Source organism: Medicago truncatula, chromosome 3 (genome assembly GCF_003473485.1).
Source record: "Medicago truncatula cultivar Jemalong A17 chromosome 3, MtrunA17r5.0-ANR, whole genome shotgun sequence".
In the NCBI taxonomy this organism is placed as follows: Eukaryota; Viridiplantae; Streptophyta; class Magnoliopsida; order Fabales; family Fabaceae; genus Medicago; species Medicago truncatula.
The window spans coordinates 25,452,142-25,524,230 of NC_053044.1; the positions used below are offsets into that span (position 1 = coordinate 25,452,142).

The following is a 72,089-nucleotide window of genomic DNA, read 5'->3' on the forward strand; positions in this document are numbered from 1 at the left end:
TAAAATGATATCAAAAAGAATACTGTTCAACTAAGTTGGTACCCTATTATAATCTTTTGTCAATTGCTCATATATAATATTATTAAAAAAAATAAGAAAAATACATATAAAAGAAAAAACGTGGGAGCATAAACGTAACCCAATAAATCCACACAAAATTGTAGGTCGACCTCAAAAGGAAAAAACACATCACAAGTGGATCCTCCTCTAATTAATCCTAAAACTAATAAAAGATCTTCAATGCGGTGATTGGACCGTCCGTCAACACCGACGGGAGTCCATGTACCATCAACTCCATGTAGCAAAGGGCATCAAACTAAACGATCCTTTCGAATTTCACAGTCCAAATCATACATAGTGAATGGAGAAACTAAACCGGCGTATAAATATGTATTTTTAATGTTCAAATGTAGCATCAGCAAACATGATGCTCTTGTTAGGACCATGTCATTGGGATACAGACCATGTCATGATGACAAATTGAGAGAGCCGAAGAATATCTAACCGTTTTTTCTATTTGTAGCAATAACCATTATATAATTTTTTTGTAGAGGTGCCCTTGAATCACTTTCAATTGTAATTGCAAAGGGGCCCTTGAGATGACAGTCTCAACTTGTCTGTGGGCTGTGATGTGAACCAGTAAGATTGCAAACAGCATCAGGGTCCATCTTTTAAATGTTTTTTAGCATAAGTTTATAATCATTTAGCTATAAATTAATTAAAAATAACAATAAAGAATTGATCCCCTTAAAAAATACAATTTAGAATTAATCTTTCATTATAATCTAAAGTTTATAGGCAATCAAATAATTCACAGTAATTGACTAATTATAGATTTTATTGTAAAAGATTATGATGCTCCAATCATCCATTCTCCTAGCTAAGCATTTTTTTTAGAAGGAACCTAGCTAAGCATTTTATGGCGTTGACATACTAGACAACTGTGAAAACTTTTATGCGAATTTTGAAATTCAAGATTTAATACGGTTAAGATATACTAATAAAAATTTATAGTAAATTTTTTTTAGAAAAAAAAGGAAGAGAATTTTCTTTATTAATAACAAAGTCACTAATGACCAGCCTTAAAAAAGCCACTAATAGCCATGTATGAGGTGAGATTCACGTTGTAAAGACAAGTTTTAATCATTAAGATGACACCTCTTGAAAAATACATGTATAATACACGATATATGTATGCATTTCATTAGTATATAATGCCGATCACAATTTGCTAAAAATAATATTTGTGATCAAAACAAGGTGTAGGATTTTCTTATAAATCATAATATATTTATATCCTCATGTTTTATGTTAAGATATCAACAAAAACATTATTGATATAACTCAAAAACTGTAGTGTACAATGTTCACTGATTAAATGTCTTTTTTCTCATTACCATCATCTATAAAATAAAATAAAAACTTGTCTTTTAGGTTCAATTCATCAAGAGACGATTATATTGATTCAGAAAGACAAGTGTCATCTTGAATGAAATCATTTACATCTCCATTGCATTCTCACAACTTTGTCTCACATTTTTTTAATTTCCTTTAATTTTTAAAATATGTATCTGTAAAGTATCTTATAAATGATTAGCACCATACTTAATTTATTTTTTTTAAAAGTAACCTTGGTACTTCTAAAATATATATCTGTGAAATATCAACTCTGATGTGAATAAATTATTATTTTCTTTAAGTATACAGACTTCATAGTTGGACAAAACTAACATGGAAAATTTTCAATACATAAGTTTTTTTTTGTTTGGCAGGAGGGTCGTGAGGATAGAAAAATTACTTGGATTAAATGTGATACCATTTGTTTGAAAAGAAGAGGAGGAGGAGGTTACTAGCTTGGGAGGAAGAGATGAGGGAGTGTCGTGCCTTGTTTTTTTGAAGGAAGGGAGTCTTGTGCCTTGTTAAATTCTAATGTATTGAAGGCTAACATGGCGGGAAGATGAATTTGGTATTTACATGTATCTAAAAAATATAATGTTAGTAGTGATTACTATTACCACAACAAAAAAGTCATCCAGCACAAGACGTGTGATAGTCGGATTAGGCAAGTGTACCAAATCGTTTACCAAGTATCGTATTCACATGTATTGTTATTTCGTCCAAATAACTTACGTTACTTATTTGGGAACAAAATAATATAATAGAGTTGCAAAGTTAATCTGTTTGCAACAAAACAAAGATACTTGTTTGGTTGCAGAATGTTAGGAGCGGTTAAGATCTTCCCTATTCATTTATTGGAATTAATTAACAGTCAATTCACGTTCAGTTATTCTAAGTTGACTATCTAAGTGATGAGTCCATCGGTACGTGATAACCTAATCGGTTTATCAAGTTGCATCTGCTGGTCGTATGATGATCCTTACGTGCGGGGTCTTACTCTCTCGGTTGATTTCGATCTATCCCTCCGCCTGTTGAGTTGCACCTGCTCATCACATGGTGATCCTTACGTGTGGGGTCTTACTCCGTTAGGGGTAATTGAAACTTAGATTTAAATTGGCGTTCCTAAATTTACAAAGTTATGATGGTCAATGTTCCTAAAGGTTTACCCATCTATGAAGTACATAGCACACTTTTCCTCTCAGTAGTTCTACAAACGGGTAGCCCTATCAGTGTCTACCTCACCAAGGTGAGAGGAGAATGGAGTTACTGAGCTGATTTAAGTCGTGAAGTCAATTGTTTCCTTAATTACTAATTAGTTACATCCTGGTTTCAACAGATTTTACTCAATATTAGTTATGTCACCTCCTATGTACTCACTACTAGGGTCCACTCACTTTCTTTCTTTCGCTAGTTATTAATTAGTTACATCTTGGTTAGACTTATATAAATATCAAAATATAAATATCAATATTAGGCACTGTCACTACCTAAGTGCCTAAGTCAGGGTTGCGCTCCACATGAGACAAATATTACGCACTGCAGTAAAACTAAATAGTGAACAGAAAATAATTAAATAAACGACTTTAAATTAAATAATTATCCAACAAATAAAATAGAGGTTCATCTTAGAACCCTAGCCTAAAAAATTTACTTACCCATCATAACTAAAACAAATTACAAAAGAAATAAAACTTACCCTAGAAAAACTTGGAGAGAGGAGAGAGAAACTCCTACTAGAAGCTCCTAGTGACCGCCTTCCTGTTGAACTGCCTCATTTCTGAACGAGAAATAATGAATGAGGAAGGCGGTATTTATAGGGAAAGTTTCCACATGATTTTGGGCTAAAAACACGGGCTTTCTTCCACAAAAATTCACAACACAACGCCTTGGGCCGCAAGGAACAGGCGCCAAGTGCATGTGTTTGTGAAGTCAGGCGCATGGTGCCTCAATCCATGCATCAGTTGCAACAGTTGTGAGTTCTGGGCACCTGGCGCCCCCTCCTATTCGCAGGGGCGCTTTTGAGCATGTGTGATGCTTAAAAGTTCATGTGTCTTTGCCTTTTAAGTGTTTGCTTCTATGTAAGATGTCTTGGAATTTGGGAGCAGAATTCCTCCTTTTGTAAAGTCTTTTGAGGTCTCTTAAATCTTCATTCTTCATCTTCCCAAGAACTTAACAAATCTTTGGATATCTTGCTTTGCCGATATACATGATTTCTTCGTGAATTACATCAAAAACATCCTAAAATTTCTATGTTTTAGGAAGAACAGAATTACAGACTTAAATATAGAAAACATTACAAATGTCCCAAAATCATAGTCAATTGCTCTAATACTCCTCTATTTTGCTGGTAAAACCTACTGAAAATGACTGAAAAAATGCTAAGAATAACGTAAGATGACATGTCACCAGTGTGCTAAGGAAGACTTAAAGATCCAAATTACAAACCCGAAAAAGAGAAACAAAACAAAAACAATGAGCAAAAAGGAGTTAAGTCACAAAAGTTAGGCAAAACATAGGCTTTTGCCTCAAGAAATTGTAGTCAAAATCGAATAAAACAAACTTCGATTTAAACCACCAAAACACAAGAAACTTAACTTGCTCACACATGGAAAAAAATATGCTCCTTCTTATGTTGGAAAGTACACCTATTTCTCTCTTTTCAAATAATGGAAACAACCGCTAACCGTAACATCTTGAACAGTAAGCACATATTTTTAGAGAAACCTCCCGAGCCGCAAAACTGATTTAGATGCGCAATTAAATTTTGAGAAAATGCCGAAGAAATCCCTAACCAATCGCAAATCACATACCAAATGCTACTGAAAAAATCACAACAAACAAACAAATGATCTCTATCCTCATTACTCTCACATCCTCCTGTACAAAGCTGCTCATCAATGGGCAACACATCCCTTCTCAGTAAATTATCCCTGGTAGGAAGTCGATTAAGTAGCAGTCGCCAAACAAACAAAGATACCTTTAACGGAACCACCTTTAACCACACTATATGACTGAAATTACTATGATTAGTAACAATATTATCTATCATAAAGCGGCTCTTTTAGAAGTATGTCTTTTTTTTCTTGGAGAATGCTTCGTAAATTGTATTCCTACAAGAGACAATTTAGTAAGGCGAGGCGTTCTTCGGAATGGTGAGCAACTGTGTGTGAGAGGTTGTAGTAATCAGGAGGATATGAAATCATTGTTTTTAAAGTGTGTCTTTTTTGGGAAAATTTGGTCTTATGTTTCTCACTGGTTAAGTCTTGTCACATTTACTTCGATGTGTATTTCAGATCATTTACTTCAATTTGGATGCTCAGGAGAATTCTAAGAAAAATTAAGTGTAGTTCTGCAGTTAATCTGGCTCTCAAGTGTTTGGGATATATGGAAAGAAAGAAATTCAAGAATTTTCAAGCATACAGAGGAAACTTTGCAACATTTACTAGACAAAATTAAGTTACAATCTTTTTGGTGCTTAAACACTAAGTATGCTTCCTTCGCTTTTGACTACCATTTTTCATGGCTTAATCCTCTAATATGTTTAGTGCTCAACTTATTTTGTGGTTTCTTTTTTGTTTTGTGTTTCTCAGGATATTTGATGTGATGCTAATCTTGTTCCATCGTCTTTATCTGGCATTTCTTGTGCTCAAAGGACTTGGTTGTTTGTGTCAATATATTTATTTTAACTTTTTCACCATACAATTAAGTTAGGTTACAACTAAGCAAATTAGAGAACCAATCTATTTCAATATATTTATGGTTCCTTATCAAAATAAATAAATTTATGGTTAATTAACAACCTACGATATATTATCTATATCTATATCAAGAGGAGAGATCAAATTATATTGATGTAACATTACAACAATATTATACCACTTACTAGAGTTTTATTCAACACATATTTTTTATATTTGATCGTTAGATTGAAAGTTTATATAGATCGTCTATATAATTTTTTTAATAAATCTTAAATTATTTGTTACATTAGGGAGTGCATCAAGATTAACTTTATATACTAAAAGTATTTAAGATATTAATTTTGATGACCACAATAATATATTGAATAATTTTATGATTTATCAAATTTTTTATAATGAAATAAAATTTCAATCAAACAATCAAATAAAAAAATTTATGTATTGATGCAACATTAATATAATATTATATAAAATGAGTCTTCCTCCTATATCAACATTCTATATCCTTTTTCTTTTAGTTTCCGGGCACTAGTTAAGGATATGAAAAAGGAAATTATATAGTAGTTATTGTATTGAAATTGTGTAATTAATTGATAATAAAGTCAAAAACAGTTTTCTTTTATGGTAATAATTCCCTTTTATAGTATGCTTGACCAATACCCTAGAAGCACCGGTTAGCACAACATGTGTGTATCATTTCAATTATATTAATAGCGTCGATACAGTCGGGAACATCAAAATGAATTATGAGACTGGCTGACAACGTGGCCTCGGCTGCAAGAAATAATTAATATCCTATTCAGTATTAATATTAATATTAATTAACATACACTTTAAAAATGCTTACATGTCAGCATTACACTCTCCCTAAGAAATAATTAATTCCCCGGAAACAAAAACTGATTTTTGAATAATGCAATAAATTAATTAAAAATAGAATTATCACATTCCCTTTTTAGTAGAAAAATCATAAATTACAAACATTACTTTGAAAAACATATTTTAATAATCATTTTAGCAGAAAACGATCAATCTGTAAGACTATTGTGCTTAACTTAAGAATTGAATTTATTTAGTAAAGTAGAAGAAATCAAACTAATATCAATCTCATAATTTTTCCTCAAAAGAAAAATAAATTCAATCTCATAATTTAACAAATTAACATAGACCCAACCTCTTTAAAAAACAAATAAAGTCTCTCAACCAGAAAAACTGCTCTAGTACAAAATTGTAACGTGATGCTGTAACGACAAATTCTAATCCACTTAAAGATAAGATAAAATCATAGCCACACGTAAGTTTGTTCATTTTAAGATCCAAATCTGAAATCTTATTAGAAGGATGGAATCACATGAAAGCAACAAGTAGAAGATTAATAACCATAAAGTTTGCTCAAATATGAATTTTGTTTCCAATTTTTCAGTCCCTATAACTTATAGCTTATGGAAATTATAGCTCAAATATATATTTTGTGCATACTATGAAAACGGCTTATGATATGTCCAAAAGCAATTTTCAGCTTATTTCCGTAAACTCTTGAGAACATCTTATTGAAATTCATTTTAGTTTATATGAAAAGGGAAATGCTAATAGGGCACATGTTAATACACCACAAATAGAAATTATATATAGAAAATTGTGCCAATTTATTTCATAAAAATTTGAAAAATAACTTTTCTCAATAAATACATGACACATTAATTTAATTAATCAGGACCAAAATAAAAAATTTCTAAAATTTAATGGGCCAAACAAATATTACAAGAACAAAGACATATTTAAGTCTAAACTTTCTATTTTGAGTTCAATCAATCATACTTTGTTCAATATATTTAAACATCATGCAAACAAAGTTACTTTCACAAAACAGTTTCAACAGACAAACAAACAGAAGAAGTGAGAATTGTTGACTAAAGTTGAAAATCATGACATAAATAGTAGTAATATAAAAGTTGTATAGCAAAAGTGCAACAAAAATTAATAAAACTATTTAGAAACTTGATTATTTGATGGGGACCTTATATAGGAATCCCACTCATGTTTTATCACACTTGATGATATATAAATCAAACTGAATCTCACTTACAATTTTGACCAAAGTTTACATATACCATAAAAATAAAAAGGTGGCAAAATCAAACACCTTTGGCTAAAAGAAACAAGAAATTCCAAAATTAACAATTACTCTATCATTCATCAAACAAACTAAAGCAACGACGCAACATGCCTCGCCGGAGATGTACTATTACACTATCATGGAATAAATCTTCCTTAGTCTATCCCGCGATATGATTTTACACCTCAATTGACATCCATGAAAGTAATCTAAATCTTGAAAACTGAAAAAAAGGACCGAAAAAACGGGGAAAAAACCACGCCTTACACAAAATCACTTGTAACTGCTTTGTTTGTTTTTGAATATGTATACTTCAAATGAAAGAACACCGTTAGCTATTATATGCCAAATTTCCTTGTGAGCTGATATATCTCTCAAAGCGATGGAGATGTATGAATTCACAATACCTCATTACTTGTAACCAGTTTTCCATTGATCTACTGCTACCATTACATATCCAAATTACATATCTCCTAAGCAGCGATGCCTGAAACAAGTGAATTTAATAAAAGAAAATGAGTAACATGCGATAAAATTAGGATTGGTAAATGCATTTCATATGAATGTCTAATCATGTTTCAGTATCAAGTCATATTGTGATTTTTTTTAAGAATGTGGTAAGATAATGATTGGATCTCTAAGAAACCTATTTAATTCAATCGTGTTTAGTTAGTTATTAAACTCAAACTTGATTATGAACATCACAAAAACATATATGCTAAACAGATAACTGTTTTGTAATATAATAGGCAATATGGTAATCATTAATCAACAAGAAGCTCATTCATGATAATGTGTAATGATTAAATTAGATCATATAAATTATGATACATTATAAGAGAAAATAGACAAAAATCTAATCTCTCAGCCCCTCGTTCATGGCACTACAACAGTTCACATTCATCATGGTAGAGATTGTCCACATTTAAGCATCATTCTTTGTTTTGGTGGTGGCCGGGGTTCGAACCCCGGACCGTGCATATATTATGCATTTGTCCATACCAACTGAGTTAAGCTCACGAGGACATTTAAGCATCTTTCAAGTTAATATAAACTAACGAATAAAATCACATTATAAAATAATCAAGATCCTATGCATGATTATAGGAAGTCGAAAGCAATAATTATACTTGGATTCCAGTAAACATTCATGAGAAAGCTAACAAGAATCTAAAGATAAAAAGTTAAGATATGCATAATAGAAGTCAGGAAACAAGTACTCCGGTATAAGCTATGAAGTACTAACACAAATAGCGACAACAAACATGATAGTGACATTGATAGTCAGATACATAGACACGTGCAATAATTTAACAAAATGGAAGTGAATGGATATACCCACATCTTTTGGCATCGTGTAAGTGTAGGATACCTACAAGTATTTTAGAGAGCAACTGAATGTAAACACATGTTGGCGTTGTGTCGGTGTCGGACACCGACAAGTTTTAGACAACAGACATGCCTTCAATCGGAAGTGTCTACGCTACATAGCTTATAAAAAAATTAACAAAGCTTCGAATGTGCCTTTATCATTATCAATATATCGCAATTCAAGATACGCTGATCTTAAAGACAGATGTTAAAGAAAACTAGTAAAATACAGATTCTCTTTTCAAGTTCATTCAGAATAATTCATATTCTGAAACATAAAAACCACCATAGAAAATCAACAAAACTTAATAACAAAAATCTGATTATGTAGCGAAATATCTAACCTCTATTAGGTTGTCTACTAGCAACATTGTAGCTTCCAATATAACCCTCGGAAGTCTTCACAGGATCATCAGATGCAATACCACCAAGACCATAACTGAATGAGCCAGAACCATCTATCTCAGAAGTAGCAGACCTCCAAGCAGAGTCATTGTAAACTGAACCGCTGCCACTGCGGTATAAGTCACCATAGGATCCATCATAACCACCAGCTGATGCATTAAATGTAGAGGATGGATTCGCAACTGCATTGCTGTTTCTTCCATATCCTACTCCCCCTAATCCAAAGCTGCTATCTCCACCTTCATAAACATTATTCCCAGTAGCATAGCCAGAAGCAGCGCCTCCACCCTGACCCTGAATGGCAGCACCCCAGTTAGTGCCGCTATTTCCAATTGAAACACCGAAAGCTCCACCTCCAGATCCCAAGAACGCACCAGGGCTAACCGGGTTATTAGCATTGCTCAGTCCCCCATTTCCCCAAACATTCCTAGAAGTCGAGTTCATAAGAGAATCACCTCGCCCATTACCTCCGTTATAGCCTATCGGAGTAGCATATCTGCTTGAGTTTCCACTATAGAAAGGACTAAATATCCGACCATACCCTAAATTGTTCCCAAAGTTAGAGTTCCCTCCAAAGTTTGGGCTCAATCCTGACTCCAAGTTCATACCCATTCCATAACCGGTGTTACCAAAAGGAGTAAAACCAGTTCTACCACCAGTAAGTGGACTAAACCTACCATCCATTCTGACTCCAAATCCTCCTATTGGACTCATACTATAACCTTGACCATAATTGTTTAGGTAGCTACTAGCCCTACTGTTCAAACTATAGTTGTTATATCCTATCAAGGGGCTACGGGTGGGACCAGGGGAAAGTTCTTTCGGAACTGCTCTCTTGACTTCAACCATCTTTCCATTGAGTTCATGAAAAGTTTTGTAAAGAACTCTGTCCACCGCTTCTTCTGAATCATATGTGATGAATCCGAAACCTCTTGGCCTCTGTGTATTGTGATCATACATAACTACAACATCAGTAATTGTACCAAACTGATCAAAATACATCTTGAAATCGCTTTCGGTGATTGTTGATGGCAAGCCTCCAACAAAAATCTTCTTTGTACGTCCAGGACCAGGTGATCCTTGGACACTACCAGTCTGTCTGTTTATATTCTGCTGATCGTCCCTAGGAACAGCTTTCTTTGCTTCAACCTGAAAATTCACCAGGATATCAATCAAAAATCTGCAAGGCATTTCAGTTTCTTATAAAATAAACAGAAAAAAGTCAAATCTGATCCAATGTAGATCAAAAATCAAGTATTATGACTTCAATTCTATAGAGTCAAAAGTGAAAACGATAATTTGATCACCAACAAAAGTATAAAATCAAAGACTCGATTGCTGCAAAGCAAAACAAATAGTATCAACAAAATGCCAAACATAAGTCTACAAATAAAGCAACTCACTGTGCGGCCATCAATTATGTGCTTATCGATAATGACTCTCTCAGCAACGGCGGGATCAGAAAAGACAACAAAACCAAAACCACGAGCACGTCCTGTTGCGCGATCTCGCATGATCACAGCCTCAATTACCTCCCCATATGTTGCAAAATACTCTTTGAGACGTTCCTCGTCAGTGTCCCAAGATATTCCTCCAATGAAGAGCTTTCCGAGATCCGATTCCATCTGTGTCAATTTCCAATCATAACAAGTTATTAACCATCAGTTACCAAATTCGATATCGAGATTCAACAAAAACTCAAACCATGACTCATAATTCTCATCTCTAACCAAACCAAATAACCAAAAACAAATCAGAAATCATTAAACGCATCGAAATCAATCAATGATGATCATAATTCCAGTTAAGGAATCAATCTAAGATTCTAAATGCATCATAACCAACATCAATCTACACAAAATTCAATCTTTACAAAAACAAAAGCATCTGTAAACCGATCAGAAAATGTACATCAAAAGAATCTATGAAACAAAAACAAACCTTATCTGAAAATTCAGACACAACCCAGTTGTTGCTTCGATCAAACAAGAAGTGGGTTTTGTCAAATTCGATCTAAGAGCATCGGATCTTCCCAGCATCAATCAAAAGAACTAATCTCATCAAAAAAACAAAAAATTAACTAGATCAGAAAAAAATTCAAAAATTCGGAAACTTTACAAGAGATCGATGAGAATTGAATCAAACCCAGATGAGAAAATTTACCATATGAAGATTTAGATGTAGAAAAAATAATGGGCATGTGCAAAAAAAAAATACCAAACAAAAATGTTTCAATGAAAATTTGGAATGAAAACAGAGGATGTGTTTTTCATCCTCTTATGTTTTATGTTTATGTTTATGTTTGTGTCTCTCTCTCTCTCTCTCTTGTTTTGCTTTTCTATCTCTTTCTTCTTCTTTGGTTATTCCACTCACTACCTTAATTTAAATGAGAAAAGAAAAGGAATTTGTAACTAACATGAGGAGAGGCAAATAGATAGATACATAATATATAAATAGAGAGATATATAGAGAGAGACTATAAATCTTCTGGTGCAAGAATATTTGGAGGAGCCACCATTTGACAGCATATAATGATATTTATGATATTGAAAGAAAAATATGCTAATAAAATATTAGATTTTGAAAATAATTAAAATTAGATTTAATGACCAAATTTTTATTTTTGTTGGTAGATGAAGTTACAAGCATATATGAAACTCACTCACACAATTGAGAGATCTCGATTTTGAGGTCAGGTGAAGGTGTTTAGCTTAGCAATATTGGATTGTCGGTTGAACAATTTAGTTAACACAATAGATATGTAATTCATTTGTGTAGATATCTTAGCAAGACTTGACATATTTATATTGAATAAATAAATAAACAGATTCAATGGCTTTGCCGTAGTAAACGGATCTGACGTCTGTCGGTGAAAAGAATGCAGAATGACGACACTAGGTTTACGGCTTTTTTATGTTGGTGAAAACAATGTGGAATGCAGACACTGTGTTTACGGCTTTTTAAAAAAGCAAAGCCAGAAAAAGAGTGAACCACGCGATGAACACTGAAGAGGTTAAGAAGTAGATATAGATGAAATTAACCAAATTTTTATTGTGGTATGTAGACAAAGTTACAATCATCACTAAAACTGCTGAGTGGGTAATGCTAACTAGTAACCTAAGAGAGAGCACCACCCTAAATCATCACTACAACTCACATTTGAGAGAATTAGATTTTGAAATCAGATCAATGTGTCTAGTTTAACAATATCGTAATTGTCGGTTGAGCATTCATTTATGTAGATATTTGAGTAAGACTTGGTATATCTAATATTGAATAACTAAATTCAATGACGTTGCTGTAATAAAAGCATCTTACGTCAGGAGGTGAAAACAATGTGGTATGAGGGCACTAGTTTTGCGGCTTTTTAAAAAGTGAATCCTGAAAATAAGTAGACCTCAAGATGAACATGAAATGGTTAAGAAGTTGATATAGATCAAGGCTCTGTTTGGCATAGAAGTGTTCAAAACCGAACCAATCCAAAAGAAAACTGCAATTGGAATCAATTCAAACTGAAACCGGAAAAAACCGCATTTAGTTCAAATGTATTTGAATCATTTTTTTACTCAATCGCATAGTTTGGTTCGGTTTGCGGTTTTGATTTTATCAACCGACCAAACCAAACCAAACCGCGATATAAGAAAAACACTAATTAAATATATATCACGTAGACCAATACTCATATAAATTCAATGGAAACTTTAATAAAATGTTATATTTTTTCTCTTGTTAAGTTTCTTCGTTGTTTTTTCCTATCAAAAATGTATTTATATGCTACTTGAACTCTTAGAGAATGATTAAATTTTTAGTCTTTTGTATTTCTTACAAGATAGAATTTCTTTTTGCCCACGTTTTAATTTGGTCTACGTTGTTAGGGACATTGCTGGATGAAAATAAAATTGTAATGTTGGATGAAATTAAAAGGGTTAATAAGTCTTTACCCCCCTGTAATATATGACACTTTTGGTTTTGCCCCCTGTAAAACTATTTTTTTAGATTCCGTCCTTGTAAAATGAAGATTCTTCACGATTACCCCCTAAGTCCATTGACTTAGCAGAATCTTTGATGTGGCACTTAGGTGGCTTTTCCTTTTTAATTTTAATTTTTTTTGCTTGCCACGCGCAAAAAATATTTTACACGTCATTTATATTTAAAAAAATTTAAAAAACAAAAAATCTGAAAATATTAGATTTTTTTCCAAAATTTTAAAAAATAGAAAAAAAATCATATCTTTTTCGAAATTAAGAAGATATTTAAAAAATGTGGAATTTAATTTTCTAAATAAAAAAAATTCAGATTTTTTTCGCAATAAAAAAGTTTTTTAATTTTTTTTTACAAAAAATAAAAATTTTGGAAAATATTTTAATTACTAAAAATCTAGATATAAATGTTTTTAAATTCAAATTATATAATCTGAAAAAAATTGATTTTATTTAAATTTCTAAACTCTTAACTTCAAAATTTTTTTAAAAACTTAAAATTTAAAAAAGATTAGTTTTTTTTTTAAATTTTTTTTATAAAATCTTGTTCCAGAATTCAGATTTTACGAAATTTTGAAGATTTTTTAAATTCTGAATATAATTTTTATGAAATCTTTTTCGAAATTAAAAAATGAATTTTTTTTCTTCGAAATTAGGAATATTTTAAAATAAATTTTGGAACTTAATTTTCAAAATAAAACAATTAGATAATATAATATTTTTCGAAGTTTTTTTAATTTTAATTTATATTTGAATATTTTAGAATATTTTTCTTTATTATTTTAAAAGATTTCAAAAAATTTGAAATATATTAAATTTGAGCTTTTGTTGTAATTTTTTTCTAAATTTAAAAACAAATTATTTTTCTCCTAATTAATTCATTTTTTAATAATTTTTGAAAAATAATTTTTCATATTTTTTTAATTATTAATGACATGTATAATGTTTTTCACGCGTGGCAATAAAAAAAAAACCACGTAGTTGCCACGTCAGAGATTATGTTGACTCAAAGGGCTCGGGGGGAAATCCTGAAGAATCTTTATTTTACAAGGACAGAATCTAAAAAAAAAATTACAAGGGGCAAAACAAAAAGTGCCCTATAATACAGGGGGGTAAAGACCTATTAACCCAAATTAAAAACATTGCTGAAAATATGTTGCGTTTTAGCTTTTTAATTTGATTTTAACATTGAAAAAAAATTATTGTGTAAAGAAATTGCACCAAATGATCCAAATCCAAACCGCATTCTTTTGGTTGGTTTGGTTCGGATATTATTTTAAAAGTCAACTGAACTAAATCAAACCGCATACTTATTTATCTCGCGGTTCGGATGACTTTTAGTCTCAAAACCGAACCACACAGCACCGTGAACATCATTAGTTTGTCAAGACCAAAAAGGTAGCTTATAGCTTATAAGCTCATCTGCCGAAAAAATTCTGTTTGGTAACAATCCATCTACAACGACCTTATAGCTTATTTCATAAGCTTATTGCTTATTTTTCAAATGCTATTTCAAGTAGCGTTTGAGCTTATAGCTTATATCTTCTTACTTTTCTTACATATTTGTCCTTATTATTTCATTTAAAATCCATTTCTACCCCTTATATTTTATTATAATATCTATACTATATATAAAGAAAACACTCCCTTTTAGCTCTTTTGAGCTGGATTTTTCTTTTAAAAAATGTCCTCAATTTTGAATACAAATAACACATGTAACAAATAGATAAATTTAGATATTAAAAAAATGTAACACACACGTTATAAATATACATATGTCTGTTTTATTTTCCTTTATCATTTAAAAAGTGCAACAAACTAAATGAGTATATTTATACTTACTTTTTAATTATCTCAATTATGCCTTTAAACAATTTTTTTTTTTTTTATAATAAATATTGTTGTTGGTGACATTAAAAAAAAATTATATTATATTTTTTTGTTATATTGTTGGTGTCATTGAAATAGATAATCATAGTTAGTTTGGTTTGTTATAACTTGAAAGTAACAAACATTCATATTTTTTATTTTAATCAAAATCAAAATTTTATAAAAAAAATACGATTCATAATTTTTAAACGTTGGTGCAATAAAAAGAGCAGAAAGACGAGCATGTGAAATATATCATAGTCCCTTTTTTAATAAACTAGCGAAAAGACGGGCAATCTCGTGCCCGTCTTTTCTCTCTTTTTATTTCACTAACGTATGAAAATTATTAACGGTGTTTTTTTATTAAATTTTGATTTGGATTAAAACTAAATATATAAATGTTTATTACTTTCAAGTTATAACTTACCAAACTAATCAAGATTATTTATTTCAGTGACACTAACAATATAACAAAAAAAATATAATCTTTTTTTTTTTAATGATATCAACACCGATCTTTATTATATAAAATGTTGTTTAAGGGTATAATTGAGACAATGAAAAAGTAATAAATATACTCATCTAATTTGTTACACTTTTTAAATGATAAAGGAAAAAAAAATCATTTATATATATATATATATATATATATATATATATATATATATATATATGATCAAATGACACCAATGTGTCAAATTAATCTTGACATCAAATCTCAACCATTTATTAGTATTTGAACAATGACTTATATTAATTCATTTATGTAGCTCACGTGATTATTATTATTTCCAATTTTGTGTCTTCTTCAACCTTCAGGTTTTCCTAATTCATGTCTATTTAAAAAAACCTTCCTAATGAGTAATTATTGACTGCTACCTTTGCTTTTATATCGTTAATCACCTGTCATAAAAAATATATTTACATATGCACTTATTCACATGACATGCTTGAGGAAATTTCTTCTCCTATTTATTTCAGAAATTAAAATACATTTCAATGGATGCAAGGATATGAAATTTGGGTTGCAGCAAGAAGCATTGTTTGAGATGTTATATGTACTCCATGCATTCATATATCGTAGGATTCATGTGTTTCTAGTGATATTGTATTATGAACTTTTTTTTTAGAGAATATTTTGTATTATGAACTTGAAATATATGTATATAATGGCAAAGGTTTACCGTATTTTTTAAAGCTAAATGAGAGAGGGGGAGAGAGACCCGAGAAAATAGGGAATAAATTAGGAAAGTTGAAATATTATTCTTTAGAAAGCAAGTTCAGATTCTCATGTCACATGAGGATTAAGTGACTAATTATAAATCTTTAGATCAAATAAAATAAAAGGTTGAGTTAAGATCAAAAAAAATAAAATAAAACAAAAGGTTGAGATTTGGTGTCAAAATTTAATTTGACACCTTGATGTTATTTGATCCTATTCCTATATATATATATATATATATATATATATATATATATATATATATATATATATATATATATTCACATCGTGTTTGTTATTTTTTTAATATTTAAATTTATTTTTATCTATTTGCTAAAATTGAGAGTATTTTTTAAAAGAAAAATTCAGTCCAAAAGAGCTGAAAGATTTTTTACTTTTCTTTATCCTTGCCATAAGGCTTCTCATGATAATGACTTTTTCCTTTCTTATCATTCACCGGCTTGTAGTAATTAACCTTAGCATTCTCTACTTCATCAGGATGTTCACCAAAGTATCAAAATCACCAATCTCATGAAAGCACACATGCTGGTAGGTCTCAGGGCGCAATCCACTCTCAAACTTAACACACTTGGACACCATAGCATCTTCAACATTGATATAAGGACAAAACCTAGACAACTCCGCAACCGACATGCTCCCTTGCTTAAGCTGTAAGAACTCCACTTCCTTCTTGTTCCTCAGATCGGCTGGAAAATACTTTCTCAAGAATTCCTCCTTTAATCTCTCCCAAGATACCACATCACCACCAACCTCTAATCTTCTCTTATCATTATCCCACCAATACTCAGCCTCCTCCGCTAGCATGTGCGTGACTCCAACCTCACTTTATGATCATCACTAGTAACCTTAGCACGAAAAAAAATCCGATCAACACCTTGCAGCCAAGTCTGCGCTCCCTCCAGATCATGCCGGCCCTTGAATGCTGGAGGATGGTTTCTCTTGAAACGATCCAACCTTCGCTCCTCTCCCTCACCCTGGTCCTATTGACCATGCCCGTGAGCCTGGGCCTGAGCAATACCTGAGCCACCGCAATGAAAGCCTCTGGGATTGCCTCATCATTCCTACCATATCGACCAGCCATCTTACAAGATCCACCAACCATCTCACTCCTACCATTATCAAGAACATTCATCATGAATTCGACAACATTCAACAATAATCATCGTGATTTTCACTCATTTAAGCCAAAATCTTAAGAACAACTTTTCTATATCATCAAGTATGAGTTTAAGCACATAGACAACTTAAATTCACAAAGGTCATCATACACATAATTAGCATAATCAATTAACACGAAAATCACCTTAACATAACACCAAATTCATGCAAATCACATGATAAAACATGACCCATAACCACTCTATCACTCATAATCTCTAAATGGTGAATATAAACTTTCCTCTTACATTAACCTTCAAAAGCTAACTTAATCTTCATTCTACTCTCCCTCTTGAGCTTTCCCCAAGCTAGATCTCCATTTCTCTTGAAACTCTTCTTTCTTTCTCTTTTTCTCTACTCCTCTCTCTTTGCCTCTTCTCTCTAAAATGTAACAAATTAGGTCTTAACCTAATTTTCACAGAGACTATTCTCTTATATAATGTTGAGCTTAGTCACACTCACTAATGAACTTAGTAACTTTCTATCACTCACAAAATGTTACTACACAATCTATACATTCACACAATAGTTCGATTTCCAAAATACCATTTAATAGTTAATCAGCCTCTACTTTAGTAATTTACCGAATTTTCTCACGCAGATCTCAAACAAATCATATGATAGACACATTCACACAATAGTTTGATTCCCAAGATACTATTTAATGGTTTGATCAGCCCCCATGCTTTACCAAACTCTCTCGTGCAGCAACTATTGAACATTGACTTCGATCCATGATCAATAAATTGTGTTGCCAAGTTATCGCTTATCATTGTAACTAGCCCTATGTTGTATTCATAGAATTTGAACTCGTTACAATAACTCAAAGCTTTTATTAATTTATTTATTTTGGCACAAAAGCTTTTCTTAATTTAAAAGCATGGTAAATATATTTAACAAAGACATCAATATTTTCATGTTAAGATTTTGAAATTAGTCTCGAAGCTGAAGTTATTAAGGATCATGGGACCAAACCTAACTCATCAAAAACCTACAAACTTTTGATAGAGTTAAATCATAAAAGACCAAACCCAAATGCCAGAAATTTTAAAAAAATCAACCTCTGAATTCCAAGACTTGTTGCAATAAATGCTTTAGATGTTGTGTAAAAGAATGTTGATGTAAATATTATGTTCACATATTAAAAACAAATTATCAAAGTGGCGCAGCGGAAGCGTGGTGGGCCCATAACCCACAGGTCCCTGGATCGAAACCAGGCTTTGATAAGTTCTGTTTTTTCTCAATTATTTTCTATTTAACGACATAAGTTACTATTTTTTTTCAATTATCTTTTATTTAACGACCGTCGTTTTGAATAGTTGTAGGTTAATTTTGATTATTTAAGTTAAAATATTTCAATTCTTGATAAAATGAAACCGAAAAATGAACGTTGATCAAAATAAACTATACACAAATTAAAAAAAAAACTATACACGGTAATTCGCACACTTATTTGTTGAGTGTAGGTTGTCGTTTATATATGGTGCATGTTGTACCTTTCTTTTAGTGGATTGGTCATTCTTCTTGTGCGGCATTGCTTTTAATAATATGTTTTAAAAAAAAGAGAAATGCTAAGGACAAACTCTCAAACACACTCTTTCAACACACTCCAATAATAGGAAGCCACCTCACCCCAATTTTTAATACATTTCAATTTCATATTAGGTTGTCGGTTAATTAAACAAAGGATGGGGATGATGTGTCAACATATTATTGGAGTGTGTTGAAAGAGTGTGTTTGAGAGTTTGTCCTTAGCATTTCTCTAAAAAAAAACACCAAAAAGATCGAAGCTTAATTAATATTATCACTTAATGTGTACAAGCTTTTCTGCCAATGCTGAAAAATACGGCAGTTTCTTTCTCTCTAAATAAACCAAATAGTATAGCGCCATATAATAGTAAGACTCATACAAATTTGCTTTGAGAAGCCTCCTGCAGTAAAAGAAGCCAAATTTTGGCAAAAAAAACACTCTTGATGAACAAGTGATCCACATCGTCATGCTTCCTGCCCGCAAAACAAGTCCGCTGCCGGCCCTATGGTAACAGACAGCAGCAGATGTACCCTTGACAATGTCAAAACGAGCAAGGTATGATGGCGTGCATTTGTACCAAGGACAGCTACAGACCTGCACCCAAAAGAACCACCACCACGAAAGACCACCAAACTACGGAATCAAAACTGATATTGCACACCAAAATCAAACACCAACTACAGCCCTCCAACTCCTTAGGCCCGTACAATACTGATATGCAATTCAAAGCTCCAAAACTTTAGTTTTTAGAGGCAATGCTCCAAAACTTAAAACCTAAAACCTCCTTCTTTGGTCTAGTGAACCAATAATTCTAGAATTTAATAAAAACTAAATCTAAAATTTCAGCAATTCACACAATAAATCAAATTGTCCTAAAGCTTATAGGAATGAAACTAGTCCAACAGAAACATCAACTCAACAAACAACTAACTGCAGGTAAGAAAAAGTAACCTAGCTAGGAGGAGTCCGGCATATATTTGAAACAAATATCATACCATAAAATAAATATACAAGCAAGAACGGAAGATACCGTTTAGTCACAAAATAACTGAAAACATTAACAATATCATTTTTATCATCGTTAAGTGTAACACGCATCATATTCATCAAATCCTACCCTAAATTGATTTACCGACAAAAATTCGGGTAAATCAAATTTTTTTCATAAAGAAAGAATACATACTATATCAACATATAGTTGGTCAAGATAAATACAAATTTTTAATCACAATGTAACTTAGTAATCAACATCGTCGTTTTCATCGTACTCTACATCATCAAAAAAAGGATCCTTTAGCAATTCCTCAGCAGAAGGTCTAGCCCTTGATTGAGCAAGACACTTTTCGATGAAAGTCTTGACTTCAGCATCTTTTATCTTGTTCAAGGATTGTGGTCTCACACCTGAAGTCACCTTCTTGTATATCTTTGCAACATTGTCACATTCACTATATGGAATTTCAAGTGTCACCATCTCTAATACTAACATTCCAAATGAGTATATGTCTACCATTTCTGTGTAATTCTCTTCATATAGCTCTGGTGCCATAAATTCCGGTGTGCCTAGAATTGAATGTGCTGAGTGGTTCTTTCCCACAATTGCTGCCAAACCTAAGTCACCAATCTTAACCTAATATACATTAAAACAAATAATTTAGTACTAATTAATGGTATATATCTTCTGATAAACAACATGGAAAATAGAAAGAAAAAGACAAACATGTTTATGAAAAATTTACCTGGCCAGTATTTCCATTGACAAACACATTACTGCAATTGAGGTCTCTATGGATGATACAAGGATCATGAACATGCAAATAATTCAACCCTTCCAATATTTGTTTAGACCACTTCTTCAAAGCCTTAAGAGAAACATGTTTATGTTTCTTCCTATACTCCCTCAAATTCCCACTTGTACAAACCTCAGTGATGAAATTCAGTGTGTTATGCTCCTTATCCCTCCAAACATTGTAAAGTGCAATGATGTTTTTGTTTGTCATGTTTTTAAGAAGTCTCACTTCAGAGTAAAGTCTTTCAATCATTGCAGGGTCATTGCTGAAATTTCTGAGCTTAACTTGATTCCATGCTACTTCTATTCCTTCTTCATTATCAAATGCTTTATAGACTTTTTTACAAGCACCAGCTCCAAGTAATTCATCGTATCTTCCATATCTTCCAGTTGGATCAGTTTCAACAAATGTTTCTGTGTCTTTGTCGGATGGATTTTGTTGAACACTTGGCATCTAGAACAAAAAAACATGGACCAAATCAGATTATCATAATTAAAACAAACATAGAGACCAAAAAGTAAGAATGTTTAGCTATCTACTTTTATGATACTTTGATTTTCAAGAACAAAATCAAGAGTTTTGTAAAAGGTTTCCCAATTTATACGTTGCGACACCCAGGCTTTTGATGTCTCTACAACCATATTCATACTTTTTTTTGTTGCAACCATATTGATACTTTGATTAAGTGTAGTTTAATTGAGATTCTCTTCAATATTAAACATATTAGGCGCGGCCTTGTTTCCGCTAGAACAATTACAATCTTGGTATAACCTAATTGTTAGATTTGGTCTGATTTTCAAAGAGCAAATTCAAAAGAGCTTTTTTTTTAAAAGTTTCGCAATTTATATGTTGCGACACCAGGGTTTTTGATGTCTCAAGCAGACCTTGATTTAGGTCTAGGGTTCAGGTTCTTTTTGGTTACAATCTAGGGTTCAAGTTCTACAAAGGAGACAAATACTAACACACTAACATTTATTATTAACACTTGTCAAAAAAACATTTATTATTAACAAGAAGAAAGGTCTTGTTTATCTATGACAACAATTAAAACCTAAATTGAATATAGCTCTTGAAAACCAACAAAGTTTTAAAAAAATCGCAATTTAAGAGTTTTTAATTAGTGAATATTGTTACCATGAAGTAGAAAACTGAGGCTATGTTGTTGAAAAGTGAAGCTGAGGATTATGTGAAAAGAGAGAGTAGAATGAACCGAGGTTACCAAAACCTAGGAATGTGAAGAAGAATATTTGAACGGAAGTATTTATACACAAATTAAGGAGTCCAGTTAAAGTAATATTTGATTTGATTCGCATTAGTTTAGGATAAATATTCAATATTTTTGGAATTCTGTTTTGATTTTGAGATTAATACGCAACTCAAATTAAAAGTTTGAGAAAGTTTGTAACAAAAAAGAAAAAACTTTGTTTCTGTGACCTTATAAACCCCATTGCATAATTTTACTGTTTTAACCCTAATGCTCACACCTAATCTCTTATTTTCATGACCAAAGCAAATCGGCATCGCTTTATTTCCCCTATTTCGTCAAAACAAATCGCCCTATTTCTTCAACAAAACAAATCGCCCTATTGGAATCTTCTTATATATTAAAGTTAACCCGTAAGCCCTAATTTTAACCTAAACCCTATTGCACAATTTTACTGTTTTAACTCTAATGCTCACAACTAATCTCCTATTTTCATGAACAACCCTGATGCTCACACCTAATCTCCTATTTTCGTGAACAAAGCAAATCGGCATCGCTTTATTTCCCCTATTTCTTCAAAACAAATCGCCCTATTTCTTCAACAAAACAAATCTCCCTATTGGAATAAAAGGGTTTTGAAAGATTATAAGGTCACAGAAACAAAGTTTTTTCTTTTTTGTTACAAACTTTCTCAAACTTTTAATTTGAGTTGCGTATTAATCTCAAAATCAAAACAGAATTCCAAAAATATTGAATATTTATCCTAAACTAATGCGAATCAAATCAAATATTACTTTAACTGGACTCCTTAATTTGTGTATAAATACTTCCGTTCAAATATTCTTCTTCACATTCCTAGGTTTTGGTAACCTCGGTTCATTCTACTCTCTCTTTTCACATAATCCTCAGCTTCACTTTTCAACAACATAGCCTCAGTTTTCTACTTCATGGTAACAATATTCACTAATTAAAAACTCTTAAATTGCGATTTTTTTAAAACTTTGTTGGTTTTCAAGAGCTATATTCAATTTAGGTTTTAATTGTTGTCATAGATAAACAAGACCTTTCTTCTTGTTAATAATAAATGTTTTTTTGACAAGTGTTAATAATAAATGTTAGTGTGTTAGTATTTGTCTCCTTTGTAGAACTTGAACCCTAGATTGTAACCAAAAAGAACCTGAACCCTAGACCTAAATCAAGGTCTGCTTGAGACATCAAAAACCCTGGTGTCGCAACATATAAATTGCGAAACTTTTAAAAAAAAAGCTCTTTTGAATTTGCTCTTTGAAAATCAGACCAAATCTAACAATTAGGTTATACCAAGATTGTAATTGTTCTAGCGGAAACAAGGCCGCGCCTAATATGTTTAATATTGAAGAGAATCTCAATTAAACTACACTTAATCAAAGTATCAATATGGTTGCAACAAAAAAAAGTATGAATATGGTTGTAGAGACATCAAAAGCCTGGGTGTCGCAACGTATAAATTGGGAAACCTTTTACAAAACTCTTGATTTTGTTCTTGAAAATCAAAGTATCATAAAAGTAGATAGCTAAACATTCTTACTTTTTGGTCTCTATGTTTGTTTTAATTATGATAATCTGATTTGGTCCATGTTTTTTTGTTCTAGATGCCAAGTGTTCAACAAAATCCATCCGACAAAGACACAGAAACATTTGTTGAAACTGATCCAACTGGAAGATATGGAAGATACGATGAATTACTTGGAGCTGGTGCTTGTAAAAAAGTCTATAAAGCATTTGATAATGAAGAAGGAATAGAAGTAGCATGGAATCAAGTTAAGCTCAGAAATTTCAGCAATGACCCTGCAATGATTGAAAGACTTTACTCTGAAGTGAGACTTCTTAAAAACATGACAAACAAAAACATCATTGCACTTTACAATGTTTGGAGGGATAAGGAGCATAACACACTGAATTTCATCACTGAGGTTTGTACAAGTGGGAATTTGAGGGAGTATAGGAAGAAACATAAACATGTTTCTCTTAAGGCTTTGAAGAAGTGGTCTAAACAAATATTGGAAGGGTTGAATTATTTGCATGTTCATGATCCTTGTATCATCCATAGAGACCTCAATTGCAGTAATGTGTTTGTCAATGGAAATACTGGCCAGGTAAATTTTTCATAAACATGTTTGTCTTTTTCTTTCTATTTTCCATGTTGTTTATCAGAAGATATATACCATTAATTAGTACTAAATTATTTGTTTTAATGTATATTAGGTTAAGATTGGTGACTTAGGTTTGGCAGCAATTGTGGGAAAGAACCACTCAGCACATTCAATTCTAGGCACACCGGAATTTATGGCACCAGAGCTATATGAAGAGAATTACACAGAAATGGTAGACATATACTCATTTGGAATGTTAGTATTAGAGATGGTGACACTTGAAATTCCATATAGTGAATGTGACAATGTTGCAAAGATATACAAGAAGGTGACTTCAGGTGTGAGACCACAATCCTTGAACAAGATAAAAGATGCTGAAGTCAAGACTTTCATCGAAAAGTGTCTTGCTCAATCAAGGGCTAGACCTTCTGCTGAGGAATTGCTAAAGGATCCTTTTTTTGATGATGTAGAGTACGATGAAAACGACGATGTTGATTACTAAGTTACATTGTGATTAAAAATTTGTATTTATCTTGACCAACTATATGTTGATATAGTATGTATTCTTTCTTTATGAAAAAAATTTGATTTACCCGAATTTTTGTCGGTAAATCAATTTAGGGTAGGATTTGATGAATATGATGCGTGTTACACTTAACGATGATAAAAATGATATTGTTAATGTTTTCAGTTATTTTGTGACTAAACGGTATCTTCCGTTCTTGCTTGTATATTTATTTTATGGTATGATATTTGTTTCAAATATATGCCGGACTCCTCCTAGCTAGGTTACTTTTTCTTACCTGCAGTTAGTTGTTTGTTGAGTTGATGTTTCTGTTGGACTAGTTTCATTCCTATAAGCTTTAGGACAATTTGATTTATTGTGTGAATTGCTGAAATTTTAGATTTAGTTTTTATTAAATTCTAGAATTATTGGTTCACTAGACCAAAGAAGGAGGTTTTAGGTTTTAAGTTTTGGAGCATTGCCTCTAAAAACTAAAGTTTTGGAGCTTTGAATTGCATATCAGTATTGTACGGGCCTAAGGAGTTGGAGGGCTGTAGTTGGTGTTTGATTTTGGTGTGCAATATCAGTTTTGATTCCGTAGTTTGGTGGTCTTTCGTGGTGGTGGTTCTTTTGGGTGCAGGTCTGTAGCTGTCCTTGGTACAAATGCACGCCATCATACCTTGCTCGTTTTGACATTGTCAAGGGTACATCTGCTGCTGTCTGTTACCATAGGGCCGGCAGCGGACTTGTTTTGCGGGCAGGAAGCATGACGATGTGGATCACTTGTTCATCAAGAGTGTTTTTTTTGCCAAAATTTGGCTTCTTTTACTGCAGGAGGCTTCTCAAAGCAAATTTGTATGAGTCTTACTATTATATGGCGCTATACTATTTGGTTTATTTAGAGAGAAAGAAACTGCCGTATTTTTCAGCATTGGCAGAAAAGCTTGTACACATTAAGTGATAATATTAATTAAGCTTCGATCTTTTTGGTGTTTTTTTTTAAAACATATTATTAAAAGCAATGCCGCACAAGAAGAATGACCAATCCACTAAAAGAAAGGTACAACATGCACCATATATAAACGACAACCTACACTCAACAAATAAGTGTGCGAATTACCGTGTATAGTTTTTTTTTTAATTTGTGTATAGTTTATTTTGATCAACGTTCATTTTTCGGTTTCATTTTATCAAGAATTGAAATATTTTAACTTAAATAATCAAAATTAACCTACAACTATTCAAAACGACGGTCGTTAAATAAAAGATAATTGAAAAAAAAATAGTAACTTATGTCGTTAAATAGAAAATAATTGAGAAAAAACAGAACTTATCAAAGCCTGGTTTCGATCCAGGGACCTGTGGGTTATGGGCCCACCACGCTTCCGCTGCGCCACTTTGATAATTTGTTTTTAATATGTGAACATAATATTTACATCAACATTCTTTTACACAACATCTAAAGCATTTATTGCAACAAGTCTTGGAATTCAGAGGTTGATTTTTTTAAAATTTCTGGCATTTGGGTTTGGTCTTTTATGATTTAACTCTATCAAAAGTTTGTAGGTTTTTGATGAGTTAGGTTTGGTCCCATGATCCTTAATAACTTCAGCTTCGAGACTAATTTCAAAATCTTAACATGAAAATATTGATGTCTTTGTTAAATATATTTACCATGCTTTTAAATTAAGAAAAGCTTTTGTGCCAAAATAAATAAATTAATAAAAGCTTTGAGTTATTGTAACGAGTTCAAATTCTATGAATACAACATAGGGCTAGTTACAATGATAAGCGATAACTTGGCAACACAATTTATTGATCATGGATCGAAGTCAATGTTCAATAGTTGCTGCACGAGAGAGTTTGGTAAAGCATGGGGGCTGATCAAACCATTAAATAGTATCTTGGGAATCAAACTATTGTGTGAATGTGTCTATCATATGATTTGTTTGAGATCTGCGTGAGAAAATTCGGTAAATTACTAAAGTAGAGGCTGATTAACTATTAAATGGTATTTTGGAAATCGAACTATTGTGTGAATGTATAGATTGTGTAGTAACATTTTGTGAGTGATAGAAAGTTACTAAGTTCATTAGTGAGTGTGACTAAGCTCAACATTATATAAGAGAATAGTCTCTGTGAAAATTAGGTTAAGACCTAATTTGTTACATTTTAGAGAGAAGAGGCAAAGAGAGAGGAGTAGAGAAAAAGAGAAAGAAAGAAGAGTTTCAAGAGAAATGGAGATCTAGCTTGGGGAAAGCTCAAGAGGGAGAGTAGAATGAAGATTAAGTTAGCTTTTGAAGGTTAATGTAAGAGGAAAGTTTATATTCACCATTTAGAGATTATGAGTGATAGAGTGGTTATGGGTCATGTTTTATCATGTGATTTGCATGAATTTGGTGTTATGTTAAGGTGATTTTCGTGTTAATTGATTATGCTAATTATGTGTATGATGACCTTTGTGAATTTAAGTTGTCTATGTGCTTAAACTCATACTTGATGATATAGAAAAGTTGTTCTTAAGATTTTGGCTTAAATGAGTGAAAATCACGATGATTATTGTTGAATGTTGTCGAATTCATGATGAATGTTCTTGATAATGGTAGGAGTGAGATGGTTGGTGGATCTTGTAAGATGGCTGGTCGATATGGTAGGAATGATGAGGCAATCCCAGAGGCTTTCATTGCGGTGGCTCAGGTATTGCTCAGGCCCAGGCTCACGGGCATGGTCAATAGGACCAGGGTGAGGGAGAGGAGCGAAGGTTGGATCGTTTCAAGAGAAACCATCCTCCAGCATTCAAGGGCCGGCATGATCTGGAGGGAGCGCAGACTTGGCTGCAAGGTGTTGATCGGATTTTTTTTCGTGCTAAGGTTACTAGTGATGATCATAAAGTGAGGTTGGAGTCACGCACATGCTAGCGGAGGAGGCTGAGTATTGGTGGGATAATGATAAGAGAAGATTAGAGGTTGGTGGTGATGTGGTATCTTGGGAGAGATTAAAGGAGGAATTCTTGAGAAAGTATTTTCCAGCCGATCTGAGGAACAAGAAGGAAGTGGAGTTCTTACAGCTTAAGCAAGGGAGCATGTCGGTTGCGGAGTTGTCTAGGTTTTGTCCTTATATCAATGTTGAAGATGCTATGGTGTCCAAGTGTGTTAAGTTTGAGAGTGGATTGCGCCCTGAGACCTACCAGCATGTGTGCTTTCATGAGATTGGTGATTTTGATACTTTGGTGAACATCCTGATGAAGTAGAGAATGCTAAGGTTAATTACTACAAGCCGGTGAATGATAAGAAAGGAAAAAGTCATTATCATGAGAAGCCTTATGGCAAGGATAAAGAAAAGTAAAAAATCTATGAAAATAGGTGAGCATTAGGGTTGTTCATGAAAATAGGAGATTAGGTGTGAGTATTAGAGTTAAAATAGTAAAATTATGCAATAAGGTTTAAGTTAAAATTAGTGCTTACGGCTTAACTTTAATATATAAGAAGATAAGAATATTATTATTTGGGATAATTACGCTCAGTTTCATTGAGGTTTCTTCAAATGACACTAACACCCCCACTATTTTCATACTCAACATTGATAAAAAAGAGATTTTCTCAAACTTTTAATTTGAGTTGCGGAATAATCTCAAAATCAAAACTGAATTCTAAAAATATTTTACATTTATTTTAATGTGAATCAAATCAAATATTACTTTAACTGCACTCCTTAATTTGTGTATAAATACTTCCATTCAAATTTTTTTCACATTCACCAAAAAAAAAATCTTTTTCACATTCCTAGTATTTGGTAACCTCAGTTCATTCCACTCTCTCTTTTCACATAATCCGAAGCTTCACTATTGAACGATATAGCCTCAGTTTTCTACTTCATGGTAACCATTCTCTATTCAAAAACTCTTAAATTGCTATATTTTTTTTTAACTTTGTTGGTTTTTGTTTCTTGTTAATAATAAATGTTAGTGTGTTAGTATTTGTCTTCTTTGCAGAACTTAAACCCTAGACCTAAATCGAGGTTTGATTGAGACATAAAAACCCTGGTGTCGCAACATATAAATTGGGAAACCTTTTAAAAAAGTCTGTTGATTTTGTTCTTTGAAAATATAAGTATCATACCAAGTCTGAATAATTAGGTTATATTAAGATTTTAATAGTTGTCGCGGTAAAGGAATACGTTTAATATCGAAGAGGATCACAATTACACTACTCTAAATCAAAGTTTGCCTATGGTTATAGAGACATAAAAGTAGATAGCTAAACATTCTTACTTTTTGGTCTCTATGTTGGTTTTAATTATGATAATCTGATTTGGTCCATGTTTTTTTGTTCTAGATGCCAAGTGTTCAACAAAATCCATCCGACAAAGACACAGAAACATTTGTTGAAACTGATCCAACTGGAAGATATGGAAGATACGATGAATTACTTGGAGCTGGTGCTTGTAAAAAAGTCTATAAAGCATTTGATAATGAAGAAGGAATAGAAGTAGCATGGAATCAAGTTAAGCTCAGAAATTTCAGCAATGACCCTGCAATGATTGAAAGACTTTACTCTGAAGTGAGACTTCTTAAAAACATGACAAACAAAAACATCATTGCACTTTACAATGTTTGGAGGGATAAGGAGCATAACACACTGAATTTCATCACTGAGGTTTGTACAAGTGGGAATTTGAGGGAGTATAGGAAGAAACATAAACATGTTTCTCTTAAGGCTTTGAAGAAGTGGTCTAAACAAATATTGGAAGGGTTGAATTATTTGCATGTTCATGATCCTTGTATCATCCATAGAGACCTCAATTGCAGTAATGTGTTTGTCAATGGAAATACTGGCCAGGTAAATTTTTCATAAACATGTTTGTCTTTTTCTTTCTATTTTCCATGTTGTTTATCAGAAGATATATACCATTAATTAGTACTAAATTATTTGTTTTAATGTATATTAGGTTAAGATTGGTGACTTAGGTTTGGCAGCAATTGTGGGAAAGAACCACTCAGCACATTCAATTCTAGGCACACCGGAATTTATGGCACCAGAGCTATATGAAGAGAATTACACAGAAATGGTAGACATATACTCATTTGGAATGTTAGTATTAGAGATGGTGACACTTGAAATTCCATATAGTGAATGTGACAATGTTGCAAAGATATACAAGAAGGTGACTTCAGGTGTGAGACCACAATCCTTGAACAAGATAAAAGATGCTGAAGTCAAGACTTTCATCGAAAAGTGTCTTGCTCAACCAAGGGCTAGACCTTCTGCTGAGGAATTGCTAAAGGATCCTTTTTTTGATGATGTAGAGTACGATGAAAACGAGGATGTTGATTGCTAAGTTACTTTGTGATTAGAAATTTGTATTTATCTTGACTAACTATATCTTGATATAGTATATATGTATTCTTTCTTTATGAAAAAAATTTGATTTACACCAATTTTTTGTTACTATTTGAATCTTGTTCATTATGTATCTCTTCTTCTAGTTCTAGATTAAAGCTTTAATCAATGTTACTATTTGAATCTTGTTCATTTGGATATTGACGTGATCATGAGTTCATTAAACATGTGGAAGGAAGGGTCATATTAACTAGTGTCTCTGGGGCACTAGTTAAGAAAGTAAAAAACAGAAACTTTTACTTGAAAACAACAAACTTTTGACTTTTAAAAAGTTGAACATACCACTTTTTAACAATTTCCTAGGCAACTTTCTCAATTAGTCTTCTTATCTAGTTCCCCTAAGGCACTAGTTAACATTACCCTTTATAGAATTTTACGCACATGTGTATTGACTCATATTGAGAGTTTTGTCTCTTGTGGTTCTGGATTGAACCATCATTGATCTTATCAAGAAATCACATTTCTTGTGGCGATCATCTCGCATCCATAGACTTATCACTTTCTGGGATTAGAAAGTGTGGCGTCTGAGTTTATCCATTCTATTTCTACATTTTTTCAGTCTTTTTACCTTTTACACCAAAAATATTCCTAATTTTGCTTCCGAGGCTCCGCGACACTCATCATATATGCATTGTATTTGTACGGTATTAGTTGTGTAGATAATTGCAGTCTGATTTCTTTACACTTTAATAGATATCCTTTTTTTTTTTGGTATACATAGATATCCTTTTGCCTCTTAAAAAAAAATAAAGTAAGTAATATCAATTGTTCATAGTTTGTTCTAGTTACACCCTAATTTATCCTATCACACCTAAATTCAGTTAATAGTTATGATAATACCATCCCTCAAAAAAAAAAGTTATGATAATACCGAAACAACCCTTATTCACACCCCTAAATCATCTTGTCACACCCAAACTGAATTAATGTGAAGTCAATTGTGGAGCAACATGTAAATTTATGGCCAAACGTAATCGAAATCAATTCAGTTCATTGTACTTCACAATTCTCCATAATTCTTCTACATTCAACTTGTTATGTTTAATTTTGGGATGAACATAATCTGCAATTAACGTAAACACCTTTCTTTTAAAAAATAATAATAATCACTTAAAGTGAATTTAGGTTTATCTATTATATGAATCGGAAAAAATGTGCACCAAATGATTGTTAAAATTGGATAGAAAATGAAGCGAAATCTTTCTAGTTATCTATCATCAAGGTTATATTGCAATAATACGCCATTCTCCCTGTTCCTATCTTTTATGTCAATTAGGTTGCAGAGACATTATCAATAAAGAAAAACTTCAAAAATATGATAATTTCTTTTAAAAACTAGACTTGCTTACTTTGTTTTGTGGGAAAATGGTGAGGAGAAAATGTAAGAATTAAGGTTTTTTTTCCTTCAATTATTCTTATGATTTTTGTCACATATATGAGAATTGAATGGAACTGAAGAAATTGAAGTGATGATTTGTAATTGAAGTTTTTAAAGGTCGGAGAAAGAGATGTGCATGATGTGAAATGTAAAAAAATAACAAAAAAAAATCATGTTTTAACATTCAGATTAATTAAATATAATCTCAACTATTGTCTTAAATCGGATGGCTATTACTTACTCCTTTCACCCTCTCATAATAACCACTCCTCTCACTTGATACATCCCTTATATATATATATATATATATATATATATATATATATATATATATATATATATATATATATATTGAGTACAAGAAGTACTCAAATCAAAAGCGATAACATATATAACTAAATGATCCATTCTAAAGAGAAACAAGAGCGAAAACTAAAACAACACCAGAAAAATATCTAAACTACTATCAGGAACACCCTGTAACGCTCCTATTTCTATTAAAGCAATTAAACATGCGAATAATACATTTATTCAAGAAATAGAGGCTACGCCACATTCAAAATTCAAAAACCAATAAACATGTATATAAACCTCAACAGTCGCAGCGGAATATAAACCAGAGTAAATTCAAATATACATGTTATGAATAAATAAATTACATCAACATAGATGCATCTCAAAAATCCCAACAAACGGGTAATCTCCAAACATAACAAAAATCCAAAATAACATAATCTAGACCGACACAACGAAGCCTAGATCAGAGCCGACTAAACATTTAAACACCGATATCGGAGAAAGCTCCAGATATCCACCAAGCACAAGAACTCACCAAGCAACTAAACATGCACAACGTCTACCCATCCATACAGATAGGCAGGCGGTCCAAAACAGATCCACTGGGGGTAAGTATTACATTATCATAATCCAAAAAACAGTTAACATGGATATTTCAATTTAAACATCATGCACTTGATCAATAATAATTACACATTAATACTTACATCACACCCCAATATCTCACATCAATATTCATCAATCATATGAACAATTATCAATTTACAATTATTCATTCACAATCACCAATCACATTTATCATGAATAATCATTAATCACATTTCATGAACAATCACCAATTACATATATCATGAACAAATATCAATTCACAGTTATTCATATACAATCACCAATCATATACATCATGAACAATCATCAATCATAAGCCATGCACAATCATTAATCATATTTCATGAACAATTATCAATTCACAAATATTCATTCACAATCTCCAATCACATTTCCAAATAAGACTCATGTCATGATATGCACTTATTGACACATAAATGCATGTGGTACCAAATCTCCAAAAGGTCGTCACCCAAATCCAGATCTCAAAAGATCTCTGCCAGGCCGAAGCCCTATAACGAATAAAACATCGTATCCAGATCTCAAAAGATCTCTGCTAGACCGAAGTCCAAAACTAGATCTCAAAAGATCTCTGCCAGGTCGAAGCCCTATGACAAATAAAACATCGTATCTCAACACGACTATGATGCATGGACACGTAACAAGACTCGATAATGCGACAACAATCACAATTTTCTCCACAATATATAGGACAACACCCAATTATATTGTTCATCTCCACATCATTTGCATTATCAAGAAAACATGCCCATACACAATCAAATCATAGTATTCATCATCACACATCAACATGATTATCAATAATCAACAATGTCATTCAACATCAACTATCACATATAGTTTCACCATTTCAAGCATTCCTTACATTCTAGTAAGATAGCATACACATCTCATGATAAACATTTCTGACAAAAATCCAAATCATGTGGCAAACGGCCAACATTGATAATTTTCAAAGCTAGTCAACTTATTCAAGTTTGAAATCCTACAATTCAATCTTAATCAATCATATAAGTATGAGCATAGGCCACTTACGAACTATCGATCATTAGTTCAAAGGTTAGCCTAAGTTCGTATGAGAAAATCCCAAGTTTATACATTCCACATTCCCACCCGAAAATCAAGTTTGACATGATTAAGACATTGTACTAACCTTACAAGCATTGCCTAAGCCCATAAGAACTGTAGACTAAGCTTGCAACTCCTTTTTGTTCACAAAGACCAAGTTTCGACAACTTCCGAAAAACCGAAACGACACCAACTCAAGTTTCAAACCATTTAGAAAATTTAAGTTTTGACAAAAGCAAATGTGTTCCAGTAGAAAAGTAAGGGAAAACAGCAAAAGAACACTTCAAAACGATCGCCTAGGACCCCTGCACGACCACCCCCAAGCACTCGGACACGGAACAACGTTCCCGTTGTCCTGTCCTGGGCGCCTGGCGCTAGAGGTGCAGCGCCTAGCGCTAGCTCACTGACATTGGGGCGCCTAGCGCCCTTGCCCAGGCGCAGCGCTCCGTAACGCACGTTTTCGAGTGTTTCGGCCGCGGATTTTCGCCAATTTCGCTCCAAAATCAAATGTGTAAAACCCCTAATCATCAAAAGTGATCCGAGGCATAACCCGAGACTCTAACACGTCGAACTCGCTCGTTTCGTGGCATTTGTACGAGTTATGAAATTGTTAAAATGATTTTCTCAAAACAACAAGTCTTCAACAACAACAACAATTCATTTCTTCCAATTCAACACAATTCACAACAACATCTCAACATAATTCATACCCAAGTCATGTAATGAGATTATCATCAACAATTAACCACAACCACAACTTATGATCATGCATTCCATCATGTTTCAACAACAACATGTCATAATTCACTAATTTCACAAATTTCACCAAAACACCAACAACAATTCAAATTCTCATCATCAATTCATGAATATGCATACCTAAGCAATGATTCATTCACAATAACATCAGTTAACAATAACAACATCAATGGAATATGAATTACATCTCATTTCAATCAAAACATATCAAATTTCATCAATTAAGTATAATTTCATGACTTAACATTTATACATACTTTGAAACATGTAATTTCACCCACAAACATACCATAATCATCAATTCATGCACAAGAAAATGGCATCACAGCAAGAGCACGAATTTAGCAACAATTGTTCATCAACCCATTTTCATACAACATGAGAAAATGCAAAATTTGTACATGATTATGATAATAACTAACCCCCTTACCTTTGAAGATGATTAACCTTAACTTTTGCTTCAATTCAGCTCCTAGCTTACCCCAATTGATTCCTCAAGCTATTCCCTTCAAATCCTTGTTCTTCTCTTCACCTCTTTCTCTCTCTACCTCTTTCTCTAGGAAAATATTTTGTGAAGTGAATGAATGATATTTTCTATGACAACCCTAATGTTATCTCCCTTAATGGGCTCAATTCTAAATTCTAATGGGCCTAACCCATTCTAACATAATTCTAAAAAGTTTCTATATACTCAATGGTAATTACTAACAACGGTAAAATATAACCAACGGTAAAAACTAATCACTACACTAGTAACTTAGTAAAATAAGGGTTCTCGCTAAACATTAAAAATAATTCACACCAAAATTACCATTTTACCCTTACCCGCCAAATGACCAAAATACCCTTCTAATACGGTAATCCATGTAAATGCACCAAATGACAATTAAATACACACAAGCACAATTAATCACACACAAACACATAATAAAAGTAATTAAAATAAATCTAGCTAAAAATCGGGCTGTTACACACCCAACCACAACCAAACAATAAGAAGATTGGGACCAAAACCCCTCAGCCACCCAACTCATAGACAAATCTAACATAAGACTTTATCGGTGTCAACACAAATGGAGTTCATGATCTCACTCATAGAAGCACATATGTGACCATAATGTTTTCCTAAAAAACACTTTCAAGAGGTGAATTTAACCATGTCCACCAACTGAAACAAGGATATATGTGAGCGTAAAACAAACTCCCGCCCAAACTACCTAAACACTTGATACCACACCGAACCTAAAATAGGACATCTAACAAAAGATGACAAGCCAACTCTACAAGCTCATTACAACAAAAAAAAACACAAGAAATGACACCTGGATAAACTATAATCCTCCTTGAAAAGAGATTATGACGAGTTAGAATCCTATTCTTAAGTAGTTGCCAATAGAAAACATTCATCTTAAGAGGAAACCAAGACCCCTGCACCATTGAAAGAAGATGAACAATTTCTTCCGACCTCTCATCCACCACACTATCTCTTATATAAAAGAATCTACTAGTTGAATCACTGTTCCATCCCAAAGGTGTAGACCTTCCAAGAAGATCAGATTCTCTAAAACCCGAAACAGCTCTCCCAAAATCAAAAGTTCCCACTCAAAAAATATCTCTTCTCCACTTAAGATCTCATATCCCTCTCTCATGGTTAGATCAATCACTTTAACTTCTTTCTGAAACTTGAAACTGCCTTGAAAAACGAATTCTTAAAAATATATTCCATATCTAACCTTCCTGGAGATACTATCAAAGAACTAATCAGTAAACTCAAGCTAATATGTTTCCAATAAGGAGACCTCCTTCCACCATTTTGAGACACCTCTTAAGCTCACTGTCGTCTCTTCATGATGATCCCACGGAGATACTTTGGCAAATTAAAAACACGCTCACTTATCAAGTTGAGCACATGATGCGATACAGACATGAGCAACACAAGAAGGTACAAATATATATCCATGGAGCTTGTGGTGACAAAAAGGACGAATGGTAGTTTTTTCTTTTATTTAAAATAGATTAAGGTTATTTTGGTCGGTTTGGGGTGGATCAGAAAATACTTGGAATGTAATTGAAAAAAATCACATTGATAAACAAATCAATGGCCACTAACTAAGAATAGCTTATAGCTTAAGGTTATTTTTGAAAGAAAATAGCTTATAACTTTTCATTAAAAATCAAAGTATTAATACAATATATAAAGAAAATAGCTTGTTTCGGCTCTTTTGGATTGATTTTTTCTTTTTTCAAAATTGCTCTCAACTTTCAATACAATTAGCGCATATAATAAAAAGATATTATAAAATTCAAATATTAAAATAAAAGTGTAACTTATGAGTATATATATGTCCATTTTTTTCCTTTATCCTTTAAAATGTGTAGAAACTAGTTAAATATATCTATATTTATTTTTTAATTATCCCAATTATATCTATACTTATTAGTGTCATTAAAAAAAATTAGAATATATTTTTTGTTGTATTGTTGGTGTCATTGAATTGTTATAATTTTAAAGCAACACACATTTATATTTTTAGTTTTAATCAAGATAAAAAATTCATAGAAAAATAATGTTCATAATTTTCAAACGTTAGTGCGAGTGTATTAGCGACTTCATTTGTTTGTCTCCGACTAAACTTGATCTTATAGTTTTGTAACAAAGAATTACACCGTCTCTTACAATCATCAAGGATATCCCCGAATTTCGACATGTCATTGTTGCCACTCTTAAAATAGTCGACAACTATCTTAGCATTCAATTCAAAATCAACATTTGAGAGTTGTAATTCTTGAACCCACTATATTGCGTGGGACAACTCCAATGCCAAATCCAAATCATTTTCCACATCATCTTGGCTTTCACAAAATTCTCGATGTCGTCTCGAAGACACATGCCAAATCCAATATAAAGAATTCGAGAACGACGCATCTACATTGCATTTGATTCTTCGAAGTCCCATATTTCTTTCACTTACTTATCCCTATTTTTCTAGTCCCTCCACCCGTTTCCCTCCAAACTCACAAACAAGCCTAAAATTCTAAAATTCCCCAATTCAACTCCAGCACTCCAACAATGGCTACAACATTGGAAACGATTTCATCAGCATTAAACCTAATCGATTCCAAGAAACAAAATCTCAAAATCGCATTCGAAAATCTTCAATCCAAATCTTCTTCACTCCCTCTCTCATGGCTTCAACTCGATTCCCACTTCACCTCTCTCCAACAATCTCTCACTCACCGCTTCCAATTCCTCCAATCACTCGAACAACAATCCCAATCCAGAACCCTAATTTCAAACTCTAATGCCGAAACCTCGAAAAAAACAAACTTTTCGACAAACCCTAAGGACCCGATATCGCACCGGAAGGAATTGAGGGTTTTATGTGAGAAAATTGATGGTATTGGGTTGAGGAATTACATTGATAAAAATTACAAGGATAAAATTAGGGTTGAGGCGGAACTTCTTGAGGAGTTCCGGTCTGCACCGGACGCGGGGGAGATGGTTTTGCAATCATTGGAAGGGTTTTATAGGGTTAGTGGTAATTTCAATGATAGGGTGCTGAGGAAAATGGGGAGGATTTGTGTTATGTTGTTGAAGGTTTTGAGTGTTGCTGGTGTGAATGTGAGTGGTAAGGCGAGGGAGAAAGCGTTGAAGTTGGCGATTGATTGGAAAGTGAGGTTGTTGGGTGATCATGGTAATATTTTGGGGGCGTTGGGGTTTTTGTATTTGGTTTATGGGTTTGGTATTGTTTCAGAATTTCGCGGGTATGTGCTTGTTGAATTTGCTGCCAGGGCTGCGATTAATGGCGAGTTTATGCAGCTTTGTCGGGACATTGGTTTCACGGATAAGGTCCCTGGTAAGGCTGTTGAGTTTTTCTAATGAGTTTGTTTTGTTTGAGATGTTAATTGTTAGAATAACTCTCGTGTGTGCACGCATGCATTTGTGTTAGAATAGGAATTAGGATATAGTGTGTTTGGAAAGACATTGATAATAGATTGGACCAATGTTCAATTGGCCCTCCTCAACCAACGGAAAAATCAAATATACCCATAGTTTAATGAGAATAAGCGGCATACACTGTCAGTGTAAATTAGTTTATACCGACATTCAATTAGAGCCCTTTTTTTGCCACTTCATGGCAGTACTTTTAAGATTAAGTTACAAGAGTGGGGTGGCATGTCATAATGATGGATTCTCATTGAATGCTTGTGTAAAGTTGGTTTACATTGACGGTGCATCCCATTAAACTCTAGTTTAATTGGGAAGGATGATTCTCTGACACGAGTTACAGATACGTACCTCTTCATAGAGGGTATCGAATTTTCACCATTAACATTGATGAATGAGAGAAAGAAAGAAAGACAGAGAAGAAGATAAGTGAATGGTAATTGAAGTTATGTCATGTCAGATGTTTTTTATGTGCAACTGACATAACTTAATTTGTTGAAATGTGATACTTATTTTAACTTTGTTTTATGTTTTCTAGGATTTACTAAAAATTAATTCCTTCACATATTCTTGAAAACTGAAATATTTTTTAGTGAAAACATAATTAACTGAATATGAAGCCAGAAATGATAAAACAAACCAAACACACCATGAACATAATCATTTTATTGTTACCTTACTACTGATATTTGTGAAGAGGCTCGTTGTTTTTGATGAGTTAATAAACGCTGTTTATAGAATTTAGTGATGACAGTCGCACGGACAAATTGGTCACTTTATCACACATGTTGGTGTGCAGATTTTTTTTGTTCGCCATCTCTAGGTACTTACTTCTTGTCTTTCGAACAAAATTCTCCGATCAACATATGTTAGGTATGTGAGAAATTTGTATGTGTAACTAACACCTCTCTTTGATATGTAGGCACTAAAATAGTTTGTAACAAAGATGATGTATAGTATACTTAGCTCCTCTCCCTCTTTACATGGATGCAAGCATCTACCAAGTTTTATAATGGACAGAAAGATCATTCTTTTAGTAAATTGAAATACTCTAAAAGGAGCTAAGTATAATGCTGTGACAAAAAATTGAAATACTTTATCATCCCTTTGATCGCTCCTTCTCAACTCCCCACTCCTAAGCTTCTCCGGATATTTACTCTATGGCCATGACTTGCCCTATACACATTCTCCCACCAATTCAGGTTGTCTTCTTTAGGAATGATTAAGTATGTAACTGTGTATGCCTATTGCCTATAGCATATCATAGCTTTGTAGTTACTAGCTTGTCAGACATGTTTTTGCTACCGGCCACATTTTGGATATTCCTTATTAGGTGTCATGAATTATTTTCTATTGGCTTGGACCTATTCAATACTTCGATATGGCTTGATACTTGGAAGAAATAACTCTTATAAATAAATTTCGTTTTGTTTTTAATTATCTGTCATAAAAAGCACCGTTGAAATAAAATATAAAAAATGGTGATTTGAAAAGTGTTAAGACATCCTATAAACATCTTTTAAGAATGTAACTACTCACTACTTTCTCCATGTATAATATAATGCATTTTCTTTTCAATGAAAGTTCAGTGAAACAAACTGTTGGTTAGTAATTTGTTTTAGTGTTGATAGCCAGTATCATGATTTTGTTGATGAACTAAACCCTATTATACTATTGGAGTAGCAAGGAAGGTCAGCCACCTATACAACCTTTTCAGCCCTTTCTTAATTGCCAGCCGTAAACTTGGTTGGCTATTGGAAATCGGAATCTTCCACTTCCATTGACATTTTTCATGTTAAGCAAGGTTCAGTAAAATTGACTGGGGAAAGTTTTCCCTAATTATCTCCCTGCTGAAGAAAACTGGTGTGTAACTAAATGTATAAAGTACCAAGAGTAATTAAAGGATATAAACATTGTCATAGTATTTGTCTCAACGTAAAATTGCTTTCATTATTAGTCTTCAATTTATCAAATGTGTGTATTTTGTATTTCCAAATTGAGTGGTTTTTATCCAGTTGAAAACATAAAGGTGGCTATCCAGCTTATAAAAATACTGCCACACACGCATGAAGAGTAATTACTAATTAGGCTACTAGCCTTGCAAGTAATATGTAAAAATTAATTAATTGAGTTTATTTGTTATAATGTGACAGTTTTATGTGTCTCTAATGGTATATGTAGACTCACATGCCCAATTTCTAATATTACCCTCTTAAGTATTTTTATTCGTAAGGCAATGCTTGTTTGTGGTCTGCAGAGATTGTTCAGAAACTTGTTGAAAAGGGCAAACATGTTCTGGCTGTCAAGTTTGTTTTTGAATTCAGTCTTGCTGATAAGATTCCACCTGTTCCTATTTTGAAAGCTGCCGTGGATGAATCTAGGAAACTTGCTAGAAGACGTTCTGAGGAAGGAAAGCGAAGGGTAAGTGTCACCTTGATTGATAAAATAGTGCATGGTGCCACCCCCTATATTCATTTTGGTATTTTTTGCAGATGGAAATTACTGATAGAGAATTGCGTGTACTGAAAAGGGTAATTGAGATTATTGAGATTCATAAGCTTGAATCCGAATATCCTCGAGATAGCCTTGAGCAGCGTATAGAGCAATTGAAGGGGCAGGATCCAAATATGAAAGACAGGACACCAGCTTCTATTCTAAATCAGCATACACTGCAACGACGGCAACAAAAGAGAAGAATGAAGAAGCAGCAGCAGCAAAATGGGAACAAGGTTCCTCGAACATCCACTTCAGTTGGTCCAGCAGCTGTCCTCAAGAATGACACTAATAATGACAATTCAACAATGCGGCAGTACCAACAACCTCTTGTCAACCCCTCAGGTTTGTTTCCAGAGCATCCAAATCCATACAAGATCCCGCAAGCCACTTCGTCTGGCATGGTGGCCTCTATCCCAACCATTCCTTCTTACACAGGTCCTTCAACTGGGCCTTATGGTTTTGCTGGTATACCCATGGGTCCCGGTGGAAACCTTATCCTAGGTGGTTCTCATCTAAACTCATCAGAGCCACGCGTGCCATCTGCTTTTTATGGTAGTAATAACTTTACTTATGGGGGTATTAATCGGCAACATCATTACCAAGCACCTTATTATCCTCAGTAGATCAATTAATTCCTTCTCTTGTCAGTAATAAACTCGTGTGCTGATATTCTAGTTTCTCCTGTGTTTGGTTTTTATAAGTAAAGTTTGCTACTTTGCTCATTGGCCCTGATTATAGGATAAAAATTAGATTCAGTTAATTGTGAAGAAATGCTTAGTTTCACTATTTAATTACTCCAATTACTTTGTATATATATAAAACTACTTTTAGAGGTTGATTATGGTCTTTTCTCTCCCTTCCTCTGCTTCACCTGATCTCACCCTTTTTCGTTTAATTGTTTTTATTTTGTTTCATCTCATTAAAGATCCAACAAAGTTTTGTGTGCTAATTAATTTCCTTATGCAACTCTCATTTTATCTAAACATGAGTGCAGTTATCAGACATAGGAAATTATATGTTATTTTACCATTCTCACTCGAAAAACTTGAAGGAATTACGTGTATAAATTAGGTGGAAATGTGATGCCAACAATGACAAATTGTTTGCATTAAATTATTTTATTAGCTTTTGCATATTAAGCTAAATTGTAATGTCAAATGCTTTGATCCAAAGACATTGCGCATTCTTGAAACTAACATTGGGCTTTGGGGAGCTTTGCTAATTGTTATAATCCCTATGTATAACGTGATATTCTGATGAGATGACAAATGCCATATGTATATTTTGTCGTTATCGTTCCTTCCTTTTATTATCTTAGTAACAGGACTGATGTGCAGTGCAGTGCTGTTTCTCATCTCTGGTTTCTCTGTTTTAACCATTTAATATTGTCTAGTATAAAATTAAAAAAACAATCTTTTGGATGTGATTTTTGGCTTTCACATGGTCACTTTGCAGAAAAATAAAAAAGTGTTTTTGAATATGTCACCAAATACAATTACATTTGGTTTCTAGTATCATTGAGTTAATCTACACAGTTTATGATGAAGTCTGCTTGCTATATATGCTGCTATCTTTGAATTAATTGCATCTGTTTTCTAGTTTCATTGACCATGATTGGGAGGATAGAAATGTGATTCAGTGATTAAGAATTTCATTTGTTCTGTTTTCTGATAACCATCCATATACATGGACCATGTCTCACATTCTATTCAACAATTTTGCTGGTGGTTTCAAATGTAATTTTTACTGGTTGCTTTCGCCTACCAGAAGAACTAATTCAAATTGAGTCATTTGAAGGTTATGTAAAAGTATATGAACTGATGTTTGGTGTAGTCAAAGCTAGTGGGGTTATTTGGTTGTTACATGATATATGCTGTTGTTTATTTGTTTATACACACACGTGCGCGTACGCACACACGCCATTTATTTATTTATTTTGGTAAATTATGCTATGTATGCTTGTCCGTAATGATTGAGGTTTCATTTTTGTGAAAAGCAGACCAAATTGTGACATGTTTGGGTTCCATCAATCATACATTGATTAACCATGGGCTGGAACCCCTTGATTTTGAGTCCAAGGGAAATCACGTGAAAAATGTCCGAAAAATAAACTTGATCTCTCTGATTCAGACTGGGTTATGTCATAAGCAGATGAAGCCAGCAAAAAGATGAGAAACCTCAATGATAGAAAACTAATAGAGAAACTTTCACTATCAAGGTTGATAGTGGTAACTTTAAGAAAGCGGCTAATTCTATGGTGACGTTGTCACCATAGACAAGTTTATTTTCTATTATTGGATCAATAAATCTTGTCATATATCACTTGATCCAATGGTGAAAACAAACTTGTACATTATACAGCACCTATTGTACTTGTGCACCTTAAAAGCTAGCCTAAGAAAGTTATTATTTATTTGGCACTTAAATTCTGTGTACTTCAAGTTGATTGTGTTAATCCTATGGTACATCTATGACCATTTATGAAGCATCTATATTCCTTCTTATGTGCAGCAAGTTAACAAGTTGGTAGTTAACTTTCTCTAATTTTTTATTTTACACTACTTATGAGTTGTGAGTGAAAATAGGTATATATATTAGTCGTGTATTAGAGAAATTTGAAACTATTCTACCTAAGAAGTGATCTTTTACCTATGTAAGGATGTGTCTATAATACAGATTGCTGTTGTATAGATAGAAATTGTTGTAGTTGGTTGTGCCTCTCACCTTTTTTTATAACCCTGATATTGATGGCTGTGTAATGTGACATGTAAGAGAGCTTGTTATATATGTGTGGAAATTAATGTTTACTTAGTTGATTGCATGTTGAGACGTATACTCAATGTGTTCCCATAAAATAGGTCATGAAAGACTGGCCAACTTTCTTGGTTTTTGCTAGTGACTGCTGAGAATTTCATTAGAACAAAATAGACAATTCATCTTTAAATGTAAAGAAAAAAAGGAAAGTGTTTTCTTTTTTTTTTTTTTTGGTACATAGGAAAGTGTTTTCTATTAGCTCATAATATGATTTGTTTTTTATATTTGAAGGTCGTTGTGATTTACTTGTTTGTGAGTTGTGACCTTTCAAAAATTATTAATCAGCAAGTATTTAACCTTTCAAAAATTACTAATCATTAAGTATTGAAAATAAGAGTTTTAACATTGACTTATTGTAGTTTTCATGATGATTAATGTGTGACGACATATTATAATTTGCACATATGCTTATATATTTTTTTATGTTATATATCTCTAGGGAACTAAAATGCTAAAGAAAAATGTTATAGGAACTAAAAAGTTTGATTTTTATTTATAGGGATTAAAAACAAAATTTTGAATAGTTACAAGGATCATTTACTTAATTAATCCTAAAATCAATATAGTGTAATTGAATTATTATATTATAACTTGCCAAAAAATATTATATCATAAAATATAGACATAGTCTTCCAAAATCATCTTTCAAAAACCTTCTATCAAAGACCCCAAGTAACTTCTTTTCTACTCTTTCGAAAATTGACTTAATAATATTTTTTCGAAAATTGACTTAATAATATTTCTTCTTTTTTTTTTATAATAAATTAATATTATTTTTCTAACAAAAGATAATAGACTAATAATGAATAGTATTGTTTTTTTTTTGAAGAAACTAAGCAAAACTTTATTAAAGAAACAGACAGCTCCTCAAGCACAAGGTGTGCTAAAGAAAACTGTTAACAATAATTACAACAATGTTAGGCCACAACCAGCCGAATCAGAAATAAAAATTACACAATTGCTTGAAGACAACTTAAGGGGTTTAGCCTCCAATAGAGATAATCAAAATCGAACAAAACATAGTGCGATTTCAACCACCAAACGTTTGGAGCTTCACCTTTTCTGCAGGTGCCACAAGCTGATCTGACTTGTTGTGGAAAATTCTATTATTACGATCTTTCCAAACAACAAAAATTACCGCAATCCAGATAATAGTAAACGCAGTCCTTGAATTTTTGAAAAGCCTCCAATACTGCGAAACTGAGAAGAATGAGTGAAAATATTGCCATTATAAACCGAATCAATTCCTAACTAATTTGAAACCAAGAGCCAAATGCGATCGTAAACATCACAACGAAAAAACAAGTGATCTTTGTCTTCGAGGTCACCACACAGGGCCGCACACGTAAGTTGGGACGCATCAATAGCATCACGCCGATACAAATTATCCTTAGTCGGAAGTCTGTTCATGAATAGGCGCCAAACAAAAAAATTCACCTTGAGAGGAACCGCTTTGAGCCACAAGAAATTATCAAAACCTTCATTATTGAGTATTGTTTATAGATTATTAGTGGATCATATCAAATCTAAACACATTTCTAGAAAAGACGGGCTGATATAATTAAACAACAACATTATTGAGTATTTGAAATTCAGTTTTACCAGTTGAAATGTGATTAAAATATAATAGAAACTATATTTCATAAAAAAAAATTAGGAAGGACATGTTTAAGATATTTAAATTTCACTACTTTTTGCATTTATAATATATGGAATATTTATAATCTACAGTTTTTTTAGGGAATTTATAATCTAACATATTGTTAATATAATATATTTATAGAGTATTTTTTTAGGGAATTTATAATCTAAAGTATTGTTAATATAATATATTTATAGAGTATTTATTGAGTAAAACAGTGATATTATACCGCAGGAAGATTTTTTAGCACGGTATGTATGGAAAAAGAAAACATATAAGTATGTTTGGTAACTTTACATCAATTGCAATAATTTATACAACTTTTAGGACAAATATGTACAATGGAGCACTGTCCTGAGTAAAATCCATGTGTTAATTTATGATTAATTTTTTTTTTTTTTTTACCAAATAAAAGATATTCATTCATTCAATTGAGAGAGTACATCGATATAATGCAAATTCGCTAAAAACAAAAATGATGAATCTGTGAACAGGCTCACAACATCCATGTTAATAGCATAAAACGGCAAAGTACAAATGCCTACACATATGACTATATTTAAATCTCTGGAATAACCATGTTTCCAGATCTGCAACGTGGATGACGTCAAAGTCATTGATTGGATCTGCACTGGATCGAAGCTGATCTGACAATATGAAGCGATCAAATGCCTGAGAGAAACAAGAAAAACAAACAACGTCGCACAAAGACGACGAACAACCAACGTCGCGCGAAGACGACGAAATCACAAAATAAAAAACGAAATAGATGTGAAATTACTTATTTCAATAAAAGGAAAATAGAAAAACGAGTTAGAGGGGTAATTTTAGGTCAAAAATTGACCCTAAATCACCCCTCTTTGGTGGATGAAGGAGAAGAAACTAGGGCTTGTGTGACGGCTCACAGGAGAGAAAGGAAAATTATGATTAATTTTTTTTGAAAGGATTAATTTATGATTAATGAATTTCTTTATGAATATTAGTACTAGTTTGAGCTAAAAGATAATGAGTTGGTACTGGATTCAAACTTCAGACGAAAGAGAAAAATTAATCTAACAATTAATTATTAACGTTAGTCATTAAAAAAAATGAATATAAACAACGGAAATAATTTTTTTTAATTCATTATATAACTTTTTTTTTTTTTTTGGTACAAACATTATATAACTTTTTACACGGTTAGTCGATAGTGTTTAGTCTATATACAAATAAAATAACATATTCTCTAAATTGATTTAACGTAAGCAAAATGACTGATAATTAATATTACATATAATAAATTAAAAGTTTTATCGTCGATTCGAAGATTACTCTCATAATAGATCATAAAGTCAAAGTCGATGATATACCTTGAAATGTTAAATAGGGTCAAAAAAATCTAAATTGCACCGAGTTAACAAAAAAAAAAATGTAGTATTCATATTTTTTTATAATACGATTCAATTTTATTTTTTTTTGAAGGAAATACGATTCAAATTTGTGTAGTAAACTCTCAATATTACAATCTTTTTATTTGATATTAATTACAATTTTTAATGCATAGTATAACACTTCAAACCGGTAATAATCGACGTTAGATTGATTTGAGTAGAACTAAACTTGAATTTCTCAAGTAATGTCTCAATATTGAGAGATAATATATACTTTATCAAATGTAGGCTCCTATAGTCCTTAGTTAATGAAATAATTGTAGTTGCGCGGTTTATATGGTGCATGACAGCATGAGTGATTCATGCTTTAGGATTATCAAATCAAATAATTTATAAATAAAAAAAATGAAGGCAACACTTGATAGAAATTGAAGACTTTCATTTGCAAAAGTGTGTTGGATGTGACATGTTTTAGATATAATAATGCAATTCAATAGGAAGAAAAGAGATCATACATTCACACTCTAAATGGTAAGAAAAATTGGTACATAATTTGAAAACCAATCACAACTATGATCCAACCACATCTCATACCGTTAAAGGCATATATTTTTCCGTTATTTTAGTTTATGCTAACCTAATCATGGCAATAAGTACATCCTTCTTTTTGGTTTTTCATTTTCTGTCTCAACTATTGAGGGGGGTGTGAAAGGAATGAAAATAAAGCTACAATGAAAATGTTTTTGCAGCTTTACCCTTTCATAGACCAAATTTAATTCATAGCCTATATTACAACATTATAGCACAGGACCAAAACATTACTCATTATCCAAAAGCGCTTAGATGAGATGACATGAATCTCTTCTAACTTAACCAAAGTCCTGAGTTCGAATTCAGCCTTGAACATGCAACAATGTTAAAACTCTTAGGGAGAACTTGTCGTCCATTTGAGTTACACAATACTCGAGGAATTAGTCTCTGCAGTTGTGCGCGGAGGATACCCGGTTTACACAAAAAACATGACTCACTTTTTACAACTTGCTATTTTCTTAGGAAAATGTTAATGAGTGCCCCTGGGGCACTCTTTAAGTATCCAAAATGGTAAGATTTTATGAAAGTTTGTGCATTTATTATATTGAAAATTGAAATCTTTATTTTAACCAAAGTTCTAGGTTCGAATTCAGCCTTGAACATGCAACAATGTTAAAACTCTTAGGGAGAACTTGTCGTCCATTTGAGTTACACAATACTCAAGGAATTAGTCTCTGCAGTTGTGCGCGGAGGATACCCGGTTTACACAAAAAACATGACTCACTTTTTACAACTTGCTATTTTCTTAGGAAAATGTTAATGAGTGCCCCTGGGGCACTCTTTAAGTATCCAAAATGGTAAGATTTTATGAAAGTTTGTGCATTTATTATATTGAAAATTGAAATCTTTATTTTAACAAAGTTTTAGGTTCGAATTCAGCTTTGAACATGCAACAGTGCTAAAACTCTTAGTGAGAACTTGTCGTACATTTGAGTTACTCAATACTCGACAAATTAGTCTCTGCAGTTGTGCGTGGAGGATACTCGATTTACACAAAAAACATGACTCACTTTTTACAACTTGCTATTTTCTTAAGAAAATGTTAATGAATGCCTCTGGAACACTCTTTAAATATCCAAAATGGTAAGATTTTATGAAAATTTGTGCATTTATTATATTAAAAATTAAAATCTTTATTTTCGTTAGTAAGAATCTTTAAAGAGTGACCAATAAATAAGTAGTGATTCAGTGATGGGATGCAACATATTAATTTTCTCTTTCTAATTTGTTTACATAAGATATCATAAACACACTCCTTTAAAAAAAATATCATAGCGCGCAATAAATTACAAACAGTTTCACTTTATTATTATTATTTTTTTGGTAATCTGTTTCACTTTATTTAACTCACCCAAAAAAAGAAGTCTCATAATTTGTGACTGAAGTAATTTCCATTCTTGATTAGTGGGGGTCATTCGTGCTTCACTCATTTACAAAATAAAAAGATGTTACATTCACAAGGATAGATAGAGTTATAGAAGATTATGACCTACTACTTTACGTTAAGTCTATGTCATGCTATGAAGTCCTGATACGAGATATGATACAGATACGATACTGCACCGATACGTCGATACGGGAAAATTTCAAAAATCAAGATACGATACGACTGAGATACGTTAATAAAATATATATATATATATATATATATATATATATATATAATTAAATGTATAATATAATTATAACCATTTTTTAATATGCAAATATATTAACAAACAAAAGAAACCATTCATAGGCTCGTAGTACATCAACGTAAATATAAATAATATTGACGATTAATAGAGTGATGATTATTCAATTACATACCGAATATATCCCAAAAAAACACCATAAGTGTTATACTATATCCAAAAGAAACATTGTTAGTGTTGTACTATATCGATCCAAAAAAGAAGCACTATACCCAAAAGTTAAGTTATTTTAGTTAACATTAATTGGGAAGTATTAGGGCAGGTATCGGTACATGATAATTATCAGATACTCTCCTGATACGTATTAGAAAGTATCAGATGATTATTTTTTAAAGAAATAAAATTTAATCTTCGGATACTCTCCTGATACGTATCAGGAAGTATCATGCAGGTATTGGTGCAGGATACGCAGGGGATACGATACGTCATCCATTTTGAAGTATCGAGGCTTCATAAATGTCAGATCTTAAATATATTTTAAATTTTTTTTTAAAAAAAAAGATTGTTTTTAAAACCTATTTAACTAAAATGTTCAGACTACAAACCACCATAAAACCTATTTGAGGATAATGTTTTAATGTGTGTGTTTGCATTGTGGATGAAATCTAGTGAATCATTATAATTTTAGTAAAAAAATTACAAGCTATAGAACTTCAACATAATTATAGTATCACCGTAATTTTGTTAAAATTCACCGCTCATCCAAAAATACACTTATTTGATTTGATTTAGAGAGTCCTCAGACCAATTTACAAATTAAATTAGACAAATATCATGCATTGAGTTATGAATGCTTGAGCTTGACTCTCATATCAAGATGATGAAAATATTTGAATCAAACCCTTTATGGAACCAATTTTGGTGTGCCATAGGCTTTTCAACTTGATGAAAGTGATTTGTAGTTCGGCACCAATCTCTTCACTGATTTTTGTGTGGTAAAGAGTAACATAGAGTTGGTATTTGGCACATAACATTCCCTTTCAAATCTTACCTAGCTAAAGAAAATCAGATACCCAAAAGAACATATTTTTTTATTTCTCGAGCAAATAATAACATGGGATTAAAATAAAAATAAAAATAAAGAATCAATTTGTTGCAAAATCTTTGTCCAATAGTGAAAACAATTTCATTACAAAATGATCCACCACACTCCTTTTTTAAAAGTCTAAAAGTTAAGTCCACACAAACCCTTTTCCTTGTCTCTCTTGTTAAAGTACAATTTAAAAAGATACTACACTCACATATTTAAATTTATTTTTCAATTAATATTATTGTTTTTAAAAATCAGTGACCAAATTTCAATAGGTTGACACCTAAATTGGCAAGTCTTAATTTTTTAGTGAGAGAAACTTCAATTTCTTTTTAAGTTTTCTTTCTCTTTCACTCATAGTGGAGGTATGATTTTAATTCATTTTTGATCTAGAATCATCTCTTTGCATCTTTTTTCCCTCTTTCTTTTAATCTAAATAAGTGATTTTCACATATATTAAATTTTTCCTTTTGTGTTTTTTCATGATTTCGTAGTCCGAGTGTATCGTTGTGTTGTTCACCGTCTTGTGTCATGTTGTTTGATTTTGCATCTTGTTGCGGTGTTCGTTTGGTTCTTATTGAAGTTGTGATCCGCTATATAAGTGTGGTTTCACACGTGACTCAAGGCCGACCACATTTTCACCTTTTTTACACACTTTTTCTTCCTCGTTTCTCTTACTACTCCATTTTGTAGGTTCCTCTACCCTCACAAAAGACTATCCTCCGATACAACAGAGAACCGTTTTTACCGCATCAAAGATAGTCTCATACGAACACCTCCACTAATTATTCATTGATGATACATAGCATAAGAATATGAATAAAGATATAGATATAGATAAAATAAGATGTTAAATAAACATATCTTATTAAAAAGTACTATAGGAGGGTAAGTACTATTTTTTTTTTCCTTCTATTTCACTTCCATCAAATCTACTATATATTTTTCACAAACTTCTCTTTTGACATGCAATTTTCTCACATAGAAAGATAGATAGATACCATAAGAACAAGAACAAACCCTTAGAAAACGTTTAAAATGAGAAACCAAACCCAATGACAAAACAAAAGAAAACATCCCAACATAGAAATCAAACATTACAAGTCAACTACGTTTCACTCTCTTACACCCTTCAAACATAGACAAACACACTACTCTATTTCAAATTACACTTTTACCCCTCTCTCAATGGACGCCGCCGGCGATACCCAATTCCGGCGACAAACTCCCGCCGGCGAAATGGAACACCATTCTGAAGATCCAAATCGAACCGGGTCATCTTCGCGACCCGATTCTTTTTCTGATGGACCCACCACCTCTGGAGCTAGATACAAGCTGATGTCGCCGGCGAAGCTTCCGATCTCTAGGTCGCCGGTTTTGACGATTCCGCCAGGACTTAGTCCGACTTCGTTTTTGGAATCACCAGTTCTTCTCTCAAATATGAAGGTCAGTGAGTGAAGGATACTTCACTTTTTGTGTTTCTAGGGTTTTGTTATTTTTCTATGTTGATTGTGTAAAATGTAGTTGAATTTTTAGTTTTGATCTGTTTGAGATTCTTCAAAGTAAAAAAATTTAAATGGGTGAGTTAATTTAATGTCAAAATGGGTTTTTTCAGTTGAATTTGATAAAAATAAATAAATGGGTAAGTTAATTTAATGTCAAAATGTGTTTTTTCAGTTGAATTTGATCAAAAGATTAAATGGGTAAGTTAATTTATTGTGAAAATGTGTTTTTTTTATTTGAATTTGGTTAAAAATTAAATGGGTAAGTTAATTTATTATCAAAAATGTGTTTTTTTAGTTGAATTTGGTCAAAAATGATATTTTTACAAGTATACCTTGTGTTGTCCTCCGCGCACAATAGCAGAGACTAATCGCAAATACCAATTTTCTTGAGATAATTGAGATTAATTTAACAGTTGAGCTCCCCTAATAAATGTTTTAAATCGTCGGTCAAATGGTTAAGGGTTCAAGTACTATGTTGGTGAAGTCCGCCTAGTGTGAGTGGCATATAAAAAATTTGTTGTACTTTCAGTGTGATTTTCTTGCTGACGTTAACTATACAAACACAGCATATCCAGGGCATTATTCTGGTTCTGTTGGAATTAATGTTATTATTTTTGGGTTCTTAACAATGATTTGAGTTAATTGTTGATGAGTTGGAGATGCTGTGTGTTTCATGAAAAGGTAGGAAATTTTTTTTTTTTTTTGAAAGAATGAAAAGGTAGGAAATTGTTGTGAGAGTATATGTGCTTGTTTAATCTGGTGGCTAATATAATTTTGCTTGTTTGTTTATTCTGTTTTATAAATGATCTTTTTCACTTGGTAGATTTTATTATATGAGTGGTTTGTGTTGGTACAGTCAGATTCTGATGCTTGCATTTGTAGAATTCTATTTTACTGCTTTATGCTCAATATGGTAACCTATTGAAAATTAGAATATGACTTTCTCTTATGATCGTTCAACATTTTTTTTTTCAGTGTTGTTTTTTCACATGATAAATCTCCCTTTTGTGTTGATGCTTTTCCTTTTTTGTTTAACGGTGTTGTAGGGAGCACAAAAAACCCTTTTTTACCTCCAATTTATACATGTGGAAAAAACGAATAGATGCATCACCATGGATTAGTTAGTGGATTCCTTTTTTATTTCTGTATAACATGACATTAGAATAATATAAAGAATGTCAGAGATTCTGTGTCATGATATTTTTTCTTTGAAAGGACGTGATTGTCTTGATGTTCATATCATAGTTCGGGTGGTCCTAACCTAACTTGTGCAGTTCAAGATTCATGTGAGAATGGCTTTTCGGAGTTGTGTTTATATAAGTTCTGCATATCTAATATCTAAGAACCAAATAAGCATGTGATATTATTGTGTGGAGAAAATTAACAACTTTGTTTATACTCAGTTGTAATTGCTCTTTCTGCATAGGTAGCTGATAAATCTGCTAATATTTCTGGTCAACTCAGATGATTTTGTATGCGGTTTTTTCTTTCCGTTATTGCTATTAATTCATCGGTCCATTCTCCATTGGCTGCTGTTTAGGGCCATAGATTTTCCAGGTATAATGGAAGTTGCCGTTATTTAGTCCATTTCATTTTTCATCTCTTTCCAACTTGTTTCTACGAGTCAAGAGCTATAATCAAGGGCATTACGAGGGTTTTTTGAGCATTCATTTGATTCGACAATTGCTGCGAAGAGGGTTTTAGATTATATGATAGTATAATATTTTTTCTTATCTCTTGCAGGTAGAACCTTCACCTACAACAGGCTCCCTTCCTCGGCTTCAACAAACAGTACATGGTTTTGTAACTTCTTCTACGTCCGCTGCGTTTCCTGTAACCTCTGCGTGCTTCAATTCTAATTCTGTTGACGACGGAAAATCCAGCTTCTTTGAGTTCAAACCGCACAGTAGATCAAATATGGTAATGAATTACTTGATGTTAGTAAAATTGTTAATATAGAACTGTGTACTAAGTTTTCACTAGTTTTTTTTTTTTTTGGGTGGCGTTGTAAAAAGTTGAAAACAGATTTGGTTGTCATGTACAATATTCTGGCTAATATTGTTTTGAATATTACTCCTGGTTGCATGGTACTTACACAGTGCTCTTCACTTGTTTAAGGTTCCTGCTGACTTTTACAACCATGCATGTGAACAATCTACTCAAATTGACGGTCAAGGAAATGTTAAATCTTTTGTCTCGTCAGCACTGGTCAAAAGTGAAACGGCAGTCCCTTCAGATGAAATAAGTCTATCATCATCACCTGTTCAAATGATTAGTTCAGGGGCTAGTGCTCATGTTGAAGTCGATTTGGACGAATCAAATCCCAGTGGCAGCAAAGCAACTGGGCTTCAAGTATCACAAGTTGATGGTAGGGGCAATGGACTTTCAGTTGCTGCCGATAAGGCATCTGATGATGGATACAATTGGCGAAAATATGGGCAGAAGCTTGTTAAAGGATGTGAATTTCCACGTAGTTATTACAAATGCACACATCCTAACTGTGAAGTGAAGAAACTCTTCGAACGCTCTCATGACGGCCAAATTACTGAGATAGTTTACAAGGGAACACATGATCATCCTAAACCTCAACCAAGCCGTCGATTCTCTGGTGGAAATATGATGTCTGTGCAAGAAGAAAGATCTGATAGGGCTTCTTTGACTAGCCGAGACGGTAATAGCAGATGAATACTTCTGATTGATTCCATTCTATTATTCCCGAGTGCCAAGCAAATAATATGATTTTCTTTTTCTTTTAATTCTTGAATTGTAGACAAAGACTTTAATAATTATGGTCAGATGTCTCATGCAGCTGAGCGTGACAGTACTCCAGAGCTATCGCCTATAGCAGCAAATGATGGTAGTCCAGAGGGTGCAGGGTTTTTGTCAAACCAGAATAACGACGAGGTTGATGAAGATGATCCTTTCTCAAAGAGAAGGTTTGACGATTTAGGCCAAAGTTCTAATTTTATTTTTGTTGCTTATACACTTGCTGATCAAGAGATTTTTATTAAGCAGAAAGATGGATCTTGACATCACACCGGTAGTTAAGCCTATCCGGGAGCCACGGGTCGTTGTACAAACTCTGAGTGAGGTTGACATATTGGATGATGGTTATCGCTGGCGTAAATATGGGCAGAAGGTGGTAAGAGGCAATCCTAACCCTAGGTATGTCCTCACATTGATGACTATACAATATAAACTAAATTGATGAAGGTCAACATAATGTGCTTGTTTCGGATTATTTTAAAAAAAAAAACTTCTCACTTATTGGGGTATGTTTTGAAAAATTGCTTTATGGATTCGAGAATAGGGAAAAGTGTAGCAATAGCATCCTATAACATATTTTTGAAATGGTTTTTGTTCTAAACTGTAAATCTTAAGCTCATGCAAAGTTTTTTTATTAAAAGAATTATAATATTCATTCAAAGGATTCTATTTGTCTCTTTTCTGACTCATCAGTTTAGAATAATTGCAAAATCATGAGTTAGTATAAGGTTGATGCCTGGGAAATTGATGGTGTATACCAGTACTGAGTTGGAGTTGATAAGTGATGATGGTAGGTTAAAAAGGAACTAAAATAACTAATTACATGTAATGGTTAAGGAAGCAGTTTGAATGTAAGAAAATCAGTGCTAAGAATATGCAAAGGAACACTGAAATAGTTGCAAATCAATGAGTTGGTAAAAGTTTGATCCTATGAAAGTGGATGTTGTAGACCATTATAGAATTGACAATGACAAATGATGATGGTAGATTAAAAAGGATCTAATATGATTAAATACTTATTGGTTAAGGGAGCAATTCGAATGTTAAAGCATCACCGCTAAGAAAGTAAGAGTAGGGATGGCAATGGCCATGGGTATCCACTGGCACAGATAGTAGTTATCCGATACCCGCCCTGTTGATAAAGTTGATATATGTGCCCGCCCCATATCTGTGCAGATATCTACTAGACAGGTATTTAGCAGATTCTGAGGTATCGGCGATTATTTGCAGTTATCCTGGGATATCAATATTATCAAAAATAAAATAAAAATAAAAAAGCATTTATGTAAAAATAATGCATTAGTGTTAGATGCTTAGATATCAAGAAAGTGTCGGAGAATGCAATTTACTTCAATGCTCAGAAGAAATTATGTCCAACAACATAATGATGGTTATGACATAGGTTAACAGTGAGTTATAAGACATTATAGGGGAAAAGGAAGGGCAATAAGATATTTAGGGTGTGTTTGTGAGTTTGTTTTTGGAGGGTGTGTTTGAGGGATAAGTCTATATTTGATATTTTAAAAAAAATTAAAATAACATGATATCATATGCTTGTGTATCATGTTCTTTCAATTTTTTAAAAATATACAATTAGCCCTCCAAAGCCTTTCCCTACAAAACCCTCCTAAATCCAACTTGCAAACACACCCTTACTGATTCGCATGGTTGAAGGGTTTGTACTGATTATTATGACTGTGGGGCAATATGACTTATCTATGCAGTAAATTTGTTTCATCTTTCACTGTTTCTCATCCCGTTAGTCAAATATTGTAGTTCTTCTTGAGGTCTAATACATTGAAACTGAATCCTAGCTGGAGTTGTCTTTCTTTTTTTTCTTCTGGAAACCTGCATTCCTTATAAGTATGTCACCCACTTTGCACTTGAGGATTCCCCTTCAGTATTCAGTTCCATTTGCTGACTCAAAATTACGATACACAGACAAAATTTTGACTTAAGAAAATTTTCATTTTTTAGCTTAAAATGGTTGCGATGCATTTTGTTTACATAAAGCTCAATATTGTTTGATCTAATTTTATATTCCACAAGGCTACAAACCATAAAGATTGAATTGGGTTTTTTTGTCAGAAATCTTACTTCTGCTTGGTGATCTAATAATTTTGATTCGTGAGATACTTTTGCAAGATTTTTGGTATTGTTGGTCACTATTTTAAAGACCTTTGTCATGTTATGCTACTTTTTCAGCAATGCCTATATATTTCAAATACCTCATTAAATAGTTTGAATGATAGGCAAGTAATGTGTCTAGCTCAGAATCTCGTTGAATATGACGAGAAATTGCTACCTTGTAATTCCCTGTCATAAGCACGGATTGACTAAACTATTGAAGAGTGAGACTAGACTACTGTCTACTTGAACTTTATTCAGGCACTAAATTGTTTTTCTTTTTTTCATAGCACAATGAACTGTGATAATCTCTACCCAAATATCAGAATTCCCAGTTGGTTTTGAATACAGATTGTTGTAGTTGACCCCAATTTTACCACTAAGGCCTGTTTTTGATGTCATTTTCCAAATTCATTGGGCACTTAAGACGAAGTAGCTATAAAGTGAACTATTCTAATCTAGGTTAGTTGTAGTGCAGTAGTTGTGGTGGGTGTCATCTTTAAAATAACAGATGGAATGATGGATGCTATATAGTGTCACTCAGTGTTGTCAGATCAAAAATATAAGCTGTAGCAACACTGTAGCGTAGTGGAATTTAACAAACCACTAATTTCCATGATCTTCTATTGACAACACTAAATATAACAAAGGGTATCAAATTAGCAAGAACCATGCATGGAATGTAAATAAAATATGTATACTTAGACTTTGATGAGCTTGGCAGATTTGTCTATGATCTGTTTTGTATTTGATAAAAAGAATGTGGTGTTTTGTTGCTTATTTTTGGGTAACATTGCTGCTTATCACAGGAGTTATTACAAATGCACAAATGCCGGTTGCCCGGTTAGAAAACATGTGGAGAGGGCATCTCATGATCCGAAAGCTGTAATAACAACATACGAGGGTAAACACAATCATGATGTACCAACTGCAAGGCATAATAGTCATGACATGGCAGGACCATCGGCTGCAGGTGGACAGACAAGAATCCGGCATGAAGAAAGTGACACTATTAGCCTTGACCTTGGAATGGGCCTCAGCCCAACCGCCGAAAATAGACCAAACAGTCTAGGGAGAATGATGCGCAATGAATATGGCGACAGCCAAACACATAACGGCAATTCCAGTTTCAAGTTTGTTCATAGTTCTACACCACCTCCAGTATACTTTGGTGTACTAAATAACAGCGCAAATCCATATGGTTCTAGAGAAAATCCAAGTGATAGTTCATCTTTAAACCGTTCTGCTTATCCTTGCCCACAGAACATGGGAAGAATAATTATGGGTCCCTAAAATCGTTTACATAACAAAAATAAGTTAAAATGAAATTCTGAGTATTGTTTTGCTTTCTTTGTTTTGGCTGGTAAAGCTTCAAAGGCAAGTTTTCTCTATGAAAATGCTGATAGTTCTTTTATGTTCCTATCGCACCGTCTGAGAGCTGCCCTTTGATAGGAACTAGCAGTAGCTGTGTCCTTTCAAGTTGACTTTTATATCTGATTGTTGTTTGTATAATTATATATACAAATTCTTCTGTACAAATATGAAGCTGATACTAAATTGCTTCCACAAGAACCCTTGTAAAATGTTGTTCAACTATTTATATGAAGTAGCATTTAGCCTGTGCCTGAACTTTTGGTTGTAATTACTTCAAGAGTACTTTATATTCTTGGTAGCTGTACAAACATTTATGTTAATGATTGCTTCTGATAATAGTGAGATTGGGTAGAATACATGAGATAACACAATGTACTTGCACTCGTTTGATTTTCTCATATTTTATGCATACAACCTAGAACGAACAAAACACCGAATCTGCTAGTTAAACTCAGATGCTGTAACAGTGTGATGATTCAAGTTTGCTGTCTTACGTCCTTTTATACTCTTGACCATAGTTGTAACCAGGTTTTTGACAAAAAGTCTGCATTGCCGCCAATCATGGTCACGGCATCATAGTTTTTGATGTCGTCACGATGGCAGAGAGACTGTGATCGAGGCTGCATCAACTGTGTCTGACCTTGATTATTTGCAGTATGAAGGATAGTGATTCAACTGTGATTGTGACTGATCTGAATTCTTAGTTGTCATGTTGTGAATGCATAGATAATCATTTGATTAACTTTCAAGTTGTAAATGCAACATTGATTGAATGAAGCCTCTATTACACAATAACAGGTCACAAATTTATAATCAAGTGAGGCACATGTGAGTAAGTGATTTTGTGAAGATCTTGTTTCAAAAGAACCAATGTTGAAGGACTTTTTTTGTGGTCACCAACATTTAAACTTTTATCATTAAAAAATTTCCCTGATTAGAAATGCTTCCAAAAGAATTATGATTAACCACATGCTCTTTCCAAAGGCATTTATGATTAACCACATGATAATCAAATCACATAATTGTACCAATTCGTGCAACACATGCTCTATCCAAAGACATTTATGATTAATCACATGATAGTAATGATTAATGAATAGCTTGTTGAAATTGTATACAAATGCTTATACAGTTGTATGATTTCTAACAGATATGCTGTTGATCAATAAAGGATGTGAAAAGGATTCATAACTCACAGTCAAATACAAATGAGTGGTAACACCATAATTAACACACTTTTCAACACCCTTCTTTTCATTTGTTGAAAGTTGAATAGAATACACTATATTATGTAATTCTCACATAAATTGAGTAGGATCTATCTAAATAAATTTCAACCAATTGGATAAAACGCGTTTAAAAGTGGGTGTTAAATAGTATACTGTTGACATTTTTCAATATAAATTTTCATGTGAGTTTTCATTTATTGATTCCTTCAAAAAAAAAATATTGATAAAAGCTTTTCCAAATCTTCATGCCTTGATGTCTTTTGTGAAGGACAAATCTAATGGAGCCTAGCATATAGGTCTGAACTAATTAGGGAGCTTTAAATAGATCTCTTATCATTTTTTAATTTTTTTTTTGTAATTTAATCCCTGAATATGTCAATATAAACAAGAATAAATAAATTTAAAATGAGGAGCAATTATGCTGCATGATAACTGCTAGAGCTGCAGTGCTGATGGGGAATACAAAGAGATCTAACCAACCAAGTTAGGAGAAATACAGTTTAGCTTAGCATATAAAAAATATCATATCTAACCTTATTTTTAATCTCTGGTAAGGTAAACATGTTCTATAAAACACACTGGATAGACAAATTCTGCATATATAATCCATCAGGCCTGTTACTAGTATTTGTGACAAAGTTTTAGGATGCTCTTTTACAAAACAGTTATTTGAGTATAATAAAAAGAGTAAATCTAAATAGGATGATGATACATATAGCCTAACATAAAAACCTGCAGTAACAAAACTGAACTGTCATTATATTTTTCATCTCCAAGCACAAGAAGCAATAAGATCTTGATTCATCCAACCAAGAAACAGTGCACCATCTCTCTCTTCTAGGGTGTAATGTCCACGGTAGCTCTCGAGAAGATTCTTGATTGAAGAATTGATGAAGGAGCTCAATGGATAAGGCGTAAATCCAGCCATCGTGAAACGCATTCTCCACTTACTCAGAAGCTCGTGACGTTCCACTCTTTCTTCCCCTTCGCAAGCTACTAAGTTCACAACTTCACGAGCCAAACAATGTTGTTCGACATTAATCCTCTCTTTGTGATCCCTTGGAAGAACAACATCAATCGATTCATAAACTGCTGAGTAGTAGTTCATTGTCTCGAGGAAACGCTGCAAGAACGGAGCGTTATTGGTGTTGAATTCTTGCTCAACTAGAGTCACCACCTTAGGAGACATGTGTTTAGCCAATCGCAGCAACCTATCACGATGATTATGAATGTTCACACTTTCATCTGGTACATGGTGTAGCATAATGGCAAAATTCACCGCCACAGCTTCATTAGGTCGAAGTTCAAAGTCTTCGAGTCGCACTTCAGAAGGATACACTCTAACAGCATGGAACTCAAAGGGTACATGACATGACTGCGCAAGCGTCAATAACTTTTCCCCTACTATATCAACGCCCCCACCGCGGACATTAGATGAATAAGAGTCATCAATACCTGTTATTCTAATCTTTGGAGGTCCTCCAGGGCGGCGAGCAAGAGCCTGGATTAGACTCACCCACTGAGTTCCTTGTCCAATCTGAAAATCAATTATATGGACTTCATTTTCCTCCTTCATAGCTTCCGCAATGGCCCCATTTGCAGACATGTATCCAAACTTAAAGTACGGACATATTTCATAAAGTACATGCATGTAGGAAAGCAGTTCATTACCAGTAGGCTCGCTGCATTTTAACGATTTGTAGATTGTACTTCCAGAAGAGGCAATCTTTGAAACAAGTGCCTCCAACATGTACGCTCCCAATCGTTCAATTGGACTGCCTGAAACGGATACTATTTTGCGTAACTCAGTTACCATCCATTCAATTGTCTCGATATCATTCTCATCCACTGCTTTTGCACAAGTATAAAGCATCTCTTTCAAATCCCCTCTAGATACCATCTCCACGTTTTTCTTCCACTTCTCTGCCTCTAATAAGAATGAAGCAGATTCTTCTTGAACTTTGGTATCATACATCTCTAGCATCTCTACGTTAGGTCCTCGCATAACAGATTCCAGCTCACTCATCTTATGCCTTAGGTCATCATGATCATGATATATCAAGTAAGAATCCTCCTCCTCAGGTGAACCATTGACAAATTCAAGTGAATGTTGCGGCCTTAACGTAGAACCTGGACTATTGTTAGGTGAAAAACTGTGAGTAGAGGGAGAATTTTGGTAAGGTAAACTGTTGTTGCTTGTTGAAGCAGATTCAAGGGTGTTGTATGGTTCTAGAGTTTGATGAGAAGGATAAAATGTTTGGCAGCTGTTATCAGAGGAAGAATAATTGTCTAGATTCTCAATTGAGGGTAAGCAATACGACTCGAGATTCTGCACAGGCTCAACGTAGAACCTGTCAGAGCCGTAAGAAATTTCATGGTTCTGAGATGTTTGCATTGATAAGTAAAAATTTCTTCGATATACTTGAGCACTGTCGGTTGACTTTCTTGAACAAACACCCTAGAAGTTCTCCAATAGATCAGTAATCATTGTCTACACTTGAATTCAACTTTCCTTGGGAATTGCAGCGTACCGAAAAAAATACGAACTATTCTGCATATAAGGAAATAAGACAGTTAGACAAATACAATATCCAAGAGGATAATGATTAGTAGAACAGTAAAGAAAGAAAACAAATATGCATTCTATTTATAATTGTTGCTTAAATCTGTTATGGCTTTCGGTTAGATGTTAACGTATTGGATAGAAATTAGCAAGCAATGAGATTTTTTTTCTAAAAACCAGAAGAGTAATCTTCTTGACAACACAATTATGAGCCTGTTTGTTACAAATCACTTTCTTAACTAAAAAAACTACTTTTAGTGGTTTTAATTGTGTTTGTTTAAGCTTTTGAAAGTAATCAGAATCTAAAAAACATGTTTTCTTGATTAAAATGATAAGTTAAATTTAGTAGCTTCTTTAATTGTGGTAGAATTATAATATGCTATTCCAATTAAGAGTACACCAACCCTCCAAAGTTACAATTTTCTCACTTTTTTTTTCTTTCTTTCATAAATCACTTTACATGATGCCTATAGGGCGAAGTAGCTTTTCATATACCAAACATGCATAGCTTTAACTCAATTAACATAAAAAGATGACAAATTTCAAAACCACACCAAAGGGATTTCAATTTCAATGATTCAAAAGCACTTAATCAAAATTTTAAAGCCTTCTTTCCACAACCCTACCCAAAAAACTGAAAACCAAATCTAGAAAACAAAAAATCATTAAAGATAAACCATAAAAAGGAGAAAAATCATTTCACAAACTTAAACAAGCCTTTACTAATCAATTTAAACACAAACCCATTTTTCTAAACTCATCAAAACCAAACCAAAAATGATAAAAAAGTAATTTGTATTTTTTCTAATAATTCAAACAAATACATCATCATCATCATCATCATCATCATAACCATCACCACATGACCAGAAAAATAAAACACTCATAAGAAAAACAACTTTGCTTTAACAACATAATATAAATAAGGAAAGTGAAAACAGTTGAAAAACATATGAGTCTCTCACCTTAAAAAGATTACCAACAAAAAAAGAAAATCTGATCTGAAACAGCTTATACAAAACTTAACAAAGTTGAACTGAAGGAGTTTAAGATAAGAAGGTTATGGTTGTTTTGTTTGAGGTTGTTTGTTAAAAGCTTAGGAGGAAGAGATTTGTAAAGGGACAAAGGTTGTTGTTGTTGAAGTGTTTTGGTTTGGTCCACTTTGAAGTGTCTCTCAAGTGCGTTTGTGGTATTTGTATATAGCTACGGACGCCAACAAGGAAAGTCTCCTATTCTGTGAAATTTCTAAAAATATATTATTAACCAACCCTATATTTTAAGACAGACTAGAGAAAATATATGTACGGTTCGTACAAAGTATATCTAGAATTTTGAAACTCTATTTTATTTAATTTTTACAGAAATGTACTGTTTGCATTTATTATAAATAAAATCTTCAATGCAAGGAGGAAAATATTCAAATAAATGGTGAGTTGGTGCCTGACAGTAGCAATGTGATATTTATATCCTAAAATACATAACTCAACTAATAATATTGATATTATTCGAGTAACCATTTTCGCTCTGTTTTTTAAGGTGATTTTAGACCAATTTCTTTATGTAATGTTATTAATAAAATTGTCGCAAAAACTATAACGAATGGTCTAAAATTAATTCTACCAGATATAATTGATCTATCTTAAAGTGCTTTTTTGTTGAGTCAGTGAGGAGAAGCTAGGGAGACCGTCTACATCGAGGCTAGAACAATCGCACAAGTAAGAGAAACACCACACTCTTACCCAAAACCTTAAGGCAATGGGTTTATGGGTCCTCTTACTTGTGAGTCCATCAATTCAACGTGTTCCCCTAAAGCGGAAGCTTTTTACTTTTGCCTGAATCGCCGTTGCTGCACAAGAAGCCACTTGCTGCTTGTACCGTCGTTGCTGCTTTCTGCGCAACTGACCGGCGGCCTCTGTCGCACCCTTCGTCGAACCGGGGCTCTGATACCACTGTTAGGTCACTGGGGGAGCCTTGGGGGACAATCCACATCGAGGCTAGAACAACCACTCAAGCAAGAGAGACACCACACTCTTATCCAAAACCTTAAGGCAATGGGTTTATGGGTCCGCTTACTTATAAGACCTTTACTATTTTATCTGATGTGGGACATATAACTCACACTTGTACACAACAACATTCTCCCTCAAGTGTGAGTCCATCAATATAGACCGACACTGCTTGCACCGCCGTTGCTGCTTTCTCCGCAAACGGGCCGACACTGCTTCGTTGAATTGATGGACTCACACTTGAGGGGGAGTGTTGGTTTGCAAGTGTGAGTTATATGTCCCACATCGGATAAAATAGTAAAGGTTGAACACCTTGTGTCTCTCTTGCTTGTGCGGTTGTTCTAGCCTCGATGTGGACGGTCCCCCTAGCTTCCCCTCACTGACCCAACAGTGGTATCAGAGCCCCGGTTCGACGAAGGGTACGACCGAGGCAGCCGGTCGTTGCGCAGAAAGCAAGCAACAGCTGTACAAGTAGTAAGTGGCTCCTTGTTCAGGAACGACGATACAAGCAAAGTAAGAGCTTCCGCTTGAAGGGGGAGCATGATGAATAGATGGACTCACACTTGAGGGGGAGTGTTGGTTTGCAAGTGTGAGCTATATGTCCCACATCGGATAAAATAGTAAAGGTTGAATACCTTATAAGTAAGAGGACCCATAAACACATTGCCTTAAGGTTTTGGGTAAGAGTGTGGTGTCTCTCTTGCTTGTGCGGTTGTTCTAGTCTCGATGTGGACAGTCCCCCTAGCTTCCCCTCACTGACCGAGAAAAAAAGGTTTTGTAGCCTTGTAAGGTTGAAGCTTTATGTCCAAACTTATGATAAAATTGAGTGGCATTTCCTCACAATTGTCTTGGCTAGTATGAACTTTCTACAACACTAGATTCACAGGCGGAACCAGGGAGGGACATAGGGAGGTCATGATCGTCCCAAAATTCCAAATAATTCATTTTTAATATGTATATAGGAATAGTTTAGCAAAATATTTGTTTATATGTATGTACTAGACTCTCGACTCAAGCTATCGCGCGGGTTTGTTATACCATAATATCATTATATTTTACAACCAATATTAAATTTATTATTATCATATGAAAAGTATAATTTTTGTATAATTATAATTTATAGACCAAACTTCGTAAACTGAAATGCAAAAAGAAGATGAATACTCAAGAAGAGAGCAAGCAAAAAGAAGATGAATTAACACATAATGGAATAACAATAATAATAATAACAATAATAATTATTATTATATAATTCTACAAAAATGAACAAAAAGCTCACAATTGTAACTTCCAGCGTATCTGTTTTCAACACCATGTGAGATGCTATCCAAACCCTAAAGTATAAACGAAACCAAAATCAAAATCGTCAAAGGAATCATCAGTCAAAATCGAATTGAGATAGTATAACCAACAATGGAATCATAAGTGAAATCGTCAATGAAATCTTTAATTGAAATCAAAATTAAAAAGAACAAATCGAATATAAAATTGAGAATGAACAAATTTAATACCCATCGACGAATAAATTTTTGATTTGAGTTGATTATGAAAAGCCACCACTGTAAAGATCTTCTCTGTCTTCGTCTGATGTGAATATGGGGTTGGAGTTATGGAGAGAAATCAGAGTGGACGGTTGGAAAGATGCAAAAATATCCTTTTAGAAAATAAGAAGAATGGAGGAGTTATGTCAAGAAAGAAGAAATGGATCGATCATGACGAACAAAGAGATGTTTTAGATGATCTTGAGTGTGGCAAGCAGAACCCTAGAAAATCTCCAAATTATTTTCTTCTATGCATTGGGCAGCGCGTATTGCAACGCCCTATTTTAATATTTATTTATTTTATTGAGTTTAGAGTCTATTTTTATGACTTATGTGATTTATATGATTTTTGTGATGTGTTGTTGATTTATTAAGTGACTTATTTTATTATTTAATAGAATAAGATTTGAAAATAAAATAAGATTAAGTTGTGGGGGCTGTTTTGGAAATTAGAAGAGTTTAGTGGAATAAGTGGAAATATTTTGTTATTTGGTGTAGAAATATATATGTTATTTGTTGTAGAAATATATATGTTATTTGGTGTGGAAATATTATGTTATTTGGTGTAGAAATATTATGTTATTTGGTGTGGAAATATTATGTTATTTGGTGTAGAAATATTACGTTATTTGGTGTGGAAATATTATGTTATTTGGTGTAGAAATATATATGTTATTTGGTGTAGAAATATATTTGTTATCTGGTGTAGAAATATATTTCTTATTTGGTGTAGAAATATATTTGTTATAGAGATATATTTGTTATAGAAATATTATATATATATATATATATATATATATATATATATATATATATATATATATATATATTAGAATTAGAATAGAATATTGAGACTTGGAGGGCATATTTGAAAATAAGAGAAAATAAGTAGGTTAAGAATTTATATAAAAGGGGAGAGTTAGAATTAGAAAACAAGGATTACGTGAAACCTGTTTTTGGAGAAAAAGGGAGAAAAATCAAGAGAAGAGAGAAGTCAGAGAAGAGAAGAATCTTGTGAGAAGAGGAGCAATCTTGTAGAGTCCGATCATCTAATTTAAGGTAAGGGTGGGACTAACTTTCTCTAATTCTAAGTTGTATAATTCTGAAATTGAGTTTAGCATGTTGTAGGTTGTAGTTATGGGAATTTGTGAATTAGGTTTTGAAGTTGTAATTGGTTGTTAATAGAGTAGAAAATCCGTTGAATTTGTGCATAAGTGATCTTCAGGTCATGAGTTATTTTTAGTGCAATGTTTTATATGGTTTTGAGTGTCTTAACATGTATAGAAATGGTTAGACAAATTTTTGGATCAAATTTGGGCATAGGGAAGTTAAAATTGAGATTTTAGGGTGAAAAGTGAGTTTTTCCCGAGTTGTTCTCTGACAGCACGTCTTGTTTCATGTTCTTGCATCTTTTTCACCCATTTCTGTTTTGAATTGGCCTTTGGTGTAAACATGAAAGTTGTAGATAATTTAGTTATCTTTCCAGTGACTTTGGTTTGACGTGAAAATGATTTTTGATTATTGAGATATGATGAAAATACTCGAAGGAGGTCTTACTGAAATCCTATGAAAATTCAGCATAACCGTTTCTAAGTTAATCCCAAACTTAAGGAATAATTCAAAACCTCAAAACTAGAAGTACTATGAGTTCAACTAGGGTGTTTAAGAGTATTTAACTTATGTTGTGATGGATCTAATTTGGTTTGACGTGAATATCTTTGTTGGATAATTTGAAATACATATATTATGTGAATGTTGTTGTTGAATAATTTGAGTTACATATATTTATGTGGAAAAGGTATGATATAGAAAATAATGTTGTTATACCATTCAAGTTGTTATTATTAATGATGCTATGTTGTGAAAGATGTTGATATGAAGTTGTAATGATTATATTGGATGATTATTGTTGATGTTGACTTGCTGCATATTATTTAATGGTGCTGCCTTGCTGTCGTGATGAGGATGCTAATGTTGGTCTAAGTTGTTTAAGTTGTAAGATGTTGATCCAAATTATTGGAGTCATATGAGATGTCTAAGTTGTTTAAGTTGTAAGACGTTGAGTCCATGCATACTCATTCAAGTTGAGGGCTTGATGCCCTGTAATGTATATTTATACATATTATGTTGAGGGCTTGATGCCCTGTGAGCCTATTTACGCTCAATACGTTGAGGGCTTGATGCCCTGTGAACATATTTACGCTCAATACGTTGGGGGCTTGATGCCCTGGTTGATACCACATGCATGATTAAGAAGTTGAAGTAACATTTGTCGAGTTTAAGTTGTTGAAGTCGCATTGTCGTTGTCGTTAAGTTGTAATTTATCAATGAGTTGTTAATGAAGAACTATGTGAAGTATTAATATTTATTAATCGTTATTGTTTATGTTGTTATATGATGATGTTTATGATGTGAAGTATATGATGTTATAAGATGATGTTTATGATGTGATGTTTATCTTATATTACGATGATGTTTATGATGTGATGATTATGCTGTTACATGATGATATTATGATGTGATGATTATGTTGTTATATGATGAATGTATATGAGGTGATGAATATGTTATTAATGATGACTAGAAGTTGATCGATGATTTAATGAAGTATTATATGAAGAGTTAATGTTATTAATTGATGAAGCTTAAGTTGTTAAATGCATTTGATGAATTATATGCTTATTATTATTGAATGTGAAATCTCACCCCTTCTGCTTGGAAATGTTGCCTTTACAATTGGGTAACTTGTAGGAAATCAAGAATAGCTGTTGAAGTGAGATGACTCTCTCACGTGTCGTCGTCTTAGGGTCGCTCTGATACGTAACAGGGTGGGGATTTGCTTGTTTTCCATGTGTTACGTATTTATCATGATTTTATGTTGAAGTTTTGTTTAAACTGGATTTTAATTAAGTTGTTTAAGTTGAGGCCGTTGTGCTAACATGATGTTGAACTTAGTTGTTTTCCACTGCAATGAGATTTAATTTGATGACATATGATGATTGAAATAAATAGTAATTTTACTATATTCATATTTGAAAGAAGTGTAGCATCCTGTTTAGTTGTTTTACTCTGATTTATGCAAAAAATTTCAAGTTGGAAAAACAGGGTGTTACACGTATTGAGGTGCTCACGGCTAAGGAAAACGTGTGAAATTAATTGGTGGGTCATTAAGCTGAATTTATGTCATGATTCTAGAAAGTCTCCAAATTATTTTCTTCTATGCATTGAGCAGCGCATATTGAGTGGCTCAAGGCTAAGAAAAACGTGTGAAATTAATTAGTGGGTCAGAGTAGTTAAGCTCCATTTATGTCATGATTTGGGAGGAAAATAAGATATTAGGGTTGTCATTAGGGTTAGAGATTTCCTCATATCAGACTATCTTAGATTAATATTAAATAAGATAAGATACTATCGCACATGTCTTATTAACTGTAATATACATGAATAAAATATACCAAAGAAAAAAGTTGATTTAATAATAAATAGTACAATACAATTGTAATAATATTAACCTGCTTAATCATAAATTATGAAATACCCATGCAATGATTCGGTCGTACATGGGATCTTATCAAAATTTATGTATCATGCAATATATTGTTTTAGTAAAGAACAACATTTACAAAAAGAAAAAGATTAGAACATATTTTATAAGGCTATAAAACCGTAATATCTTATCAAGTGCCCTTTTTTCATGATGAAATGATCAAGTGTCCTTAATGAAATAATTTCATATAGAGACAATTAAGGCATCAAGAACTTTGAAATTGCTTTGTTTTGCTTCTATGGAGTAGTGTCCTTCAATTCCACGTTATATTTATTATTAGGTTGTGATCTAGGAGAAAGTTACTTTATGATACATAACAAAAATATACGCACTCTAACATAAGAAAATGCAAAAATATAATCATTGAGTAAGAATAAATTAGTCTTTTGAGAGACTTTTTTTTTTGGTGGTGTTCGGGTTCGAACCCCAAATCTTGCATATATTATGCATCATTCTTACCAACTAAGCTAATCTTACGGGAAAATTTTTGAGAGGGTTCTATTGCACGCCATCATGTATAAACATAAAATATATTATTGTATTGATTTTAAAAAAGGATCCCACTAAAAATAACTACACCATATTTTACGAAATACTTGTTTATGAAATTCCTTTTTCAATAACAATCAATGACCATTGCCAGTTTTTTTTACTTAAGCTATCGTCTCCAAATTGAAGCATACACCTTGTTTTTTTTGCTTGTTTAAAAAAAAATATACACCTACGAAAGTACTCCAAAAATTATTACAAACCAAGGAAAGTTTAATATGTAACCTTCTTTAAGTAATTTTGCACTATCATCAACGATTGCAATGAAACCTCAAGTTGTGTGGATAAAATTATTCAAGAATACTGATAGATAAAATGTATTCCTCCGTCTTTAGCTACCAACATTAATGAGGTATGATAGCTTGTTTAACACACCTAGGTTACATGTCTGGGAGGAAAAATTTGAATTTTAAAATTTGAAAACAACATTAATGAGGTATGATAGCTTGTTTAGCACACCTAGATTACATGCTTGGGAGGGAAATACCAAAGCTATTAGGGTTAAGCATTTACTTGACCTAATAAGCTTTTAGAATAAGTATGATTAGTCTTTACACACATATTCACATGTGTGTGATGTACTCTAATGGTTAAGGCGCGTGTCTTTGAGGCTTTTATCTTGGGTTCGATCCTGAAAACAAATACATATATCCTAAACTAAATGACTCGCTTATTAAAATAATTCGAGCTCCGCCACTGAGTCTAGATTAATTTAGTCATGAATTGTATCTCTTTTGTGTTGTTTTTTTATAAAGGTTTTTTCAAACCGCATTTCTAAGGAAATTGAGGATAACTTATCTTTTTATCAATTTTTTTCTCTTCCAGATGACAATCTCACCATTTGTATAGCAAGAAACTCGGATATAGAGTGTATAAAAAATAGAGTTTTGTTAACTTGTGTCTCTAGACATTGGTAAAGAAATTTATGAATTGAAAGTTTTGTTTTGAAAACATAAACGGCTATTTTTAATCAAGTAATAATTACACTATTTTTAATAAATACTTGGTTTTTTTAGTTGTTTAACCAATATTCATAAGACATTATTTAACATTCTCCTTAATAATATCCTCTAGCTCAATGTGAAGCCCCGATACTTCACAATGGATGACGTACCGTATCCCCTGTGTATCCTGCACCGATACCTGCCTGATACTTCCCGATACGTATCGATAGAGTATCAAAATATTAAATTTTATTTTTTAAGAAAATAATTTTCCGATACTTTCTGATACGTCCTGATACGTACGGATACTTGTGTTTTTTTTAATATTATTTTGATTTCTGTGCTTTTTTTTTGTAAAAAATAAGAAAAAAAAACATAAGAAAAAAAACATTATATTACTATAATATATATACATTTCCTTTATCTTTCTTTGGTGCCAGTACGACCCACACCATACCACAGAAACAATTTCATCTTCCCCTTGTTAAAAAATTAGGGTTTCAACTTTTTCTTTCAAAATGGTCGCCTTCCACTTTGGATATAGTGCTTCTTTTTTGGATCGATATAGTATAGCATTAACAATGTTCCTTTTGGATATAGTATAACATTGATATAACACTGATGGTGCTCTTTTTGGTATATCTTGTGTATGTAATTGACTAATCACCACTCTCTTAATCGTCAATATTATTTATATTTATGTTAATGTGCTACGAGTCTAGTTTCTTGTGTTTGTTAATATATTTGCATATTAAAAAAAAGGTTATAATTATATTATACATTTAATTTTATAATTTTTTTTATTAACGTATCCCAGCCATATCGTATCTTGATTTTTGAAATTTTCTCATATCAACGTATCGGTACAGTATCGTATCCGTATCATATCTTGTATCCAGCTTCACAGCCTCAAACATTTCTAATGACATAAAATTTGACTTCCAAAGATAGATTCTTTTTTTTAAGGCCGTAGAGACACAACCATAAATCCATAATACTTGGTTTCTCCTCCATTCAGTCCATTGTTTGAAGATCAAATCGACAGGTTTTTGATTTTGTTTGAGAAATTTAAAACATGCAGGAGAAGAAGATTTTATCATAGAACCATTATTATAGGAAATATGATTTACTTTTATTTCTCTAAGAGATGTCAACTTTTTATTTTTTCTTACATCATTAAAATTAATAAACTAAAATAAAATTAATGTGGTGTGACACATTGACGTGTGAAGCAATGGAACGGTAAACACAGCAATTATGCATGCGTGGAATTCGCCTACGCGCTTTCGCTGAATCCTTCACTCGTTTTCGTCGAATTCCAAAACATGTCACATGTTTTTTCAGTCATTTTATATATACTCTCTCCATCCTCTTAACCACTTATTAAATTTTTCTTTTATTAGTATATATTTGATCAGTTAAAATGAATGTAATGAAGAATCCCCGTGAACTTAATTTAGTTGGTAGAGACGGATATTACATTTTATCTGTAGGAGTTGGAGTTCGAACCTCGTATACTCCACTTCTCTATAATTAAATTGTATGAGCTCTAGCCACTAGACTATATGATAAAAAAAAATGAATGTAACGAACAATTGGTATTGAAGATTTTTTGTCATATACCATATTTAGTATTTTGAAGTTGGTTTTGAAGTTGTTTGTAGTTTGTTATTAGTCTCACAATGCTCAGTTTCTTGACTGTTGAGTATATAAATATGTTTGAGTATCCACATCATTTGAGCTATCTCTGAGGATATGAGATTCAAACCTATTTAACATGGTATCAGAGTCGGGTTAAAGATTGCAATGTGCAAATTGGACTCAGATCCACGCTAGACGTGTGAGTGAGTGTTGAAGTTGGTTTTAAAATTATTTGTAGTTTGTTATTAGTTTCACATTCCTCATGTTTCCATGATGTTGAGTGTATAAATATGTTTGAGTACCCATACTCTTTGAGTTAGCTTTTATGATAGGATCCAAACCAATTTAACATAGCAAACAAAAGATTACTTTAGTACTTTAGACAATATGTAGTCGTACTTCAATAAAGACAAAAATCAGTTTTTGACATGACTCTTACCCTTCACTTTTTTTAATCTTTAAAACAATTTTACAATCAAATACGTTATAATTCGAGTTTTCGTATCCTGCCCTTACAAGGTTTCTTGGAGGTATAAGTGAGTTATGATGTATACTCACCTTAATATTTAACCCACTCTTAATTTACAAAATAAAAATTCTTTTAATATTTTAATAAATAAGTTAGTTAAGTTAAAGAGATTATTTACACGCTTGATAAAGTGGCCAAGTCCAATACTAATGTGCTCGTGTCTTTGATATTATTCCCCTGCATTGAAATTTGAAAATAATATCTTAAATAAAAAGTAATTGTTGAATTTCAGTCAAAAAATAAATAAAATA

At 32.7% G+C, this 72,089-nt stretch overlaps 7 protein-coding genes across 9 annotated transcripts; 4 read left to right on the plus strand and 3 right to left on the minus strand.

Moving 5' to 3' along the window:
- Positions 1-7,076: 7,076 nt before the first annotated feature.
- On the minus strand, positions 7,077-11,455 carry LOC11438007 (heterogeneous nuclear ribonucleoprotein 1). The gene is made up of 5 exons (XM_003600203.4): positions 11,155-11,455; positions 10,933-11,042; positions 10,395-10,616; positions 8,931-10,140; positions 7,077-7,702 (listed from the first exon to the last, which is right to left on the minus strand). Exons 3-5 carry the CDS (start codon positions 10,614-10,616, stop codon positions 7,689-7,691), a joined length of 1,446 nt encoding a protein of 481 aa, XP_003600251.1. The 5' UTR covers positions 10,933-11,042; positions 11,155-11,455; the 3' UTR covers positions 7,077-7,688.
- Positions 11,456-20,009: 8,554 nt separating this feature from the next.
- LOC11420458 (probable serine/threonine-protein kinase WNK11) lies at positions 20,010-21,012 on the minus strand. The gene is made up of 2 exons (XM_003600204.3): positions 20,509-21,012; positions 20,010-20,399 (listed from the first exon to the last, which is right to left on the minus strand). Exons 1-2 carry the CDS (start codon positions 21,010-21,012, stop codon positions 20,010-20,012), a joined length of 894 nt encoding a protein of 297 aa, XP_003600252.3.
- Positions 21,013-23,394: 2,382 nt separating this feature from the next.
- Positions 23,395-24,397, plus strand: LOC120579566 (probable serine/threonine-protein kinase WNK11). The gene is made up of 2 exons (XM_039831999.1): positions 23,395-23,898; positions 24,008-24,397. Exons 1-2 carry the CDS (start codon positions 23,395-23,397, stop codon positions 24,395-24,397), a joined length of 894 nt encoding a protein of 297 aa, XP_039687933.1.
- Positions 24,398-28,734: 4,337 nt separating this feature from the next.
- Positions 28,735-29,737, plus strand: LOC25489062 (probable serine/threonine-protein kinase WNK11). The gene is made up of 2 exons (XM_013604494.1): positions 28,735-29,238; positions 29,348-29,737. Exons 1-2 carry the CDS (start codon positions 28,735-28,737, stop codon positions 29,735-29,737), a joined length of 894 nt encoding a protein of 297 aa, XP_013459948.1.
- A 7,158-nt stretch (positions 29,738-36,895) lies between these two features.
- Positions 36,896-41,246, plus strand: LOC11430895 (truncated FRIGIDA-like protein 1). The gene is made up of 3 exons (XM_003600209.4): positions 36,896-37,788; positions 40,138-40,301; positions 40,373-41,246. The coding sequence occupies exons 1-3, from the start codon at positions 37,002-37,004 to the stop codon at positions 40,997-40,999; spliced, it is 1,578 nt and encodes a 525-aa protein (XP_003600257.1). The 5' UTR covers positions 36,896-37,001; the 3' UTR covers positions 41,000-41,246.
- A 9,236-nt stretch (positions 41,247-50,482) lies between these two features.
- LOC11430897 (probable WRKY transcription factor 20) lies at positions 50,483-57,657 on the plus strand. 2 transcript variants are annotated; one of them, XM_003600211.4, is made up of 6 exons: positions 50,483-50,963; positions 52,766-52,942; positions 53,141-53,693; positions 53,793-53,958; positions 54,038-54,187; positions 56,725-57,657. In XM_003600211.4, the coding sequence occupies exons 1-6, from the start codon at positions 50,706-50,708 to the stop codon at positions 57,206-57,208; spliced, it is 1,788 nt and encodes a 595-aa protein (XP_003600259.1). In that variant the 5' UTR covers positions 50,483-50,705; the 3' UTR covers positions 57,209-57,657. The 2 variants fall into 2 exon arrangements, with proteins under 2 accessions (XP_003600259.1, XP_003600260.2); XM_003600212.4 differs by having other exon boundaries at positions 50,484-50,963; positions 53,832-53,958.
- A 1,374-nt stretch (positions 57,658-59,031) lies between these two features.
- Positions 59,032-62,273, minus strand: LOC11425266 (scarecrow-like protein 21). Of its 2 annotated transcripts, none has more exons than XM_024779599.2 (2): positions 62,047-62,273; positions 59,032-61,064 (listed from the first exon to the last, which is right to left on the minus strand). In XM_024779599.2, the coding sequence occupies exon 2, from the start codon at positions 60,911-60,913 to the stop codon at positions 59,285-59,287; it is 1,629 nt and encodes a 542-aa protein (XP_024635367.1). In that variant the 5' UTR covers positions 60,914-61,064; positions 62,047-62,273; the 3' UTR covers positions 59,032-59,284. The 2 variants fall into 2 exon arrangements, with proteins under 2 accessions (XP_024635367.1, XP_003600261.1); XM_003600213.4 differs by having other exon boundaries at positions 59,032-61,069.
- Between the last annotated feature and the right edge of the window lie 9,816 nt (positions 62,274-72,089).

What these genes read in the sequence shown, in the direction of transcription:
- LOC120579566 (XM_039831999.1), top strand. Translation starts at nt 23,395, where the DNA reads ATGCCAAGTGTTCAACAAAATCCATCCGACAAAGACACAGAAACATTT. An exon ending in TCAATGGAAATACTGGCCAG is followed by an intron (nt 23,899 to 24,007) that starts GTAAATTTTTCA and finishes AATGTATATTAG; the next exon opens with GTTAAGATTGGTGACTTAGG.
- LOC11425266 (XM_024779599.2), bottom strand. Translation starts at nt 60,913, where the DNA reads ATGCAAACATCTCAGAACCATGAAATTTCTTACGGCTCTGACAGGTTC.
- LOC11438007 (XM_003600203.4), bottom strand. Translation starts at nt 10,616, where the DNA reads ATGGAATCGGATCTCGGAAAGCTCTTCATTGGAGGAATATCTTGGGAC. An exon ending in ACATAATTGATGGCCGCACA is followed by an intron (nt 10,141 to 10,394) that starts GTGAGTTGCTTT and finishes GTGAATTTTCAG; the next exon opens with GTTGAAGCAAAGAAAGCTGT.
- LOC11430895 (XM_003600209.4), top strand. Translation starts at nt 37,002, where the DNA reads ATGGCTACAACATTGGAAACGATTTCATCAGCATTAAACCTAATCGAT. An exon ending in TTTCACGGATAAGGTCCCTG is followed by an intron (nt 37,789 to 40,137) that starts GTAAGGCTGTTG and finishes TGTGGTCTGCAG; the next exon opens with AGATTGTTCAGAAACTTGTT. An exon ending in CTGAGGAAGGAAAGCGAAGG is followed by an intron (nt 40,302 to 40,372) that starts GTAAGTGTCACC and finishes TATTTTTTGCAG; the next exon opens with ATGGAAATTACTGATAGAGA.
- LOC25489062 (XM_013604494.1), top strand. Translation starts at nt 28,735, where the DNA reads ATGCCAAGTGTTCAACAAAATCCATCCGACAAAGACACAGAAACATTT. An exon ending in TCAATGGAAATACTGGCCAG is followed by an intron (nt 29,239 to 29,347) that starts GTAAATTTTTCA and finishes AATGTATATTAG; the next exon opens with GTTAAGATTGGTGACTTAGG.
- LOC11420458 (XM_003600204.3), bottom strand. Translation starts at nt 21,012, where the DNA reads ATGCCAAGTGTTCAACAAAATCCATCCGACAAAGACACAGAAACATTT. An exon ending in TCAATGGAAATACTGGCCAG is followed by an intron (nt 20,400 to 20,508) that starts GTAAATTTTTCA and finishes AATGTATATTAG; the next exon opens with GTTAAGATTGGTGACTTAGG.
- LOC11430897 (XM_003600211.4), top strand. Translation starts at nt 50,706, where the DNA reads ATGGACGCCGCCGGCGATACCCAATTCCGGCGACAAACTCCCGCCGGC. An exon ending in TTCTTTGACTAGCCGAGACG is followed by an intron (nt 53,694 to 53,792) that starts GTAATAGCAGAT and finishes CTTGAATTGTAG; the next exon opens with ACAAAGACTTTAATAATTAT. An exon ending in AGAGGCAATCCTAACCCTAG is followed by an intron (nt 54,188 to 56,724) that starts GTATGTCCTCAC and finishes TGCTTATCACAG; the next exon opens with GAGTTATTACAAATGCACAA.